This window comes from Neopsephotus bourkii, unplaced genomic scaffold (assembly GCF_033783945.1).
Source record: "Neopsephotus bourkii isolate Nb327-2 ecotype Australia unplaced genomic scaffold, CSIRO-AGI_Nbou_v1 NB_779, whole genome shotgun sequence".
Lineage (NCBI taxonomy): Eukaryota > Metazoa > Chordata > Aves > Psittaciformes > Psittacidae > Neopsephotus > Neopsephotus bourkii.
The window spans coordinates 64,748-136,836 of NW_026901275.1; the positions used below are offsets into that span (position 1 = coordinate 64,748).

General features: G+C 41.3%; 2 protein-coding genes across 2 annotated transcripts; one reads left to right on the plus strand and one right to left on the minus strand.

Annotated features, from left to right (window-relative positions):
* The first annotated feature begins 2,547 nt into the window (after window positions 1-2,547).
* LOC133213109 (tubulin polymerization-promoting protein family member 2-like) lies at window positions 2,548-3,560 on the plus strand. Its single transcript, XM_061355097.1, has 3 exons — window positions 2,548-2,827; window positions 2,987-3,140; window positions 3,298-3,560. The coding sequence occupies exons 1-3, from the start codon at window positions 2,658-2,660 to the stop codon at window positions 3,478-3,480; spliced, it is 507 nt and encodes a 168-aa protein (XP_061211081.1). The 5' UTR covers window positions 2,548-2,657; the 3' UTR covers window positions 3,481-3,560.
* Window positions 3,561-13,370: 9,810 nt separating this feature from the next.
* On the minus strand, window positions 13,371-47,218 carry SYK (spleen associated tyrosine kinase). The gene is made up of 13 exons (XM_061355100.1): window positions 46,775-47,218; window positions 45,174-45,334; window positions 34,851-34,989; window positions 33,369-33,447; window positions 32,350-32,387; window positions 24,903-24,971; window positions 20,203-20,293; window positions 19,347-19,524; window positions 17,813-18,022; window positions 17,182-17,371; window positions 15,703-15,843; window positions 15,344-15,456; window positions 13,371-13,774 (listed from the first exon to the last, which is right to left on the minus strand). Exons 1-13 carry the CDS (start codon window positions 47,186-47,188, stop codon window positions 13,702-13,704), a joined length of 1,896 nt encoding a protein of 631 aa, XP_061211084.1. The 5' UTR covers window positions 47,189-47,218; the 3' UTR covers window positions 13,371-13,701.
* Window positions 47,219-72,089: the final 24,871 nt, after the last annotated feature.

Here is a 72,089-nt window from a genome sequence, read left to right on the forward strand (position 1 = left end):
TCACCTTCTGTCTTATCTAAGATTTTTCAAACTTCCCTAAATGTAATTTTACACTGAGCTCACAAAAGCCTAGCAACAGTTTCAAATACTTAATTTGTTACCTGGGACCAAATTGTGTACTCCCTTGGCCTGACTTTGTCAAAAGCCTTGCAGTTGAAAGCAGAAAAAAAACGGGCATGTAGCCATGAGAGGATTGAAGAGCAGAGACTATAGGCACAGTGATTCAGATTAATCTCTGTATTAACTTCACCGAAGCAATACATTTGGAGCATATTAAAACAGTTTTGCTGTGTGATCTGTCAGTTATGTGTTATCATTTTAGAGAGCGGCTCTTTAAAGCCTTGTCCTCCAGGTTAAATGAATTCAGAGATAGCAAACTGACAAATCGCAGGAGGTGCTTTTCCTTAGAGGTCTCTGTGGGGAGGATTTGCAGCAACATTAGGCCCAATGCCTCTCATTATTTTATGGGGGAGCTGAAAATACAGGGAAAAATACTGTTAATAAGATTTGTGGGTGACAACAGGAACAGAGATCTGCTAGAGAGATACAAATATAGAGAAGGCAGGAAATTTCAGAACAGCCATCTGGCCATCTGCCTTTTTCTTAATAAGTTGTGTTGGCTAATAGGAAACCCTGACCATACTTCTGTGTGTGTGCATGCACTTAGACAAGGATAGAAACAGCATAGTTCTCTTTCTTGTTAAACTTTGGTGACCCCTGGTGAGCTTCTTGCATGCTCACTCGACCTGTAAGGAGCATAGCTGGAGAGAGGGCTTTGCCCTTTGTGTGAGACAGGGGCTGGATGAGACCACCTGTTAGGGCCATCCAGATCCACACATGAATGGCCCTTATTCCCTGGCAGTATCTGCAGTTCTGAAATTAATGAAGAGTTATGGTCAGTCCAACAGGGGCACCAAAGGCCACTCAGAAGTGTAGGAGCAGGGACCCTGCAGAAGCATCTACAGCGTTCTCCTCCTGGGGTGGGTAGAGGATGGCCAAGCTCATTCCACTGCAATGGGCTTGCTGCGACCAACCAACAGCAAGACCAAAAGTGCACGCCTGTACATCTGAAATAAGGCATATTTATACACAGTTCTACATTCCTAAGCACAGCATAAAAAAAATAAATCGATCAATCAATGAATGTACATTAACTTAATCTTACACAGGCCATAAAGATGAAATGACTTTTTTAACAGTGCGCTGTCACAGTGCCTCTAAAAACATGGTACAACTGCCTGGGTGCAAGCTGAGCTTTAGTGGCCATCTGAATGTCCCAGGGCCAGTATCCAGCTACTTTAAGTTTGCTGGCTTATGAGTGGAAGACTGTGTTCCTCAAAGTTTTTCCATGGGTGATGCGTACTGTGTCTCTCCCGCTTCCCACTCCATCCCGCCTTTTGGAGTTATGGATTTCCTGGTGACCCCCAAAGGCATGCAGACACATCCTCTAGCAAGGGCATGAGCATGCTGGAAGCAGATCAAGAAAGGAGAAGCAAGGACAGACTGCATTTAGTGGTTATAGGAATAAACACATGGAGTGCATGTACCAGTATGGATAACATTACAGTGCTTGTGTTAGCTGAAGAGCATGCAGTATTTGTCTTGTCCCATAGTGGGCTGGAGGTCCAGTGACAGCCCTGAGGGGTTTAGACCACCTTGTGTATGGTTTACAGAGGGTGCTGAGATCACAGCAAACCACAGAACGCTGGGTTGAGTGCCCGCTGACCTCTGTAACAGGGGGGAAGATGCCAGGCACCATCACCACCACTACAGTCTCTCAGGTGAGCTGGATTCACACCTCCCAGGGAGGAAGGGAAGGGTCCTGGAGGCTCCCAACAAGGCCACCTGGAGTGCTCCGTGAGCCCCTTTGTGCTCACAGTACAGGGACTCCCTGATACAAGCCTGCCTGATTTTTTACTCTAGAGAGGTGCAAACCCTCAGAAGGTTTATATCAAATGGCAGCTTCCAAATGACACTGAGACCCAGAGCCCGTGGATGAAGCACAGACCTATAGCAGAGGCTAAAGGGTTTGAGGGTGTCTCACAAGCAGCAGGAATCAGCCGCTTGAGCTGTCTTGGACTGATTTACAATTCCAGTGATAGCTCATGTTCTCAGAGATCCCTGATACCTGATTGCAGTGGTCTAAATTGATAAATCGCACAAAATTTACTCGTGTCAGGAGGACAACCTAATTCAGGGAGCAATTCACTGGATAAAGTGTGATGGGGAAGTATGGGGACAACTCCTTGGTCAGCACTTGCACGAAGGTCTGTGAGATTTAGGCACTTATCTGGGGTCTGGAAGAAAAATCTGTTCTCTTCATTATCAAATAGCAGAGAAAACATAAATCAGCTACTGCAACTTGTATTTCAGAAAGGTTCAGAAGATTTGGATGCCTTGTTCTTTCACATTCAGCAGTCATTAATTCACCTTTACTCCTCCTTTGTCTTGCCTTGGGTCCCACCTGTCCCTGTTCAGACATGGAACACCTTTCAGGCATTCCATAACAACACTTGGGAGGTCATCATGGTTAACACCTGCGGATTGTGCCCCTTGCTCTCCTGGAGACAAGGTGGGTGAGACACCAGTGAGTGTCCAGCAGCTGCAGATGGTTCTCTGCTCCCTCCCTTCTAACTTCTTTTCTCCACAGCAGCAAGATGTCAGAGGTAGAAAACACTTTCCGCAAGTTTGCGACATACTGTGACACAGCTGCCAATGGCAACACCATGTCAGGGAAGAACTTCTCCAAGATGTGCAAAGAGTGCGGGGTGATGGATGGGAAAGCCGTGACCAGCGCTGACATTGACATCGTATTCAACAAAGTCAAGCGAGTGTTGCAGGGAGGCACGGTGGGCAGCACAGCCAGGCGGGAGGAGGGAATGGCAGGAGGCAGGCAGGCCCTGGTGTGAGAAGCAGTCTCTGGGCAGCCTCATCCCACTGCCACCCAGTGCAAAGTAATTTTCTTCTTTTACTCTCTTTGCCACAGGGCCAAGGGTGCTCGCACCATCACCTTTGCTGAGTTCCAGCAGGCCATGAAGGAGCCCTGTGTGAAGTACTTCAAGAACAAATCACCAGAGGAAGTGCTGCAGGCTGTGTATAGCCTCATTGAGGGGAAGGAGCCTGGCTACGTGGGCACCATGGTGAATATGAGTTTCATCACCCACTACTCACCTTTAGCTGTCACAGGGGTGTTTGTTCCTGCTGCTGGCACATGAGTTGTCCTCACAAGTAGGGAAGAACTTGTTTGTGACTTGTTTCTTAACACTGGCTGCGTCTTGCTGGCCTCCTTTCTTGGAGAAAGCCACCAAGGTTGGTGGGGTCGAGAGGCTCACGGATACGAGCAAATACACTGGGACCCACAAAGAACGTTTTGATGAGAGTGGCAAAGCAAAGGGTCTTGCTGGTGGTGAGGACCTGACAGACAACAGCTGTTATGCTGGAGCCTACAAGGGAGCTGGAACCTATGACAAGACACACTAGGACTGGAACTACTTAAGAAAATAAGGACTTTCCCTCTATAACATGGGAGAAGAAGCAAATAAATATCTCATACAAGCAGCCTTCTGTGCCTGTGCACCCCAAATCTGGCAGGGTGGGAATGCATGGGGTGAGCACTGGATGAGTACTGGATGATGTAGGTTCCCTGTCTGACCATGCTTTGATCGCTGTGTGGTGGGCTTAAATCCAAGCACAAGCTAGCCTTCTGGAGGAAATTCTATGGACAAGCTAGTCTACTGCCATTGCATTGCTTTGCATTTCCAATCAAGCAAACATTAGGTTAGTCTCTGAGTAGTCATTATTTAACCCTCCCAATATGTGATACCTTTTTCTGTGTTTTTTGGTTTGGGGAGCAGTGTGTGCATGCTGTTGTAGAGCTACACTGGGTCACTTTTGAGTTGACTGTTTCTTGTGGCAGACAGCCTGTCAGTCGTACCTGAGCACATGCTGAAGAGTGCTCTTGCAGGGCATAGAATTCAACATGTACCTTACTGTGGAGAGGGAAGGGGGACCACTGACATCAGTTTCTGTTTCCCTTTTGCCTAGTTTAAATCCTCTCACCTCTTTCTAGCATTTGGCATGGTCACTCATTACTGTTCACCCCACTTACAATGCAGGCAGCTGGGGAAGAGTTTGTGAGCCTGAAGAAAGCAACTGAAAAGCTGTGCTGCAGATGATCAGAAAGCAGAGAAGGACTTTGTGGAGCCTCTGTACTTAGGAGAATGGCTTGCAAGCTCTGCCTTCCCCAACTCCTCTTTCTTTTTGGGGTGGCTGCCTTTGCCACCCAGCCCCATCACTGTGATTGCTTACAAGATCTCTTGTGCTCTAGACCTAGAATCATAGTTGCACTTTCTCTTTCCCCTTGGCCTTTCAGCAGGCTAGTAGGACTAGCATGTCCCCTGTCTCTGCAGCTAGATCTGTTGTGTGTGTGGCCAGTTTTGAGGTGTTCAGTGTGGGCACACATCTAGGACGCACTGCTGAGCAGTGAGGGGCTCCTTGGGTGTGTGGCTGGCTTTCAGTCCACTGGACCTAACTTCAGACTCCTGGATTAGCATAGTGGAGCTTTTAGGGATAACTGAAACAGCACATCTGGGACAGTTTTCCCTGACATTACGAAGAATTTTCTAGCTGTATTATTCCAGTCCTACAAGCCCTCATCATGGGCCGTGATGTTTATTAATGCACAACACTTGCTCAGACCACATTGGTCTTTGCCCCATAGCACTAATGAATGTCCTCCTTCCTCGCCTAACGAACCAGTTAGGTGGATCTAGGAATTAACAAACCCCACTCACTCTTACACTTTCTCTTACATTGTCCTTAAGCAGCAATGACCTTTTAGGCTACTTTATGATCCATTGGGTCCCTAGGGAGCTTGTGTGCAAAGTGGTTTGGTGGTTCTGGGCTATATGGCAGGAAGTTCTGTAGAAAAGGGCACAGGTGCATTGAGCATAACTGGCAGGGTCTTGCTAGCTGGGGGCTGCCGGGGTGACCTGGGAGGAGATCACAGACCACCCTATACTGGCCCACAGCCTGAGCAGGGCTGGAGCAAAGAGTTGCCACCAGTGAGTGCTAGAGCAAAGAAACCCCCTGGCATGGGCAGGCAGACGGGAGACCCTGAAGGAGGTATGACTCTAAAGGGACTGTGGCTGGTAGAGAAGGGCAGAGCAGTGCAGTGAGAAACAATAACTGGAAACAGAAGAGGAACCACAGTGGCTGACCTCAGTCTCCTGTGCTGTCCATAGCCCTGAGGCACTGAGAGGATGAAAGGCGAGGAAGGGGCAGCAGAAGTGTCTGGGAGGAAGCTGATGTACTTCCCCTCAGTGCTTGTTTAATTGCTTGTCTATATTTGTTAATTTCAGGATGGATGATTTAAAGTTTCTATTCGTTGGTAATAAACTATGAAACTCTGACTCAAGACTGCTCTTTTGCTAAAGACAGTAGGAATGGGATACGGTAAAATAGAAGTAAAAGCACTGGAACATATGTAAAATAAAAAAATGGCCCTTATACTTGCTTTTTAATTGTTGGTACGACTCAGATCTTTAAAACATACTCTAAAGATGGCTGCTCTCAGCAGTGCTGTATTGGTACATCATGTTCTGTGCAACAGTTTAAGGAAAGTACCTGTAAATGGAGAGTAACAGAATGGTGCACAAAAAAAGAAAAGCTAATGCAGTCAATAAAATAACGACAGAACATTATCAGATAGCTCTTCTTCTTGTAACATAGCATTCCTTATTTCAATACAGTCAGTAGGTAATTGCAACAAACATGAATACTTTAGAGCTATGACTGCTGTTCCTGAAGCTTTCTCTCATTAGTTCTGAAGTGGATCTACTCATCCTGTTGCTCTCAAGGTGTGCCTGCAAAAACACAGCTGAGAGGTTGCAGGAGTGGATAATGTTGTCCTGGACCTGAATAAAGTTTTTTAACTCTTTCCTATGCTTTGATGGAGGTCATAGGTCACAGCCCCCCTGGTCTTCCAAGATGAAAGGCTGATTGAGTTCTTCCCCACAATATAATACTATGTGAGGAACAATGCTAGTGCATGTTACAGTGTAATAAAAAACATGGGTTTGAGGGTCTCCCAGTATTTTTGATCCACCCCTAACTGCTTATAAATACATGATGTGTAGTTATCAGCAGGGTCCTGCTGACTCTTGGTGGCCAAGCAGAAAGATGTACCAGATTGATGGGCCCAGCAGAGTACTAGTACCAAATAATGTAGTTTTCAAGCAAAAGATACAGGCACCAGCAGTCTCACAGCTGTATCAGTGTTTGGGTTTGGTGTGGCATCCAGTGTCTGACTCCTTCTAGCTGCACTTCAAACACCTTGAGACCTTTTCATATGGGGAAAAGGCAGACAAGGATTGTCTTCAATGACCAAGCAAACCTTGAGTATTTATTTGCTCAGGCTCCAACTTCCTTGTGATTAAATGGCCCAAGCAATTGCCCACATGCAGTTCTGCAGACACACACAGGGATGCGCTGTTGGGCTTTTTTTTTTGTCTGTAATTTCGCAAGAGCATATATGGCTGGCACTGAAAACACTGTGACACTATGTGAGCTTTGGGAACAAACTGAGAGCTTTGTACTTGTGCTTGTGTAGTGTGAGTTCTGGGTTGCATTAACTCGGGTGTAATGTGACACTGGAGGGTGAATATCTGAGGCATGATTCAATCTGTACTTCTTGTGCAGTACTCCAGGACCAGCAAGAATCACTACTTGTCCTTTCTATTCCTTATAAGTAAAAATCACAAAAAGATGAGGAATGCCATGTTCACTCCCTACAGGAGCAACGGAGTGAACGGGTAAAAAGGAAGTCATGGGTGACTGAAGATTTTAAAAATAGTACCTGACTACTCTATGCCCCTGGGGAAGCAGTACCACCAGTGAACAGAGGATTTTAAAATGGCCAAAGACACGATGTATCAATTAGAGTCAACAACACATTTACAAATCAAAAGAATAAAAAATGCAGTTAATGTTCTAGTGCACTGGGAGCATTCAAAAATGTCTGTGTCATTTTATATTTGCTCTATTTAAGAGGCCATATTACCTACAAACCCAGCCATGCTGGGAGAAAACCTTCATTTTAGAGGTGGCTGAACTTTATTGGGCATCGCTTCTCCACACTGTTCCGTGAGCATCAGAGACAGTGTGAGGGCTCTGGGAGAGGGCTGGCTGCTGGTGCTCATCTTGCAATTTAAGCATGTGCCTGCACAGCAGTCAGGAGGAGAAGGCCCTTGCAAGCTGCAAGGAGATAAATGTAGCTGAACACATGTAAGTGGCTCAGTCTGTGGGGTTTACTGGCAACAGTAGGAATCTTGCTGAAATAAAACTACATTCATTATCTAGGTGCTTATACCCAGCTGCTGCTAAATTGTCAGTACTGTAAATGAATAGGGAAGCATTGGCATTTACAGTGTTCTGAAATACAGCAGAAAAAAATACCCCAAGTCCAGTTCACTTTGGCAAACTCAGTGAACTTGTTTTCTTATTTCTCTGGGGTGTCTCCTAATACATTCCTACACTGCACTTTCCCTCCACCCAGCAGCTACATCCTTCAAAGCAGTTTCCTTGCTATCTTCTCTAGAGCACATCTCAAGATCAACCAGCTGTTCTTTGCCAGCTGGTCATTGTGCCACTGTACTGGAGGCACAACATCACACACCAGTCAAATAAAAATCATTTGGTAACACTGGTGAAATCTGCACACAAATTAGAAAAAGATCTGAAGATCCAGCTGTTGTAGCTGTGCAGCAGGGAGCTGCAGCAGTAGGGCAGGGTGTTACTGAACACAGGTAGGAAAGAATATGACAAGAAACTTCACACACGTGTTTGCATGTATGTATATGTAATGCTTTTAAAGCAGTCTTCAGACTGCACAAGAGACAGATACAGAAATCCTCTGCTACCTCTTCTGCTATTCAAGAATGCAGTTGGTCTTGCATGTCAGTCAACTCTTGCTGTTGCTGAAACCAGCATAATTTCACTTTAACAAAGCAGGAAGAAAAAAGAACAGATTATATCAGTGCACCCACTGGCTAGTAGAAATGCAGCAGGACAGACAAGTGAGCATCCTTGTGCTGCAGTGTGGTGTGATGATGGCTCATGGCATTTTCTGTGGTATTGAACCCTTCTTTGCAAAATTGCTTCTTTTTGCTGTTGCTGTTTCAGGTTGTATCTTTAACATGATGGCACAGGGAGCTTACTGACCTGCTGCCACATGAGGTGTTTCAAGGTGGCACTGGGCATCCTCCATAAGCACTTTGATACAGTTAAGCAAGGCCTGGACCTAACAGGCTCTCACCCTGACAGTTTAAAGCATTTGCAGTGGTACACAGATGTAGAGAGCTAATGATCTGTCCACATTTATACTGGACTGGTCAGTCAAGTGCTATTTACATTTGAAGTTACGAATTGTAATGGATGGCAGTGCAAGGCTTTCCTCTGCTGCTCTGGCTAGAGAAATGTGCACATCACTGTCTCAGGGAAGCAGTGGTTATACTTGGTGCAGAGTTAATTATATGTTAAGGAACCCAGTGGGTATTCACCTCAATTAATACATATATGACAGAAAAGAAAAAAATACCCATTTGGAGATTGATGGACAGTGCTAACCTGGCTTCAGTAAGCTTTGTGTAGCTGGAAGACTACATTGCTCTGACTGTTTCATGGGAATCCATGTTGTAATACAAGCCTGAAGGAAGACATGTATGCCATAGGCTTGTCTTTTTTTTTTTCCAGCACTGTTCATCAATCTAGCAGGAGGCAATTTCTCTCCCTACAAATTCTGTCTTTCTGATAGTCACTGCATGCTCACCCTTGTTCCTTCACTCCTTTCCAGCTGCGAACCTTCACAGGTTAACTGAGTGACTAGTAAAGGTGTTTGCACTTGAGCTCCCAGCCACATGTAGTTAGGGCAGAAGGCATTCACAGTGGAGTCTTGCTCATCAGACCTACAAAACACTCCCTGCTACCACCCACCCCATGAGCTGCCCCAGTGGAGAGAGACAGGGTCTAAATGCAGTTGTGCCACTGCGTTGTGTAGCACCATGGTGTGTAGTGCTGGGACACACTGCTGTGTAGTGGTGTTACTGGCTCTTGAAGTGTCTCTTTGCCACTGAGTCTGCGATTGCTTTAAGTCTGGTATCATTTTTCTTCATTGTCAAGAATCAGATGCTGGTTTTTGTCATTTTTTTTTTTCTTTCTTCTTCTTTTGCATGAATTACGGGCTTTCTGTCCTCACTAAACTTAGGGCTGATAATTACAATTACTGGCTTAACGTTTCCCTGCCCTATTCATCCAAGATGTCACCCTTACTCTTATCTATGCATGTGTGGCACATACTCTGGATCTTTTTGCCTCCAATCCCCCACTGCTGGTATCACTTAAAAGATGACGGGACACAACTCCACGATTCTTCATTAATCATCCACAGATAGCCACTCACAATATAAACCACTGAAGATTTTTCCTCCCATGGAACTTAAGCTTCACAGCAAGCAGCAAACAGACAAACAAGTTCCTCTGCCTCACAGGCACAGCAGCAGCAGGGAGGAAGAGGCGGGGAGTGCAGAAATGCTTCGGCAAGTGCAGTGGTCTGACAGCGTGCAAGGATTGCCACCTCCCAGCAGGGCTAGGCCATGCAGCTGCCACAGTGTTGGGGCTGCTCTCAGATGTGCCCTTGTCAGAACTGCAATCCTGACCATGACAGTTTTGTGTGTGAAAATCACGGGTATTTTTTATTGCCTGATTAGAATTCCCTTTATTGTGCAGTGTTTGAAGCAGGTGGAGATTGCACTGTAGTTTTTAACAAGTTTGGGTGGGTGTTCATAGGAAAACGTGCATGACTTTCGATGGTCCGAACGAAGCCCATGATTTTGTGGCTTTCAGCCCTAACCAAAGCTGTAATTACACTGTTTTCCTTCACTGAAAAACCCATTTAACATGTTCTCATCCACTCCTTCTCTGAGTTACTCACACAAGCCTTCCTTCCTCCATGCTGCAGTTTGCTACCCTTTAACCCTATGGTAACAATTACTTTGTGGGGTTACACTGTCAAACGGCATTTCTGATACACGTGAATCTAAAAATGAAGGCAGCTAAATCCAGACAGCCAAAAGACAAATGGTGCAGTCTTGCAAGTGGGAAGGTGGAACACGCCAGATTTGCTATGCAGAAAACCAACTGCAGCAGTAGTGTCAGTCACTAACTGATCCCCCTCAAATGTAAGTACCTGCTCCAGGAGTTGTCTACCTTTCAGACTTGTTTAGATTCACATTCAGTCCCACCCAGCCTTTGCTCTTCTGAGGACTTCAGTTTGCAGGCAAAAGCTAGAAGAAAGATTAAGATGTCTCTATTGGTGTCTTGGACTACCTAGAAATGTTGCCTGCACCTTTGAGGGAGGGTTCATGTGATACAATGTGACTTAAATCATGCACAGCAGATCTTGTTACTCCTGATACCTCTAACCCTCCAGATCCAGCACAGTATGTATGCACAGGATTTCTGCATTATTCCTGACAACTCTAACCCTTCAGATCTAGCATAGCATTGTTGTATTGTAGCAGTATCTTTGAAGGGCTTAGGTGTAGTAACAACATGCGTATTTTGGGGGATTTTCCTGCTAAGTCAAGTCCTGAATAGGTCCAAAAGCTGTGCAGGCTTCAGTGGGCTTATCTGTCATGTCAGGTGCTTTCAGTGTCAACAGGGGAATCCCAGTCTTCCACAACTATCACAGTAATTCAGTAAATACACACACTCAGCAGAGCAATAGCATTTATAGAAAGTACTTAAATATTAAAGGATACTTGTTAAAACAACATGTTTTGAAAACAGAGTCTTTAATTTGTATTTTGAAACCTAATCTATTTATTTCATAATACTTTATGTTCTCATTGTAAACTTTTATTACATAAAGACTGAAGTTAAAAATAATCAAGTAACAACAGAAAGTGACAGTCTCTTGGAAGACGGGAAAAAAATATTCCTCCAAATTTGCTGTACCAGATACCATTTTCTAAGAGAGAGATTATTTCAGGAAAATTGAGTACTGTCACTCATTGGATAGCAGAGATTTGTACAATTTTTTTATAACTAATATCCCCATGAATTTATTAATTGCACAGGTAGAGGTAACAATTTTGCTGCAACAGGATTAAAGCAACAAACCACCTACATATAACTATGGCTAACTTCTACACAAGCTGTTCTTATAGAAAAATGTTTCTTAAAACGAAAAATAGATCATATTCAAAGTAAGTCACATTTGAAACATGGTCTATTGCACTCAGTATCTTCCAGTAGCATGTGGTTTCTGAAGTGTCCTGCATTGGGCACCCAAGATTAAACTACCAAAAATCACCAGGTATTTTTAAAAAATAGACCATAAACTTGCAAAAGTTGCAGTAATTCCTATATTTCTTATAGTCTTTCCTTACTGAATTTATTTCACACCTTCTCATTGTAATTTCCCACACAGTTTCTTTGCTAGAGAAGAACTAATGCATCTCTTAAGAACTCCCTGTTCACACAACAGTTAAACACCTATGTTATAACCAGCCATATGCATATATATAGTTAACTTGAAATCTTATTCTTATATACATTTAAAATCTCCATGTCTAGTCGATGCAATGCATGTAGATTCCTGAGATACATGTGAATACCATTAAAGTAGCTGCTTGTAAGGAACAAGTGATAGAAATTTTGATTATTTATAATACATGAGATTTGACAAAGACAGAATAAGGGTAAAAATGGAATCAGAAGTTCATTACATTATTGTTATTACCACTGCTATACTTGTACATTAATGGAGATGCACGGTGAAGTACAAAAGAGTGATTAGACAAATACCTTTTCCTAAGATGTTCACACGAATTGCTAACAGGACAAATACTGACATTCAGGAGTGGACAAAAGTAAACTTGATGTCCATATTCCTGTTTCAAAAGTATCTGAGCTAGGGGTAAAATTTAGCTTTAGAGAAGATATGGTGTGGTGAATTCTCACGTACGTTTTTGAAGTAAGGTTTTAAAAACATAGAAATGATTGCTGCTCAAAACACAACACAAGGAATTTTGGGATTCTCAAAGAGATATACGGAGAAGGTACCTCTGAAGAAGACTGAAATAGCACAGAGAAAGAAAGGTGCTGCTCTGTCACAGCTGTCTTTTCAGGAACGCAGCGACCGTGTTCATGTTAAAACCCAGAACCATTGTCTTAGGTGCTGACAATTTTTGCTGCAAGATGAGAATAAGCACCTGAGTTCCCAGGTTTCCTGAGGAAAAAATTACTCCCTGAGGGACAGCTGGGCGTCCACATGAGATGAGGAACAAAAGAAGTTGGTCACATTTAAAGGAGAAGATGATGTTAGAAATTCACATGTCCCAATTCCCCTCTGTTTACATTACCATTGGGAAGAATACACGTTGTAGGCTTGGGGCTAAAATCAAACATGTTGTCAGTCAACGCGACTGACACACTTCCACCGTGAATTTAGTTCACAGTGAAAAATGTTTATACTATTCTTCCTTGCGCAGGGTGAAGGCTGGAACCACTCTTTTATGCCTTTGATGGCTAAGAATATTAATGACATGAATCTAAAATCTAATCTGCAATCAAACACATGACAGAGATTTTTTTAGAGAAGAGATTCAGAGCAGCCCTGCGGAGAAGGACTTGGGGGTGCTGGTCGATGAAAAAATGAACATGAGCCAGCTTCAGTGTGCGCTTGCAGCCCAGAAAGCCAACCGTATCCTGGGCTGCATCAAAAGGAGTGTGACCAGCAGGTCGAAGGAGGTGATCCTGCCCCTTTATTCTGCTCTCGTGAGACCTCACTTGGAGTATTGTGTACAGTTCTGGTGTCCTCAACATAAAAAGGACATGGAACTGTTGGAACAAGTCCAGAGGAGGGCCACGAGAATGATCAGGGGACTGAAGCACCTCCCATATGAAGATCGGCTGAGAAAGTTGGGGCTGTTCAGACTGGAGAAGAGAAGGCTGCGTGGAGACCTCACAGCAGCCTTCCAGTATCTGAAGGGGGCCTATAGGGATGCTGGGGATGGACTCTTCATTAGGGACTGTAGTGACAGGACAGGGGGTAATGGGTTAAAACTTAGACAGGGGAAGTTTAGATTGGATATAAGGAGGAAATTCTTTCCTGTGAGGGTGGTGAGGCACTGGAATAGGTTGCCCAGGGAGGTTGTGAATGCTCCATCCCTGGCAGTGTTCAAGGCCAGGTTGGACGAGGCCTTGGGTAATATGGTTTAGAGTGAGGTGTCCCTACCCATGGCAGGGGGGTTGGAACTAGATGATCTTAAGGTCCTTTCCAACCCTAACTATTCTATGATTCTATGACAGGAAGAGGGCTGAAAGACATTAAATAGGTTTTATATGACTGCATAATGTAATGCCGATAAAGCTGTAAATAAGATGAAATGGAATGTAGCAAAAATACATCTTCTCTGATGTCCTTGCTGCTGCTTTGGCACCTCTCCACTTTTAACACTATTTCAGCGCTGGATATTGCGTAGAAGGCACAAAAAGGCAACTCTACAGATACAGGGTTTAGCTCTGAGATTTGCAGGGTGAAAGTGTCAGGACAAAAGTCAAAGTCACTTGGTTTTGTGAACTGAGCTGCTTCTCAGAGGCTGCTGGCTGGAGGCAAGGAAGCTGCTGCTCTTTGTGTTCTTAGTGGGAAATGTCATAATAGTAGTTACGTAATCTCAGTTCAACTGCAACAAATCCTGGTCGGTCATCAACGCTGTGGAAAGATGACAAGTGTCACCGCGCAGGAAGCAGAAAGCTCTGAAAGTGCGTGGCCCTTGTAACACTCGGGCCTTTACCTCAGTGATAGCTCATTTAAAGCTGCTCACTGTATTTGAAGGCTACCAACATGACGCTACAAAATGAATGCCAAATGGCAAATATCACTACAGAGCATCCAGTCAGTGGCTTTAATATCATGCCTGTTACTTAGTGGTCGGTGAAGGTACTGTAAGAAAGAAATGGTAAATCAAGTCCGTTTCATTTTCTACTTAATTTCCTCCAGCAATAATCTACAGAAAAAAATATTTACAGCGCAACAGCTGCCTTATAAGGGGTACTACAGTCATACAGAGTGGCTTACCACCACTGAGAGTAGCCTACACATACACTATATGGCTATACCAACTATATGTACTGTCATTCCTCTGTATCTGCAATTTTTTGTTGATTTGGGAGAACATAATTGAACTGGCAACAAGCCCTTACACTAATACATTACATACTGAAACAGTTACACTGCCTGACTTCAGTTTTCCTTTTTATTTCTTCTTTTTTTCTTTCCAATATTAAAGATATGTGAATACAAATAAAAAAGCAACATGTTTTATGATATGCTTATTAATCGTAACAAAACCCTAAAACTTTCCACTCTAGAACTGTTATGGCATTTTAATCAAACTAAAAGGCAGAAATTATTTTATGGCTCCAGTCTTTCCAGAATACTAGGCATAATAAAACTAACAAAGCATCAAGATACCTAAAAGTGAAGTACCACAGCTCCTTATAAAGAATCCAGAGACCTTTGCTAGGAACATATATTCTCCAGAGGGTGAACTGGGAGAATAAGTGACATTACAGTAAACTTTCTATACTTTATGGAGACCTTCCTACAGATAAAAGTCAACAAAATAGTTTAAAATGAAAAACCTTAAAACATTTTTAGTAGATTTTTGCAATACACTTATTTAAGAACAGATGAGGTAGGCTTTCTTTTCTTCCTCGTCTGTATTTCATAATTCTAACTTCTGAATTGCTATTGATCAGAAAAATGTTTCTGACATACTATGTATGATCTGAAAAGATGTGTCGCCTCTTACTAAAAGGAAGTCAATGTGATCCAATTTTGAATATATTCAGAAATCAGAGAAGAGAAAAATAGGTCAAAACAATTAATTACTGAGGAAAAGAATGAATAATTTGGCAATATGACTTTGAAATTTCAGTAAATTCTTGGAAATTAAAATGAAACAAAAAATATTTGCTTATTTGCAGACTTTATTTTCAAAATACTTGTTTTTTTATGACACCCTGTATTTTGTATATAACTATTACAGCAATATCAGCTGTGCAAAATCAGCTTCTCTTAGTATACTCAGTAACTCAAAACAATTTTCACTTGAAAGTGCAACTGATTCCTTAGTTTGGAGGTTGTTTGCAAGCTACACACCAGCTGAAACAACGTATTTTGAAATACCTTTCTCCATTCCTTCCCTCCATCCTGGCTATTAAGTAAGTAGACTAAAATATACTTCCATTAGAAGAGAGAGCATCACATCATACTCACTTGTATGTCCAACACAATTTCATTAGATCATAGACTTCTGTTGGACAGACTTCTGGACGTTCCATTCGTTCTCCTCTTTCAATCATCTGTGCAACTTCACCACCTTTCATTCCCTGGAATCAGGGTGACCAGAACAGTCATTCAACTTGCAAATGAGTGCAGCACACATGCTAGTATAAAATAATCAGAGGCCTGGAGTTGGTTTTAGGGCTATCCCTTTGCAACTCATTTGTTGCAACAGATGGGGTGCTAAGGCTATCCTTGTCCCGTTATATAAACCTTTTTATGTAGGAGAAGGGATTGGTTCAAATTTGCTTTGCATTTTTAGAGAAAAAAAATTGCCCCGTAGAACTACTCACCTTATATGGTTTTTGCCCGTAAGAGAAAGCTTCCCACATTAAAACCCCAAAGCTCCACACATCACTTTTGCTAGAGAATTTGTAGAAATTCATGCATTCTGGAGCATACCACTTGACTGGCCATTTTCCATGACTTTGTGCCTAAAATACGTCATAAAAGAAAGTGAAAAAAGCAGGCTAGAGACAGTAGAAAGTAGTAAACAAGATCGGAATTCATATGCACACATTTGTACCATAATATTTCTGATACAGTTTGCATTAGAAATAATGGGTAGCAGCTTCTTTAAAATTGTTACAAATTAGCTCCTAAATCTTTTACTTTCAAAATAATGCACCAAAATGAAATCTATGGTAAATCCAGGCTTAGCTACATGACCTGGAGTCACGTTTATAGTGGCATTTAATTTAAAGGTTCTCCTTAAAAGTAAGATTTTTTCATCTAGGGTCTCCACAGAGGGTAGAAGATACACAATCAGCTACACAGAGCGTCATTACTTGAAGCTGATGCCCCATTTCAGAGCAGACTGATCACATTATGGCAGACTTCAGTTTGATTAAATTATGTCATAACACTGTGTTATGATAATGCAAGTGTTAAGCTATCCCAGCACAGAGCTAGATTTAGTGAAAGAAATCCACTGCACTTTGTGGTGTTGTAAAGGGAATGGGCTTTTGATACTGATTCTCAGCCCTCTGACAGGCAGCTCCGGCTAGGCTACTGGCAGTGATTTCAGATGTTACTGCCTTTTCTGGCAGCAGATACTATTCCCACAAGAAGGTCATCAGAAGGGAGTATGTGCCTGCTCCTCCTCTGCAGGGTTTCAGAGTCTAGCTTACTAGTTTTATATAGCTGATGAAAGGGAATGTGCAGAAGGAAGAAATTGAACTACAAGAGCAATATATCAGAAAAAAAGAGATGCAAACATGATCAGAGCCTTTGTCTCCCACAGGTGTTTGCACCTTACCATATGTGTCAGTTATTTAAGACCCTTTAGCTGCACAGAGATCCAATGAAATTAAAACTAAGCTAAACATATTCTGCTTAGAGCAAATGATTATGTACCAGTGATGTTCTTTCAAAAACCTCCGCGAATTCAGTTATTAGTCAATAATACAGTGTGCTAGCTTAACTGTCCTTACACATGGTCAAAATCATGTGCCCAAAAGTTCATATCTGCAAAAAATACATTCTCCCACTTTTATATACGGAGGCACCTCATTTCTACCATAAAATTCAACCTTTTACTGACAAGTTTACTGGAAGTAAATAAAAGAAGTAAGCAAATAAAAGAAGGGACAGGCTTTTTTCTCCATACACATCTCCTAGTGTTGATCACACATTTTGAAATTCAGTGACATGCTGCCAAGCTATAAAATAATGTATGATACATATTATTTCTAATTTTCAACTTTTAAAAACAACTGCAACCTTATTGAGCTATGCTACTATACAGCCTTCATGCGTTGTGCAAACCTTACCTTATAATAATTTTCATCAGCACTAAGAGCTTTAGAAAGCCCAAAATCACTAATTTTGGCATAATGTTGGGTGACTAATAGCACATTCCTTGCAGCCAGATCCCTATGAACAAAGTTACTCTCCTCCAGGTATTTCATTCCCATGGAAACCTGATGTACCAGCTCTGTTATATTCTTGTCCGTGACATGTCTGAAAATCATAATTGAATTTTAAGAGGTCAGGAGTTCATTTTCATGACTTTTCATGGAGTTCAAATATATATCTTTACTATAAACTTCCCCAAATCATATAGGAACCTGATTCACTTATACTTAGATATGCTTTAATTAAAACAGGCAGCAGAAGAATATTCTGATCAAGATGATGTGTGATCCTATCAATAAATCAGGACATGTGAAAATTTTTTTATTTATTTAAAATTCACTGTTTTACCTGAAATATCTGGCAGCTAGAAAACATTTACAAAATAATCATGTGCCAGTAAAGAGTAATTAAGTTATTAATTATTACATTAACAACATGCAAATTTAAAATTGTCCTTAAAGGAAAAACAAATCAAACCAAAAGAAACTGTATTTTTTTTTTTTACCCTTTGGATAAATCCTATGAAATAGAATCAAACTTACATACCTATTTTTTTGCAAAAATTTGTTCAATGGCCCAAGTTCAGCCATTTCCATCACTAACATCCATGCTTCAGCTTCACATATGCCTATCATTCGGACAATATATGGGTTATCCAGTTGCTGCATTACATTTGCTTCTCTCAGTAATTCATCCTTTATGGCTGGATCATTACTCTCATTCTTAAGAATTTTTACAGCCACTGGCTTGGCACCCCTATGAAAAAGAAACCAATTTTGTGATTAGCTGCTGAAAAATCTGTGTGCAAATGCACACAATCTTCATCTGATGCATATGTGCACACTGTACAAACTGTGACAAAAGACAGAATTGACATTCAGAAGGGAAAATAAAACAACTGTAACAGAAATGTCTATCAAAAGGTCAGAAGGCAGCTAAGCAAAAGGAAGAGTTGAAAGAATCTGAGAAATTTATAAATAGTCATAAAAATTTCTTAGCAAGCCTGAAAACAAACATAGTGGACAATATCTTCTTGCTCATTATGGTAAGAATGCCATAAAGCTTTTCTGGCAAGAAAAGCTATAATGGTCTTTCTAAGCACTGAAGTATTTTTGGGGTGAGACTAAAACATGCAGCACTGAAAGGCACCAAGAGTGCACTGAAATCCTGAGAAACTAGACCTATCCCTGCAACCTGCAGCTCATAAATAAAAGCTAAATAAAGAAATGACTGATGAGGTTGACAGAGCTTAAGTGTGAAATAGGATTAGCAAACACACAAGCTGGGACCAGAGCCCTTCAAATCCCCCCAGATGCACTGGAAAAGGAAGAGTCCTTCCTGGCACTGAAAACCTTGGTTAAAGATATGCTTGCAGCTTCAAGTGCTGGAATCGTATACATAATCAGCCCATGCACTTAAACAACATATGGATAACATCTTGCTATGAAAATGCATTAATAGTAACGTGCTCCCAATTTTCCCAGGATAAAAAGGGTCTGTTCCACTGCAAAAACATGCTAAAGAGGGCGTAACATGTTTTGTTTTCCTGAAAATCAACATTCCAGCTTCATTAAATAGGTATTTATCATAATTATTTTAGGTGAAAATCTCTGTGCTACAGGTGAGCTATCCATGTCACTCTACACCATTTCTCAAAGAGCAATTGTGCAGATGGGACACACTGAGTAGCACAACTGCCCATACAAACTAGGGAGGAAGGCAGTAGACTTCCATCCTACTATTCCTAACAGGACAGAAAAATGTCTCAAAGGGCACTTTCTCACTTCACAGACAAAAATAATGGCTGGGAGGTGGCTATGCTGTAGGCAGAAGTGTCTGCAAACAAGTGAGAGGGGGATTTGAATAGACCTCCACAGGTCCCTTCGAACCCTATCAATTCTGATCCTGTGAAAATGAGTGTATGAGTGCATGTACAAAGAGAAACTGGTGAATGCTATTCAAAATTATTCAGGTGCAATCTGTCACCCCAGATGAAATGCACAGATTACTGCTGCTCTGAAAAACAAATGGCTAGAGCTCTTACATATTAGTCTCCATGAAAGCAGAAGAAAACACTTACTTTTTCATCTTATAGAACCCTTTCTTTACAGTACCAAAGTTGCCTGAGCCAAGTTCTCCTTCCTCCAAGGTTAACAATTTCCTGTCAAGAGTGACATTTTTTGGTTTCATTTCATCTGGATCAGCATATGGGCTTTCATAAACCTCAGTATCCATGGGTAAGGCATCTCTCTGATCACCTGCAGGTCAATCAATGAAAAAATCAGACATTATTTAAGACATTTTTGCTGCCACAGCTTTTATATATGCACCCTTTCTATGTTCAGGATCATCAGTGTGTTTGACTTAGGAGGGCATTATGATGAAACCACTGGTTTCTTCACTACAGGCACTTCAGAAAACCCCAAAAGAGAGCAACCTCCACCTGGTGACATGCTCTAACTACTGAGCATTTGCCTAATGTGAAACCAGGAGGTTCCTTAATGGAAGGAGGGTTAAAGGCTGGCCCTTCTCCTTAGTATTTCCTGTTAGTTACCTCAGACAATTCCTCACTCAGAATACTGCTTATATGTAACATATTTTTAGTGCAATCATTAATTACATTTTACAGAAAGTCTGAGCACCAGCTTTGCACTGTGGATGCAACAGGGCACAATTCCTTTTATGAAGTGGAAGATGCAGCTTTTAGAGTTAAAGAAGTAATAATCTTTCACTTCAACATGGAAAAAAGATTTCTGCTAAATTACTTCTGTTACTGATGGTGACACGTGGCAATTTCAGCTTCCAGGCCTGAGCTGTCATAGTGGCTGTACCAACAGACAACATGGTGTGACACAAATGCAAGAAAAATGAAATATGGTTAATGGGAGATCTTTGGCATAATGTAGGAAATTGCATTAATGACATAAATTGCCTACCTTTTTCCACTCCCGTAAGACCTCTTTTCCTTTGCAGTACGTAAGGATTAAAAGGTGCTTCATCAGGTGGGTGGCTAGTAGTTGGCTGAAGCTGTAGCACACCAATAGAGGTTTTATGTTTAGCAATGAATTGGTAAGTTAAAAGCATTCTTTCCCCAAGGATTATGGCACAATGATTGCAACAGCCATACAGGTGAGAATCGGAAAATGAGAACGGGATCCAGTAAAGTTATTTCATTTTGGAGGTTATTGCTTGAGTAAATATGCAGGCCAAATAAAACATACACTGCTAAAGCAGAAAAAGGCTTTGCAAATATTTTAGAGCAATTGATCTGAGAGAATGGGTCATGCACAAATCTTATTCTGCACATATTAAATTTGCATACTTTTTTCAAGTCTAACCTGTAACACAATTAGTCATAGGAATTTCTCTTTAATCTGTCCTTCCTCCCTTGCCAAGTTATCTCTGTCCATACCTAGGGCACAGAGAAATTCCTAGCACAAATTTGAACAGAAAATACTTCCCTGTTTCTCTTGTGGATGCTACAGAGTGACTCCACTTGGATGAATCTGGGGTATAATTATTTCATGGACTATAGACCAGTCAGTCTGCTCTAAGAATGTAGAAACTGACCTAATTCTTACTAGAGCATCCATTTCAAATACAATCTCTATTTCTTTATTCTTCATCAAGGGAACACTATGGAGCACACAAACCATCCCAGCATAAACACAGCATTTTTTCATGCTACTTGGCTGAATGATGAGTCTGGCACTATAAAGTAGATGGAACTTAGTTTTCTCTCTTCTGTGTACGAACTGTCAGGAACAGGGAATTACAGACCTTATTTCTGCAGTTTAGTCCCTTTTTTTCTCAGTGTAAAAATTCTACTCTAGTCATGAGTGACCTCACCCTCCTAAGAGTGTTTTGACACCAGAAATTCAAACATCAACATGAGTTTGCTTGGTTTGAATAGGAAATAAAGCATATTGTACTTGCAAAACACTACTTGAGTATGCAATTCTTCTTTTTAATAACTGAAGCTTTCAGTGGCATAAGGTCCTGCCTGAAACAGTTGTGGTTTCCAAGTAAAGGGAAACAGAGCTTGAGAAATAACCAGGAGTGAATTATTGGGTGCAAGAGAAGTTCTATCACCTGGAAACTGCATTTCATAGGAAAAATGCCTGATATGGATTGTATAGACCTTTTAAATCATAAGGAAGTGTTCTGCCCACTTGTTGGATGAAGCTGAAAAGGTAATACTATATAGATAATGTAGGATTAATAACATAGCTAACCCCAAGTTGGAGGCCAAAATGCAGCAAGATTCTTGCCTAGTGCGGTGAGCATGATCACAGGGATGGTATGAACAATGTTTCTGACTTTCATTGCTCAGTCCTGTGAAACAGTGTTGAAAGGCCATCTGCTGTCAGGGCAAGCCACAAGAGCCCTGAGGTGGTTCTGAGACAGGTGAGAGGGGGATCAAACTGATCTGCACATCTCAAGAACAACAGGGAAATGAATGGTATAAAAGAAGATCTTCAGCTCTAGTTTTGTTTTTCTAGTCTGGTATACTTGGCCAGATCTGCAAATTAAGAATTGTATTTCCAAGACGTGTGCCACTCTATTTCACACACAGGCCATTTACTAAAACCCCAAGCCCCACTAGAATTGGAACTCAATCCTAAACCTCTCAAGTAATAAGCTGGCAGTTTCACTGTGAACACTTAGGACAGTCTTTCTCTACACTGTGTCAGGATGTATAGGAAAATGTTTATGTTCAGTAAAAAAATATTAATCATCTTTTGCAAAGCAAAACCAAATCAGATGGAATTATACATACTGAGACCACAGTGATTTCATATATCCTTTATTGCTTCAGAACACATTAAGAATACTTAGGGTTTTCAACCTTACTGCTAATTACTATGACCCATTCATTATTATTACCGAGATTATAGTTTTGTTTGATAGCTTCCTGGAGGTATTCTTGATTTCTCTGTTGACTGTATTTATACTTTAAAAGGGAGATAATTTGTATTGTATTCCAAAAAGTAATTGGAATCAATTAACTGAATTGATATAAAGCAATATGGACTGACATAAATACCTGTTGCTAGACAGATGCAAGTGCAAAGAAAGCAGGTGAAATTTGCCACATTGCATGGATTTTACGGATGCCTCTGATTAATACTTCTTGGCCAAAGTGTCTGAGAGTAGAGTGGGAAAAAAGGATAAAAATATGACTACCTAAGGAAGGGACTGAGATGCCGAGTCTTTGGCAGTGTCCAGGATACTGGAACGAAAGTTCTGAAATACTTAGGGATGATAGGAGCATGCTTTCAAAGGATGCTTTTGTATATTTTATCCTTAAGATAACCTTTCTGATAGAAATGTAAAGTGTTCAGAAAATGACATCTAAAAGAGCCTGCATTGCTCTAGGCATCCTTTGCGTTTTGAAAGGGTTGACAGCACTACCAATTGTCCTCTGTTCATTGTGGGGAGTACCTCAATTGTGCACCAAAAACTGTGATGGGAATATCTGAACCCAAAATCATCACATGTCCCACAGCACACCCATCTCTAAAAACTCTGAAACCTTTTCTGCAGCCACAGTTAGGTAAAGTCACTCAGTTGTAGGTGTAGGTGGAGCTGTAGCTCCAGGCTCAAGCTCCAAGCTAACCAATGAAGCATGCAGCTCTGTTCTTCTTTTCCATAAACAGTCAAGTGCTGGACGGAGCTTGTGTAGTTATTTTTATATAACAAGGAATACAAATTCATCCCACAGAAGGCTACGGTTTCAGCAGATTTTCCTCAGTTTTAGATGAGTAGAAAGATTGTGTACCATCCTTCTTCATGTAACCCAAGCTTACAAGAAATGAGATACAAGCACTTTGGGAAAGCCCTTTGAAAACAGTAAGCTCAAGATTTCAAACGGCATAGTATGTGACACCCTGTGGTATGGACACTTCTAAACTCTGGGGCAGGCTGTCAGTTTATGCTCTCATACCAGAAAGCTGTTGTGATCCAGTCATCTTTGCACATCAATTTTTGTTTTTTTTTGTTTTGTTTTGTTTTTTTTTTTTTTGCCTTCTTCTAAGGTTTGATTTTCATTGGTTAAACTTCTCGGGTAAGCTAATCTTATTTAGTTAAGCTCATCTAAATTTGCCATTCTTCCCCTTATTAGGGACTAGCTATACTAGTGTGGCACTTTTATAGAAATACAGTGACACCAACAATGAGGAAAGCAGAAGGCAGAGACTTTGCACTGACTCAAAAAGGTATCTTTCTAGCAAAAGGAATACCACTTTCTATGCATTTATAAGGCCTTAACAGAATAACCCTTGAGCAGATTTGACAGAATCTGGTTGATGGAATGGGAACAAGACCCTCCTATGTTTGTTTAAAAATATGAATTAGGCTTTAACTACTCTAAGCCCAATTTTTACAGTAAAGATTATAATTTTATAGTAAAGAACATACTTACAAAGTCAATCAGTATAGCAACCGCAGGCTCTTTTCAGGTTAATAATTCTGATTTGCCAACACACAACTGTAGTCTCTTACTTTGCTAAACCAGCCTGAATAGCAAAACACTGCATGATAAAAAACTTAGCCAAATCCATGAGCGTTTGCTATGAAAACATAAATCACCACTAGGTGGCATAAGGTCATTTACATTGTCAATTTTACATTACAGTAAAACAGCTTAAAAATTTTTGATCTGAGTACTAAAATTATACGCAAATAAACAGTTTGTGGTTTGGATTTTTTTTTTTTTTAAATGTAATTTCCAAGACTATCCCAAGTGTAAATTTTCCATTTTAGTGTCGGAAAGTTTTTACGTAAGAGAAGTAACTGCCTAATTAGCCAGGTCTAAAGTAAACTCTGCATCTTGGGGTTAATGGGTGGTATATGTCTTTATATGCCTGCTCATTTTTGTTAAAGAGCAACTGGTAATAAATAAATAAAAAAAAAAGAAAAGACTCACGGGTGGAACAGGGACACACATGTTATTCTCAGCATGCAAACAAAGCTCATAACTGCATGCTTCACAACTACATCAGTTGCTGGAAAACACAATCTTCTGCAACAGCACTTTCGTTAGTACACAGCTAGGTTCCCCTTGACTCCCTGATATCACCTTTCCCATTTTACTTTGTCTTGTGACATCTTACACTTGTGTAAATGTAATTAGGATGAATGCATAACAAGATTTGTGCACACTGGTTCTGTACAAATATACTTTGTGGTTGTTATTAGCAAGTTATTCCTAAATGTGCTCAGTATCATTATGTAAGCAAGCCAATATTCTGATTAGGAATGATATTTAGGAGTAGAAATATCATTTTGTTCTGCTGCAAGCGACTGGTTTTTTGAAAAGCATTTTATCACATTTTATTTGCAGACATTTTAAGATCATGCTAAAATTCTAGGATGTGAGAAATTACTTTAAAATAGTCCCACAATTTTAAAAACTTTAAAACTATTGCTTTAGTTACAAAATCAAGGCCATACTTATGCAGCTGATTAGGAAAAAAGCAGAAAGTAAAAAAAAATCTCAACAATTTGATTGTTATTAGCCAAGACACACATCTATAATAGCAAGCCAAATGAGGGGAGTAAAAAAAAGAGTGAAATTAGTCAAATATAAGTCCTTTTAACTCATTCAAAAACCTGAGAAGACTATACGAGGCACCTTTTTGCTGCCAGCCTTTGGAAAGGTGTACGATTTGAGTCTTGAGATAATTCCACCTCCTGCCCAACTCTAGAAAGCACAGTATCAAAAGGAACATTAAATACGTCAGGAAAATAACTAAAGGTTTTTTAAAAAGCAGATGTAGTATACAAGAACAAAACACTCCCAACCTTTCATTTGTGTGCCTGCAAGTACACACAGAATGCATCAGACAAATGTAACACAGGAAATACTAGCATGAAATTTTCTTTCAACTACATTACTTTCAAGCCATCTTGAATACATACACATACCTTAACGTGGTTTTTAAATTCGCGCACATTGCCCTTTCCCCAGATCTTTTACACAGTATGTTTCTCCTGCCTGAGTTATTGAACTTCAGCACACATTTAGCAATGTAAATCAGACAGTAACTTTGGTGGCTGCAAGTCTGACTGATTTAATCAAGCAGGATTTGAAGCAAACCTTGGTCTTACAACAATGTGGCTATTGAAGCAAAAAGCACACAAACTGACACTAATTCCAAACAAAAATGAACAGGCTTCAGGTTTTAAATGTGCAGTTACATTCTGTATGAAGACATTTTTTAAAGAAATGCAAATATATCTTACTATTACGCATTTATTTAATTAAATGTGACTAATTAGCATTTCTAGGGTAACAGAGAACCTACCTGCCTAATTAAAACTGTGATGACCAAGCATTTTGGCTGATGCTCAGGTTGAAATAACAGTCTGAGCCACATTTTCAGTTACTTTAAACAACCTTTAAAATGACTTAATGGTTGTATGTTCTGAACTTTCAAAAAACCCAATTTGACATTTTTTTACTTTTTATTTTTCTCAAAAGATAGCTTTTCTAGTGGTTAGGATCAGTATCTTTCTTAATAAAATCACTTCCTTGATGTTGTAAAATTTACTCCAACCACACCAGCAGTTTCTAGTTAAATTAATTGGACAGTCTGTTTTGGATAACATCCAGCAGATCTTTCCTCAGTGGCCATATACTCTCTTAGCTTCCAAGCAACTTCATATTTTGGCATGCTCTCCACTATGTCTTTGGAATCTCACCAGTGTATTTCAGGCATTAAGATATACAAAAATAAAAAATTACTGAAAAATTGGTATAGATAGGAACACCAGCATTGGATTGCTCCTCAGAACAGGCCATTCCCCTCCATTCTTCAGCTATTAATCATGTTCTGTCTCAATTTTGCTCCTTTTTTTTCTAACCACCTTATTCTCACAAGCCATCTTCTTTCCTGTTGCCTGACTCTGCATTATCTCCTGTTGGCTAACATTCTTTGGTGCAGTGGCAAAAACCGGTGAAAGTATTCCAGCTGAGACCTTATGAGTATTGAACAAGATGGAAACTCCTCCTGTTTCCCTTCTGCCAGCATGATGGTTGTTGGTCCTTGTTCCTGTTCTGATTCATTACAGGCATCATCTCCCATGAAAATCTGTTCCTGCTCCCCATCATCCTGTGTTCTACAGCTGGCTATTAAATGTACAACACCTTAAGCTAGTTTCTACTTAACTTGACCTTGTTTTTTTCCGGGAGATTTCTCCAATTCAACACAAATCTTTTGTGTCCCAGTTCAAATACTCATAATCCCAATTCACATTTTTGGCAATTCCTTTTGTAAAATAAAAAGCATGCAGTACTTCAGAAATATCAAAAACTCTAAAAAGTAGTATTAATTTTGATGGTGAATATAGATTGCATATCCCCTATGTAAGACATTGCGATTGCATTTGTTCTTTTCAGGATGCATTTTTTGCAATCTAAATCACTGTATTTTAGCCCCTGTATACAAAAAAGAGCTACACAAATGGTCTTCAGTAAGTTACTGAGGAAGATATTAATGTATGACAACCTGGCAATATTAACTGAAGTCTCTGAGCTCCATAAACAGTAATATTAATTCAGATTTTTTCGCTTTCTGTTTCTGTATTTATACTACAGGAAAGTAATTTAGCAGGCTTGTTTGTGAAAACTAAAGAAAACACAACATCCAAATTTCAGTTTAAAGAATTTTAGAATGTCAAACATATTGTAACTTTAAACACTATTTTAGCAGAATATTTGCAAAATACGCAATTAACACACTCATATCTTTTCCTTCCATCCATCATGATGGCTCCTAAACATAACTACTACTGATCAATCCTGAAATCATTAATGGTTGTACGTAAAATGTGCAAGTGACCAAGCATACTTAAGTCAGCTATTGCTAGAGAAGTTAAAGGGTGGAATTAATCCCATAGAATTACAGAATGGTGTGGGTTGGAAGAGACCTTAGAGATTATCTAGCTCCAGTGCCCGGTCATGGGGAGTTGCAACCAGATCAGGTTCCTCAAAGTCCCATCCAACATGGCCTTGAACAATGCCAGAGATGGGGCAGCCACAACTTCTCTGGGCAACCTGTGCCAGCACCTCACCACCCTCAGAGTGAAGAATTTTTTCTAATGTGTAATCTATATTCCCTCTGTCACCTTAAGGCCATTCCCCCTTGCCCTATCACATTTTAACATGTCCTTGTTAAAAGTCCCTCTCCAGATTTCTTGTAGGACCCCTTAAGGTATTGGAAGGCTGCTATAAGGTCTCCCCAGAGCCTTCTCTTCTCCAGTCTGAACAAGCCCAACTCTCTCTGACTTTCTTCATGGGAGAGATGCTCCAGCCCTCAGACCATTTTCATGGCCCTCCTCTGGACTTACTCAAGCAGGTCCACATCCCTTTTGTGCTATTGCCCCAGAATTGGATGGAGGGTCCCATGAGAGCAGAGAGAGGTAGAATCACCCTCCTTGACCTGCTGGCCAACCATATCCTTTGATACAGCCCTGGACACAGTTGGCTTTCTGGGCTGCAAGCGCACCCTGCTGGGCCATGTGGAGGTTTTTTGGTCAACCAAGACCACAAAGTCCTCCTCAGGGCTGCTCTCAACCCCTTCTCCACCCAGCCTGTAGTTGTGCTTGGGATTGCCCCAGTCCAGTTGCAGGAGCTTGCACTTGGCCTTATTGGACTTCCTGAGGTTGGCACTGGCAAGCTCCCTCTGGATGGCATCCTTTCCCTCCAGTGTGTCAACTGCACCACACAGCTTGGTGTCATTGGCAAACTTGCTGAGGGTACACTCAGTCCCACTGTCCATGTAGCTGACAAAGATGCTGAACATCCTTGGTCCCACTACTGACCCCTGAGGAACACCACTTGTCACTGGTCTCCTCTTGGACATTGAGCTGTTGACTGCAACTCACTGGGTGAGGCCATCTCTCTCTATCTCTCTTCAAATTCCTCAAAAGCAAGCCTTTGTCATTTCATGAATGACTGGCTCTTGATTTAAGTTCATTAATGTTAGCCAAGATTAATCACATCCTGTTAGCATGACCAACGTTTCCACCTTGTTCGCACAGAGGCAAAAGGATGCTGGGGCAAGAATTAGCAGGGCTCATTTGGAGAGCTTTAAACTAGATTCGAAGGGGGATGGGGTTGTAGCTGGGCTTGCCTCAGTGGGACAGCGCTCCAGAATTGATGAAGACTGGGAGGCCTCCTGTAATCCTAGGGTGAAATCGGTGTGCTCAGCTCGCTCCCTGAAATGTCTGTACACCAATGCGCGCAGCATGGGAAATAAGCAGGAGGAGCTAGAAACCTGTGTTAAGTCAGGAGATTATGACCTGGTGGCAATTACAGAGACGTGGTGGGACAGCTCACATGACTGGAATATAGTCATGGAGGGCTATGTTCTTTTCAGGAAAGACAGGCCAGCCAGGCGGGGTGGTGGGGTTGCTCTTTATGTGCGAGAGCAGCTACAATGCGTTGAGTTCTGTCCAGGGACAGATGATGAGCGAGTCGAGAGTCTGTGGGTGAGAATTAAGGGGCAGGCTGGCAGGGGCGATACTGTTGTGGGGGTCTGTTACAGGCCACCGGATCAGGGTGAGGAAGTTGACGAGGCCTTCTACAGGCAGCTGAGAGCGGCCTCACAGTCACAGGCCGTGGTCGTCGTGGGGGATTTTAACTTCCCTGATGTTTGCTGGAAGGACTACTCGGCAACCCAGCCGCAGTCCAGGAGGTTCCTCCAGTGTATAGATGATAACTTCCTCATGCAAATGGTGGATGAGGCAACCAGGAGAGGTGCGCTGCTGGATCTCATCCTCACTAACAAGGAGGGTCTGGTTGAAGGAGTGAAGGTTGAGGGCTGCCTTGGTTGCAGTGACCACGAGATGGTACAATTCAGGATCTTGTGTGGTAGGGTCAGTAGAATAGCAAGTAGAATCGCAACCCTGGACTTTAGCAGGGCAAACTTTGGCCTCTTCAAGCGATTGCTAGGGGAAATCCCATGGGCTAGGCTGCTTGAAGGTAAAAGGGCCCAAGATAGTTGGTTGATGTTCAAGGACTGCTTTTTCCGAGCTCAAGATCAGAGCATCCCGACACGTAGGAAGTCAAGGAAGAGGGTCAGGAGACCTGCGTGGCTAAATAGGGAATTGCTGGGTATGCTGAAGTGGAAGAGGAGAGTTTACAGGTCATGGAAGGAAGGGCTGGCCACTTGGGAAGAATATAAGGCTGCTGCTAGAGGATGTAGGAAAGCTGCTAGGATGGCTAAGGCCTCCTTGGAATTAAAGCTGGCGAGAGGGGTCAAGGACAGCAGAAAGAGCTTTTTCAAATACATGGCAGATAAAACTAACACCAGAGGCAATGTAGGCCCACTGATGAACGGGACGGGTGCCCTGGTGACAGAAGATACAGAGATGGCAGAGTTACTGAATGCCTTCTTTGTCTCTGTCTACTCTGCCGGAGGCAGTCCTGAAGAGCCCTGTACCGCTGAGACCTCAGATGAAGATAGGTCAACGGAGCGGTCTGCCTTAGTCGATGAGGAATGGGTTAAAGACCAGTTGAGCAATCTGGACATCCATAAATCCATGGGTCCAGATGGGATGCACCCGCAGGTGCTGAGGGAACTGGCTGAGGTCATTGCTAGACCACTCTCCATCATCTTTACCAAGTCTTGGGAAATGGGAGAGGTGCCTGAGGACTGGAGGAAAGCAAATGTCACTCCTGTCTTCAAAAAGGGCAAGAAGGAGGACCCGGGTAACTATAGACCGGTCAGCCTCACCTCCATTCCTGGGAAAGTGATGGAACACCTTATCCTTGGTGCCATCTTAAGGCATATCAAGGATAAGAGGGTTATGAGGGGCAGTCAACATGGCTTCACCAAGGGGAAGTCATGCTTGACCAATCTCATAGCCTTTTATGAGGAAACAACACGGTGGATGGATGATGGCAGAGCGGTGGATGTGGTCTACCTTGACTTCAGCAAAGCGTTTGACACGGTCTCCCACAGCATCCTTGTGGCTAAATTGAGGAAGTGTGGTCTGGATGATCGGTAGTGAGGTGGACTGTGAACTGGCTGAAGGAGAGAAGCCAGAGAGTTGTAGTCTATGGGGCGGAGTCTAGTTGGAGGCCTGTATCTAGTGGAGTGCCTCAAGGGTCAGTACTGGGACCAGTATTATTTAATATATTCATCAATGATTTAGATGAGGGAATTGAGTGTACTGTCAGCAAGTTTGCTGATGACACTAAGCTGGGAGGGGTGGCCGACACGCCAGAAGGCTGTGCTGCCATCCAGAGGGACCTGGACAGGCTGGAGAGCTGGGCGGGGAATAACTTGATGAAATATAACAAGGGAAAGTGTAGAGTCCTGCATCTGGGCAGAAACATCCCCAGGTTCCAGTATAGATTGGGGAACGACCTGTTAGAGAGCAGTGTAGGGGAGAGGGACCTGGGGGTCCTGGTGGACGACAGGGTGACCATGAGCCGACACTGTGCCCTTGTGGCCAAGAAGGCCAGTGGCATCCTGGGGTGTATTAGAAGGGGGGTGGTTAGTAGGTCGAGAGAGGTCCTCCTTCCCCTCTACTCAGCCCTGGTGAGACCGCATCTGGAATATTGTGTCTAGTTCTGGGCCCCTCAGTTTAAGAAGGACAGGGACCTGCTGGAGAGAGTCCAGCACAGGGCAACTAAGATGATTAAGGGAGTGGAGCATCTCCCTTCTGAGGAAAGACTGAGGGAGCTGGGTCTCTATAGTTTGGAGAAGAGGAGACTGAGGGGTGACCTTATTAGTGTATATAAATATATAAAGGGAGAGTGTCACGAGGATGGAGCCAGGCTCTTCTCAGTGGCAAACAATGATAGGACAAGGGGCAATGGGTACAAACTGGAACACAAGAGGTTCCACTTAAACTTGAGAAGAAACTTCTTCTCAGTGAGGGTGACGGAACACTGGAACAGGCTGCCCAGGGAGGTTGTGGAGTCTCCTTCTCTGGAGACATTCAAAACCCGCCTGGACACGTTCCTGTGTAACCTTATCTAGGTGTTCCTGCTCCGGCAGGGGGATTGGACTAGATGATCTTTTGAGGTCCCTTCCAATCTCTAACATACTGTGATAGTGTGATACCTGTAAAGCTTCATCAACAATTGGGGTGGTATTACTGCAATGCACTGGCAAGAAGAGGTTGGTTCATTTACTTCTGTTGCACAGTCCTAAATATCAATCAACTGTCAGATACATGGGGGGGTTTGTTACTACTTCTTTGAAAAGTTAAATACCTATAGTAAGACTTCGGTTTCGTAATTTTGGCAATTTTTGGTTACATAATTTCCAATGATTTAACGGGGCACTTGATTTTCAGAAGGCTGTGGTAGGAGAATGGTTGTTCATAGACCCACAGGTACTGAAGTAAATGTAATTGCTTATTTAAACAAAAATATTTTTTCTATAATGTGGGACTGCACTGAGATAATGACTTAGAAGATTAGGCTCTCCAGGGCGCAGTGACACAACTAAATTAAACTCCCTATTTCAGACGAGATCAGCTACAGCTGAATAAGATGGTGTTATGTGTTACACCTCAGGTAGCTTCTCCAATCAATGGACCCTAAGAACTTAGGCAATTATAATCACAGATTGGCTTGCTCACTCTTCATGGATTTGATGAAAGAACTTCCCCCAGTTTCACTACGCAAAGAATTAAACCCTCCTGCAAAGTCTACTGTTAGGTGCACACACCTAATCTAAAAACAAACTGAACCTCAATTTCTGCTTCAGCCAGTAGATTCTCAAAATGGACAAGGCAGTATCTCTCATCCTAATGTTAATACAGTCACTACAGAATGTTATGATCAATGAGGCATTCTGCATATGATAGTGATTTTTGCATACATTATATGTAAAAAAGAAGTTCACAAAATTAAATGACGAACAGCTCATGCAAAACACTGATGAAAGCAATAACCATGCTAGAATATATTAAGCCTCTTCTTTTCAACCTACTACTTATATACCTATAAAAACAAATTCACTGATGCAATAATATACAAGCATTAGGCTTCTTAGAGCAGTATGTGAATGTAAGTCTTCTCAAATGAATGCTGCTGCTGTATCACCACCTACTCTTACCTTAGAAGGGGGTCCAGGAAAAGGAAAACCAACATTATCTGTAAAATAATGACATGTGGAAGGATGCTGAGCAAGGTGAGAAATGTACTATAAGAACATAAACTTTTACACAGGGAACCAACTTTCTATTTTTTAAATTGCATTACAATCCATTTTCTTCTTACCAACCCACTTTCCTTTTGTCTCCAGTGTGCAGCAGACTCTGGTACTTGCTGCCACAGAGACAAAAGTATGGGTAGTGCCTAAAGTGATTTGATGGAGCAGAATAAGTATGGGCATATCCTCTCACCATGGCACTGGTATCCAGCTTGAATGACAGAAGGCCTTAGAGAAAGAACACCACTTCTGGAATAGCACAAGTTAGGCAATGATTGAGCAGAATCATGTTTTTTTTCCCTGTCAGTCAGGGCAAGAGGAAGGACAAGGTCTCATCAGTATTTAATACAACATTAAAGAAGAAACAGGACAAAGAATATACTGGACCTCAGGGCACACCCTTCACACCACCATCCCTTCCCCTTCTCCCAGGTTATCAAAGAATGCCTCTCTGACCCACATTTTCAACATGAGGTGCAGCCAATCCCTTGTTCTGCCCTGTTTTCTCCAACATTGGGTGCAACTGCACCCAACTTGAATGCCTATAGCACTGCTGCTGATATGCTGGCCTCGGGCTGGAACAAAGGCAGTTGAAGGAGTGCTAGGATGACCACCTTGTTAGTGTGTGGGGGCCAAGTAACACACACTGCCACTTCCAGCAGCAAAGCACATTCTCGATCTGATGTCAGTTTAGAGCCAGCCATAACTGGACTTGGGAGCCTCCCTTAATCTCCAGGATCTGCCTCTATTCTGCATGGTCTGACACAACTATTTGGAAAGTTGGAAATTTATATATGTTTTTTAATCCAAATTTAATCTACCTTAATCTGTACCCACCTACATGGCAAGTGGAAAAAAGGCACATATCTTTATCATCATCACCATGGCTACTTATACATATTAAAATAATAGGAATAACTCACCATTTTCTGAGCCAAGTGGACAGGGAATGGTAAGAACCCTTAATAATCCATCTGGTTTGTATGAATAATGCTCAACTAACTACCAGAATGAGAGGAAAAAAAAAGAGAGAAGAGAAAAAGATACAAAAAGGTAAAGATGATATAATTAGTTGTCTCTTTAAAATTGTGTACATATGTACGATTGGTACATACTACAGCAAGTGAACAGGGCATACAGCAGATCTTTACTGCACATGTTCTCACTTCATCTTAACTTCTCTTTAGTAGGGATTTGTTTCTGATGTAACCTTATGGATGAGTCTGGAACCTGATCCAGGAATTTGTAAGACACAGGATTCCACATCCAGTTCTGATACCTTTGTAACTCTGAGCAAATCACTTCTTTTTATAACTCAGTTCCACCCTCTTTTTTTTTTTTTTTTTTTTTATTCCCCAAAATGGGTATAACTACAGTGCAGGAATTGTCCTCATAAGCAATGCTTTCTTTGGCCCTCAAAGTCACAGTGGGATGTAAGCAATTAATAAATGTATAGCACCAACAGTTGTAGCCATTTTTGTTCCTGTGTTGTCCTCACCATGCCATTTTATGATTAGTATTTTGGCTTTGGTACACTTGGGTATAAAGGAGGGGATCTGTGAGTGAAAAAGTTGCAGACATACTTGAAAAACTTGTAAGACAGCACAGCTGCTTTTAAATTTCCAGTGACTCCAGGAAAATAATATGTAGGACTTTTAAAAGAAAGGCTAAGAATGAATATATACAAGTAAAGACTCATATTTTAGATTTGTGGCTCACTTTACTTGTTTTAATAGAATTTTCAGCAAAGAGGACGTAAGAGATTTCTGCAGGGATTTAAATTTGCTTAGCATTTTCAATTTACACAGTTATTTCTCCAATACTCACTCTATTATCATTTATGGCACAGTCAACTATGAATTCCTTAATTGCTTAATATTTACGAGGGTTCAGACATATGTTGGTGGTAACCTTCAGCAAACTATGCTTTTTCAGCCTTTCAGGTAGAATATTAGAAAGCTAAAGAATGCAGTATGTGTACAGCATCCTAAACCATTTCCTTTGTGCTTCCTAGAATTCTGTTTCTTGCTGTTATAAGCTCATTAGCAAAAGACTACACCTAGCATAGCTATTATTGAATATGGTCACTTGCAAATGCAAATGGTCCTCCACTCTATAGAATATTCAGCCTGAATAATAATTGCAGCCATTTTGAACTGGTCCAAGCTGCAATATCACATGTGAAAAAGATCAAACTCTCAACACTTATATAGCTTTATATACTAACATATGTTTTCTTCCTGGGTAGAAACCACATAAAGCTTGAGACATATGAAAAATAACCTGCCAAATGATGCTGCTGTTTAGATGAAGACTGTTGTCACACAGAGTAGTAAAACAAGCTGCCTTACTCAGTTATACAGAAATATGACGACAGATATCCAAGTGATTCAGATTTAACAGACCTGCCAGAGGGTGTCAAATCTTTTCCCATCCGGTATGGAGAGCTTCCCTGTCTTATCTCTGTCAATACGGTAATGCAGTACTTTTCCATCATTCAGCAGACACAGGGCATAGGAACCATTGCTGTCCCTTTCTCGGATACTGCAGAAATAAGAGAGATTCTGACGGTTATTTTTAAAATCACCATTTCATTTAAGCTTTTGAACTAAAAACCAAATAAAATCAGCACTGCAACTTTTAAAGAATTTTGTTAAGCTTTTCATTAATATTTTAGTGGCATTTGTTTTAAGACATAATTCCCTAATTTTTACTTTTTATTTTTTCTCACACAAAAGGCAAGAGATGACAACAAATTCAGGATGTGGAGCTCTTTGCTAGGCAGCTACAAAACATTGTGCAGTGCACAAAGCACTCTCTATGCAAGAAAGCATTTGAAGGCTTGTGCACTGCAGGCCTGCAAAGCCCATGGAAATCTGAGACCAGGATTCAGCATATGCAAACAGCTACACCAGTGCTCTCTGAAGTTGACCTAGAATTAAAAACAATAGATTAGTGCCTTCGCTAAAGCAAGATTTCTCTCTTGTATCTCTTATTTTGAAATAAAGAGATGACAGTAAGGGCAGAAGATAAAATACTAAAAAAAACATAACATGAAATAACAAATAAAGGGAAAATCTTTGTGCACTGAAGCATCTTGTTTGACTGGGAATGGAAAGAAAAGCATACATTTCTCTGATCATAAATTCTTAAAATTTTGGTAAAAACATTAGTGCTTTGTTGCAGGTTTCACATGAAATTCACATGAAATTTCACATGGTGTTGGAGTATGTATCTGGTTTAAACTTCAGCAGTGAGAAATCAAAAAATGTAAAGACATTGTCTAGAATTCCTAGGTAGGCAGGATGACCTTCGTACAGGAGATCTGCAAGTAATATTTGAGATGCCTCTAAAGAGCGGCAGAGCTGTTTTATGTGTAATAAAGGCTAGCTCACGCTGGGACCAGTGTCTTCTGGTGCCTGTTCCCAGAGTAGATAGGAGTTTTCTACTAGTTCCATCTTAGTTGGCATAGCACTTCTGAGTTTAGAAAGTAGGCTTTTTCTTTTAGTTTAAGTTGCCTATGTTCACTTGCTGCTGTCAGTGAAACAGAAATAGAGCTAGCTTAAAATTTCCTGGAATAATGGGCTTGTCTTACAAAAAAACCTGATTCAGCAACACTGAAACATTACTTGTTCCATTGTGCTTAGAAATCTGCTCATTCTCCCCTGAATTTTTAAAAAGTCCTGAAAACAAATATAGCAGGATATGCTCAGTAAGGCGTTGTGAAACTTTTCTGTTACCAGCACTAGTACTTGCTATCATATCTCGGAAGACTGCAGAGGCAGTAAATTCTGCTCCTCAGCAGACCCACTCAAGGCTGAACTAAAGGTGTTTTGTCTGAACTACTCATGCAACTTTTTTTTCCAAGCAGTAATTCTTGTTGCATAAGATGTGAACAGGACAGTGGATTAAAAAAAAAAAAAAAAAAAAGAAACAAGGTCAGTTTTATTTCTGAAACCAAAGTAACTTGCCTAGTATCTCTAAAGCAACTTGAAACACCACAATCTGTTTTTTCATGATATTCAGATATTTTCTCAGAGTGCTGATTTCCTGTGCTGACTGACCAGTGGTGAGCAACAGGTTCTGCTAAAATGAAGAATGGCTTTTACTTTGTCTTTCTCTCACTTTCTTTTAGCAAATAAGGCTAAAAAATGTTTTCAGAATATAGGACATTGTTCCTGTAACACAAATGAACAGCATTTCATTGCACTCAGATTTCTGTTCAGAATAGGTAAGATTATAAAACTGCAATGGATTGTTTCCTAGTAAAAAATGTCCTTTGTGTTTCTCATGAGGAAATGGTGGCTTCAATGCAATTAGCTCTACTGAAACCAATTCTCATTTGCAAGAGTTTTTACTATTCCAAGTGGCATTGTAAACATTTCTTGAAACCACAGGCACCAACGGGAGAAGAGAGTCCTGATTTCTAGGGACCATGGCATAGATCCAAACAGTCCTATCCGTATTCAGTGCACAATTTAGGAAGAGTTCAGCTTTATGAGAGCATTTCTGAGTAATCCCTTCCCCTACTATAACAGTTACATTAACTCTGAAGACATCTGCAGTTCACAGTCACAGCAACTTCTGTCAGACACCTCTACCACAGCATGCACAAAAAATCTCCATTCTAACACTTATGACTGACCAGTTCCCAGACAGAGCCTCATTTTCTTGGGGTTATAGCCCAGGTGTTTTTCAAACTGTAGCCAGTCAGCTCCAGGACAAACTGGATCCCTACAGAACACAACAACAGGAGGTACTACTATCTTCCAGCACAGGTCTGAAGAGCAGAAGTATCAAGAGCATTGAAGCAACAACCAAATAAGGGCCTAAGTCTCAGTTTTGGCAACGAGATCCCTTACTGGTCCAAAAAAGTGCTCTCACAGAACACAGCATCATAGATTAAACCAAAAACTTTTACTACCTTTGGTGACAAGTATAGTCAGTCACAGGCCATGATTTGCAATTTCATTTTGGTTATGAACTGTGATAATGGCTGTCTAGGTTAGACTAAGCCTCCAGAACTTCATTTGGGTACACAGTACCCAATACCTTACAGTACTGATACTGTGAAAAATGGTACCCCCAAAATGGTACCAAATAAAAGGCTGCTCAAACTGAAAGGTTATAAAATGAAACCTCTTAAAACTGAAATCAAGGTTTTCACATCTTCTTGAGGATGCTGCCTGTATTACTAAGGGCCATCACGTTAGATTTGGTGTCTTGCTTCATATATGGAATTCTGCTATGAAACCAAAAAAACCTGAAATTCCAAATGCACTATCTGCCTCAATGTGCTTGGAAATTACACACAGTAGTGAAACAACAACAAAAAAAAATCTTCATTTTAAAAAGCTATATATAAAAAAAAATACAAAAAAAGTATTTGAGCAAGGAAGGAAGCCACTAGTGAAATATCACCTGGTCCCCAATTTCATGGCAATTGCAGTGAAATACAATCTACAGAATTAGAATATACAGATAAGAAACACCTGTAAATAAACAATCTTTTCCTTTCATACACTGAGATTAATCAGAAACAGTGATTAATTTGTTTCTAAACAAATTAATCAGAAACCACTGATAATGAGCAATGTCACTGAAAGCAAATTTGAATACATAGATACATGATAGAAGCACCAAGGTATCCACATTTTCTATGACATATATTTTAAAAGAGAAATTTTAGAAAGATCTGAGAAACTCAAATTGTTATGCAATGCAATGTAAAAAAGGTTTATTTATTGATTTAAATTTTCATTCAATCTACCTTTGAGTATTTTTTATGTTTCTGTGAATGTAATCAAAATAGCAACCAGTAAGTATTTGATGCATCGTTACAAAGTGTGTAAATAGCTATCTGTTTTCTCATTTCGGAGAATCTCTATTTTTGCTTGGAGGCAAAAAGAACGAATGTCTGATTTTTTTCTGCTTCTAAGTGAAAAGCCAAACGATCCCTTTTTGCTAAAGGAAAAAAAATCCCTGAGGGTAAAAACAAAATAAACTATTTACATAGTTATTACAATATGCCTCATTGACTGTAGGAAAGAAGTCACAGCATTCTACAGTGGAGAATAATGAAGGAAATAAACTAGTAAAATGCTTGCTTTAGGAATAGTGTGAAATATTATCACTCCTGAATCCAAGGGTGTGTTAAAAGTTTGTTCTCAGCCTTGCTTTGCCCTCTCAGTTATAACAGCTTCCTTGATGCCAGAGATACCAACATTCCCCACTGCTGATCAAACTCCAGCCATTCCCTGCTTGTCCGCCTGTATGAATATCTCTCTCTCGTAACATTATTAACAATATGGCTAGTCATTATCACTTCAAATATGACTGCACATATTCCAAGTTGGAGTGCAATAAGGAATGAAATTGGTGCTACCTGTAAAAGGATAATACAAAGGAAAAAAATATTGAGTGCAGTCTTCATCTACATTTTTGTTTTCTTCGGGTTATAATTTTTCTGTTTAGTAAGACATTGAAAGCTGTTTTAGAAATGTCAGCATACTACAGAATTTAGGAGCTAGCTCAGGCACACACTACTGCTGTCTACAGTAGAACCTAAAACTTCAGTTCGTGGTCACGCTAGTAAGCTGCACAGTGAAGAAACACCTTTGCGAGAACAATTGCATCACTGCAGTCTATTTTGCTGGCATTGCCAGCAATGCTGGCATTACCCTGCCAGCAAAATACACTATGCTCCACTAAAATTTGCTCCTTAACAAGTAGCTCTGCTGTATAACTGCACCTGCAACATGGGATCTTCCTGATGCAGCTACCTCAGTCAGAGATTGTGTCTTTTTTCGCACCCCCAACCCACTCTGCTGCTGAAGCAGACAGTGTACAGATAGCCTTCAGAAGCCACAGCCCTGCTGTAATGGTCTGCAAGTGGCGCCTAATTGTGCACTTCACTGAAGATCAGCAAATTTCTCTCAAAAAGAGCTGTGGGCATCATCCAGGCTGCTGGGGAGGGGAACCTCCAGAAGCATGGCTCATTGTCTGTTTTTTTTCATGTATCTTGGACAATTTTTTAGGTCATCTAAGCCTAGCAAGTGCTTGGTACTTCGAAGAGGAACTTCATCATTAACATCTCTGAATTAGCTCATGTCTAATAGGACTGTTTCCTCTTTGTCTAACAATGTCCAATTCCATCTATGGATGCAAACAATACTGATAGATTTATTTAAAGAATACTTTACAACATCAGATTAAACACCTAGCTCAGAATGCACTTCAGCAGTGGTAAACCCCTAGTGGAAGACAGTAAGATTAATGTACACATAGGCTGCTACATGTATCAAAACCACAGATTTTTGGTCAGACAAAAGACAAGAAGACTTACGGAAAACTGCACTTCAGAACTTTTTATTTCTAAATTGTTTTACTAGTGTTAACTATTGTGACAAATAAGGGACAGTTTAGACTCTTGATGTCATGAGATGCCATGATGAGTCATCAGCTTGGATAAGTCGCTGTGTTAGATTCACTATGCTATTCATATTCAGGAAGCTTTTAAATTCTTTCCATATTTATGGTATTTAAACACCACCCCCCCACCCCACTCCCCCCTAGATTTGATAATCTTGTGCTGCAGAGCAGCACTTAAGAAATCTGGGTGATGGATGTGTTCTCACAGAGACTGCTGTACTGGATTTTGTTTCAAGGTGGATATGTCAGATTGTTAGATTTTTAGTGTACTGAAGTTTTACAGACCCTTGTGAAAGACTATACAGAAATATTCTAGCCTTTTAAAATGTATTATTTTAATAAACAAGATTATCATTTGTCAAATACCAGCACCTGTTTATGTTGAATAGCCTTATAGTACATCTCATTGAAAACCTACCTTCTTCTTATTTTCCCAGGCTCCAAGTCATAGAATCACAGAATCATAGAATAGTTAGGGTTGGAAAAGACCTTAAGATCATCGAGTTCCAACCCCCCTGCCATGGGCAGGCACACCTCACACTAAACCATATCACCTAAGGCCTCGTCCAACCTGGCCTTGAACACTGCCAGGGATGAAGCACTCACAATCTCCCTGGACAACCTATCCCAGTGCCTCACCACCCTCACAGGAAAGAATTTCCTCCTTATATCCAATCTAAACTTCCCCTGTTTAAGTTTTAACCCATTACCCCTTGTCCTACCACTACAGTCCCTAATGAAGAGTCCATCCCCAGCATCCCTATATGCCCCCTTCAGATACTGGTAGGCTGCTATGAGGTCTCCACGCAGCCTTCTCTTCTCCAGGCTGAACAGCCCCAACTTTCTCAGCCGATCTTCATATGGGAGGTGCTCCAGTCCCCTGATCATTCTCGTGGCCCTCCTCTGGACTTGTTCCAACAAATCCATCTCCTTTTTATGTTGAGGACACCAGAACTGTACACAATACTCCAAGTGAGGTCTCACGAGAGCAGAATAAAGGGGCAGGATCACCTCCTTCGACCTGCTGGTCACGCTCCTTTTGATGCTGCCCAGGATACGCTTGGCTTTCTGGGCTGCAAGCGCACACTGCTGGCTCATGTTCATTTTCTTCTCGACCAGCACCCCCAAGTCCTTCTCCGCAGGGCTGCTCTGAATCTCTTCTCTGCCCAGCCTGTAGCTGTGCCTGCGATTGCTCCTACCCAGGTGTAGGACCTTGCACTTGGCATGGTTAAACTTCATGAGGTTGGCATCAGGGATAGGCTGGAGTGTATGGAACTCTGTCTGGGAACAGGTGAGCAGATAACAGAGAGCTTGTGGGTCAGGGTTAAAGGGAAAACAGCGATGGGAGACATTACTGTGGGGGTATGTTATAGACCACCTGATCAAGAGGAATCTGTGGATGAAGCACTCTATAGGCAGATAGGAAAAGCCTCACGCTCACAGGCCCTCGTTCTCATGGGTGACTTCAACCACCCTGACATCTGTTGGAATGACGGTACGGCCCGGCACAAGCAATCCAGGAGGTTCCTCGATTGTGTGGAAGACAACTTCCTTCTGCAAGTAATAGAGGAACTGACAAGGAGAGGTGCCATGCTTGACCTTGTGCTCACCAACAGGGAAGGGCTCGTTGGAAATGTGGCACTGCAGGGCAGCCTTGGATGCAGTGACCACGAGATGGTTGAATTTGAGATCCTTAGGACAGTGAGAAGAGCGTGCAGCAAGCTCACTGCCCTAGACTTCAAAAGAGCAGACTTCAGCCTCTTCAGGAACCTGCTTAGTAAGGTTCCATGGGATATAGCCCTAGAGGGCAGGGGGGCTCAAGACTCTTGGTTGGTCTTCAAGGATCACCTGCTACAAGCTCAGGAGTGTTGCATCCCAACTAGAAGGAAGTGCAGCAGGAGGGCCAGGAGACCTCCTTGGATGGATAAGGAGCTGCTGAGGAAAATTCAAATGAAAAAAAGAGTCTTATAGAAAGTGGAAGCAAGGACAGGCGGCCTGGGAAGAGTACAGGGTTATTGTCTGGGAAGCTAGAGACCAGGTTAGGAAAGCTAAGGCCCAGTTAGAATTAAACTTGGCTAGGGATATTAAGGACAACAGGAAGGGATTCTATAGGTACACTGCAAATAACAAACAGACTAGGGAGAACGTAGGCCCCCTCAGGAAGCTCTTGGGTGAACTAGCTACACAGGATTTGGAGAAGGCTGAGGTTCTGAATGACTTCTTTGCCTCGGTCTTCACTGGCAAAGGCTCTGACCGCACCACCCAAGTCTTGGAAGGTAGACGCAGGGACTGTGAGAATGAAGACCTTGGGCCCACTGTAGGAGAGGAATAGGTTTGAGACCATCTTAAAAATCTGAACATACACAAGTCCATGGGTCCTGGTGAAATCCATCCACGGATCCTGAGGAGCTGGCGAATGAAGTTGCTAAGCCGCTGGCCATCATATTTGAAAAATCATGACAGTCAGGTGAAGTTCCCGACGACTGGAAAAAGGGAAATATAACCCCCATTTTCAAGAAGGGGAAAATGGATGACCCGGGGAATTACAGATCAGTCAGTCTCACCTCTGTGCCTGGCAAAATCTTAGAGCAGATTCTCCTGGAAGGCATGCTAAGTCACATGAAAAACAACAAGGTGCTTGGTGACAGCCAGCATGGCTTCACTAAGGGGAAATCCTGCCTGATCAATTTGTTGGCCTTCTATGATGGGGCTACAGAACTGATGGACAGCGGTAGAGCAGTTGATGTCATCTACCTGGATTTGTGTAAAGCGTTCGACACTGTCCCACACGACATCCTTGTCTCTAAATTGGAGAGACATCAATTTGATGAATGGACCACTCGGTGGATAAAGAACTGGCTGGATGGCCGCACACAAAGAGTTGTGGTCAATGGCTCAATGTCCGGCTGGAGACCAGTAACGAGTGGTGTCCCTCGGGGATCGGTGTTGGGACCGGTCTTGTTCAACATCTTTGTTGGTGACATGGACAGTGGGATTGAGTGCGCCCTCACCAAGTTTGCCGATGACACCAAGCTGTGTGGTTCGGTTGATACGCTGGAGGGAAGGAATGGCATCCAGAGGGACCTTGACACGCTTGCAAGCTGGGCTGATACCAACCTCATGAAGTTTAACCATGCCAAGTACAAGGTCCTACACCTGGGTCAGGGCAATCCCAGGCACAGCTACAGGCTGCTGATCAGATCACTGATTAAATATCACTGATTCAGTAAGGTGTTAATTCAGAAAGTAATTTTTTTAAATAGAAAAAATGAAGCCATTAAAGAAAGGGTTGCTGCTTTGTTTCACATCACCTAGTCCAGTGTCTAAAATGTAGAAAAAGATACTACGAAAATCACTGGGCAATGAAAAGGAGTGATTGTATGGTAATGCTGCGCTTGTATTCTGTGACAGTTGACTATATTCATAAAACCAATGAAACCTCTGTGCTACAGGAGGAAGAACTCAGAAAAGATTAATCTGTGATAAGGGGTATCTTTGTATCCACCAAATTTTGTAACAAAATTTCTCACAAATTTATAATAATTTTTTTGTTACAAATGGCAACAAAAGCAACTGGTAAATGACCACCTGGATGATACAATTACGGCAAATCAGTAAAGTGAAAGAATGGGTACTGTAGAAGCATACCCATCCTGCACTCACTCTTGGGGTTTTACTTTGGACTAGCTTTAAAAAGGTCAAAGATATTCAAGTGCTAAAGAAGACCACGTAAGTGGGTGAAGAAATTTCTCTCAGGAATTGCACAGCTCTAAGTGATCCTTCCCTCGCCATGACCCTTAAGCTTCATTTTCTATCATTATGTAAATACTTCCGTTGGGGGACAGAGGGGAAAAAAAAATGCTCAGTGAAAACACTTTTTCAAATGAGGGTTTTCCAAAGAAAATCTTTTTTTGCCAGAAGATTTTGACTGGCTGTAATCGTCATGAGGTGATGGCTGTTAGGCACTACCCTAAATGACACATTTGCACTCAGAAAACGAAACATTACGAGGTCGAGTAAATGCAGATGGAAAATGGCATTACCAAGGTAAAAGCAATTCCGTTTGTCACCTAAGTACAAAACCAAGCACCACTACTGTCTCTGGGAAACTGACAGTTACAGATCCCAACAGGCGGTTTGTATTTTTACCACTTTGGTGAGTCAGTGTACGGGGTGCAAGTGGCCAGACTGTGGCAGCCATGCTATAGGGCCTCTCTGATGAGGCCAGGGGCTGCCCTGGTTCCAGCTCGCCCCAATGGACGCCTGCGCAGGGCATCACCAAGACCCTCAGCCATGTATATGGTGTCTCTGCCTCTGTGAAAACATCATTAAGGACAGATGTACACTTGGTGGGTGGTGGTAGAGAGAAAAATCTAAACACAAACCAGAAGCAGCAGCACAAACACCAATAGCAGAGAAGGAGTCAGGAAGAGATGCTCCAGGCACCAGAGCAGAGTCTCCTGCAGCTTGCAGGAGGGGCACGGTGAAGCAGGTGTCCACACCATAGCCCTCCAGGCAGGTGGATGTTTCCTGAAGGGTATTTCCTGTGGACAGCCCATGTTGCAGCAGCATTTGGATGAAGGAGCAGCAGAGAGATACTGCTACAGGCTTACTGCAGCCTACACCCTGCACCCATCCTCCCCTGTGCTGCTTGGGAAAAGGATTCAGGTGTGAAGAGTGAAGCTGAGCCTGTGAGAACTGGGGTGTCGGTGTGTGAGGGGAAGGTGTTTTATTTATGTTTTTGCCTTTGTTTCTTACTGTCCAGCTCAATTTTAACTGATAACAGAACAACTGTATTTCCCCAAAAGGAATCTTGTTTTGCCTACAAGAGTTAGTGGTATATGATCTCCTTGTCTCCATTTTGACCCATGATGCTTTTCCATTCTGTTTTCTCCCATGTTCTGTTGAGGAGAGGGAGTGTGACAGTATCTTGGTGGGTCAAGGTTAGCCTACCACAGTCATTTAGTACTGTTTACCAGTTATAAAACAAAGTTCAATGGATTTTTCTTGCTACTTAGTTTCTCTGATGTTCCCTTTAGAATTAAAACTAGTATTTGATCAAAAACCAATGATCCATGCTTTTGCTACAGTTTCCCACCTTTAGCTAAGTGGAAACCTAATCTTGGATGCACTTGCTCAATACAGGGATGATTATGTCATGTATATCATGCTGGACTGGGCTCTTTCACTGTGAATAAGACTTTCCACCTTTTAGGGCATACTCTCATTTGATTCACTCAAGGGTTCTGTGTAGTAACAGTGGTGGTACACAAAAATACCAGAAAAAAAGCACTCACAGAAATTTTCCGTTGTTCCTTGGCCCAGTGAGGATACGGTGTTCTGACTCTTCCCGCGAGATCCTCCCATGGAACCATGGCATCTTCTCATGGGCTGTAGTGGCAATCAACTTCTCCAGCTGAGGCTTTTGACTAATGATAGCTTGTTCAAGAGCATGCCCCTAGAGAGCGGTAAAAACACAGTCAAACTGTCTTCTGCAGTAAAAACATGACAGGTAGACTCCCAGTAAAGGACTGCTTTTGGAACATCTATGATCTGCACATATATAAAGATCTGGTTGCTATGAAAATATTAAACCAGAAACTAATGTATAGTAATCTAAACATCACAGAGCTTGAATTCTTCCTTTACCTCTGATGAATAGAAAGAAAAGTAAGTACCAAATTAATCTTTTAATATATCAGTATATAGCTGAAAATTACACCGTACTTTTACGTTAATGAGACATAGCTAACTATATGTACTCTCAATATCCGGTGACAGCTTACTGAAATAAACTGAACATGCTTTCAACTACTGAGGTGTGTTTATGTCGAGGACATCAGTACAAATTCCCTAAAAGCAGGCAGGACAGTCTCAAGTTTAGAGTGAACTATGTTAATATTTTGGTATAACCTGTATACCTATAAACCGATCTACAACCTGCCAGTTCTAAATTTGGCCCAGAATTTGAGGGCAAAACCCCCTAGTTTCATCAGTTTTTAGCTTGAGTTCATCAGCTTCCTTCTAGATTGGGCTCAGACTCATCAGAAAGAACTGTAAGCCTCAACGCTTGTAGTAAGTTTCAGGTTTTTCCAGTTTGTGCATTGCTTGGTATGCTTTACAGAACAGAACACACAAGGTTACTTGCTAGTAACACAAGAGATGAAAAACCTAGTGTAACTCCACTAGTTTGTAATGGTAATTAATGGCATCTCAAGGTGAAATAAAATTCCCACTGCAGTCTCCTACACTAGTGTTTCCATGTTAGGACTGGCTTCTTCACAGTCATTCTAAGGAAAAAATCCAACCTGTCTTCCTCAGCATGGAACATTCCTGCTTAACACAGGCAGTACCAAAGATGTATAAGCACTGTTCTGCAGTTAAGAAATCAAGTTTTGTTTTGGACAAATTCAAATAAGCAGGAGGCCAGCTAAGAGGGGAAGATGCAAAACAAGTCACCATGTCACCATGTCTGCCTGCACATCAATGAACAAAAAATTCAGAACCAAAAGCAATAAACAAACCATTTCTATATCTTGTTCATTACATCTATTTTGGTGCATGTGGAAATCTGATGACACAGATTAGTGCTAAATAGATAGGTGGTAAATAAGGCTATACCAGCCAAAGACATCATAAAGCTCCTAAGTTTTGTAAAATTTAAGGAAAACTATTATGGCCAACTTACTGCATGCACTGGGAAAAAAAACCCCAAAACAAAACCACATCACTGCTCAAAACTCAACAGCTATGGTTCCACTGTGAAAAAATGCCACAGTATGCAACAGGATATAGCTGGAAACAAAAAACGCAACAGTAACAGCTGGAAACAAACACTGCAATCTCTTTTTTCTCTTAACTCAAAGACCACTGTATGTCAAAATCATCCTGGATTTACCTGCAAATTCCAAGTTTGTTTGACGTACTCCCTGATGAGGTTCTCTTTTAAATCTTCAAAGGGTCCTGTTTTGGGTTCAACTCCTGGTGGTCGGTTGAAAGGTTTTCTCAATAGACAGATAAGGCCATCTGCTGCTTCTGAGTGATAGTTAATGAGTTCAGCAGGACTGGCATGCGATTTGCCTCCTGCAATTGCGTATGAGCCACTCAGCTCCCTCTCAATGGTATAATGATGAACCTTCCTTCCATGGGCCAAGGATAAGGCAAAGCCACCCAGGTAATTCCGGCTTTGGCGGAGCAAGTATAGTCCATCACTCACTCCTCCTTGCATCAGATACTCTTCTGCTTCTTCACGCGTAATATTGCCAAAGAAGTATGGCAAATGGTTAGCAGGGTTCACTGTGCTGGAAGCCATGTTTTTTTCTTTTCCAAGAAGCGAAAGTATTCTATAGCTGAAAAACAGAGGGAGACGTGAGATAAGAGAATAAACCAGGAACATGGCAATTCATATGTGGTATGTCAGAAGCACATTTTTTAAAAGATTTTTGGTTTTAGCTTAGAAGTGCTCTTCTTAAATAGCAATTGAAGTTTTTCCTTGTTATATAGTAATAGAAAAGTTTCCTATAACTGCAGAAGTTACCTTTGACTTTTTGCCTCTTTTATTCTTTGCCTAGCCATACAGAGGTCCTGACATTTTCACTTTCCTGAACACCTTCATCTATCTTTGGTCCCGGCCTTGAGGTGTTTCCTAATACAAGGAAATAACTAGGTAAGACAGATTCAGTGAGAAGTTTTTCTTTCTGGTTTTGTGCCATTCTTATATTGCTTATGAGCAGCTTATGCCAGTACGTGGGCTGAGTATGGACAAAAGTTTTATATTAAAATAGTTAACATTCTTTTCCACAGAGATTTACCAATAATAATAATGAAAAATTATAGTGTCTTGTGAGCAGTTTTCATTTCAAACACCTTACATAATAGGAAGGCAGACTACCAATAAAAACACAGGAGACAATCAAGTTCACAATCTCTGAAGAATAATAATGAATATAGCATAAACATCTTCAATTCTTTTACTCTTAAACAATAAAAACCATGTTTTTATATGTAGATCATATACACACACAGTGCAACACTATTATAGTTTAATATATATTTCTTAAAATTATGCACAAGGACTCTACAGAACTCTAGCTACAGGAGTAGTGTTCTTGTGTCCTGTCTTCCGTGAGTTATCCCAGTCTCTAACTACACTGTCAAGAGAGAAATTTATTTTCTTTAAGCCTTACTGGTGGTTTGCACTGCCTGGACAGCTAAGCATTGTGCTGGAATTACTTTTTTCTCTTTCAAGTTACTAAAGAGAAAACATTAGAATACAAAAGTTGAATTTGGTTAATTCTCATTTTAGTGACTTTTAAATGACTAATGGATACTGGGAAGAATACCCCAGCAATAGTATTTGCAAGCTTATCTTTAGGTCAGATGAAGTGGTCCACAACTGCAATTACTTAGGCAAATTCACTGGTTGAGTTATTGTTTCTTGGAAAAGTATGAGTTTTCCTTACACTTTCTCATACACTTTCTCTTCCAAATGGTTCCTCAGTCCAATCACTGTTTGTCCTGGGTTCGGCTGTTATTTTTCTCTTTGTAATGCAGTGTAATCTAATAGTTCTTCTTCCTAGTAGCTGGTGCAGTGCTGTGTTTTGGTTTTAGCCTGAGAACAAAGCTGATAACACACCGATGTTTTAGTTGTTGCTAAGTAATGCTTACCCTGATGGAGGACTTTTAAGTATCCAATGCTCTGCCAGTGAGGAGGGGCACAAGAAGCTGTGAGGAAGCAGGCACAGGACACCTGACCCAAACTAGCCAAAGGGGTGCTCTATACCACAGCACGTCATGCCCAGTATATAAACTGGGGGGAGTCATCCGGAAGGCCAACATCACTTCTCGGTTCAAGCTGGTATCGGTTGGCAGATGGTGAGCAATTGTACTGTGGATCTCTTGTTTTTATTGTTGCTTTTTTTTCCTTTTTAGTTTTATATTCTCTCCCCTTGTTATTTCCCCTATCGTTACTATTGTTAGTAGTAGTAGTTTTGTATTATACTTGGTATTTTGGACTGTTCTTATCTCAACCCATGGGGTTTACATTCTTGTGATTCTGCTCTCCATCCCGCCCGGAGGTGGGGGGGAGGGAAAGAAGGGGTGAGTGAATGCCTGCACGGTTCTGAGTTACCGTCTGGGATTAAGAAACAACACTGTTTAATCAGGGCTGGCCACAGATTGTTACATCTACAGTTTATGTAGCCTAAGAAGGAAGGAACTCCATTTAGGGACAGTTCAACACCTTCCTTCAGTCTAGAAAGAGAACAAAAATCCTCCTATAGTTGTTTTTGCATCTGTAAAATTACTTAATCTGAAGAGTTATATTCATATAAAAAATGTGTGAAGTGCTTATATTTGTATATTTGTCTGTGTTAAATTAAACTTTTCCTTAGGAAGTATCAATTTTATTAACAAAATTTTTATTTTCCTTGTCTTTTAAGTTCAATTGTGACAAGTTGATATTGAAATGCTCTTATACAAAATAAGTGACAGCCTCTCTTATCTGTAGTGTATTATGGAGACTTTAGACTAACTAGGCAACAATACATGAAGGAATAAACCCTGTTGTTTGTGTTTACAAGATCACTGCACACCTTGTATTTTTTTTCCCAGTGGGTATATACTAAGAAAAACATTTATATACTGAATATGAAACCTCTGAACATTAACTGACAAAATACTGTTGTCTGTGTTTTATTTAGGTTACTGCAGCTCTCTTTTCCCACCTTGCATTAACCTTGGATAGAAGCAGACGAAAAGGATCAGAAGGTCAGTTCCTGTTTCTATTGCTGTGCAGGATATAACAGTAAAAACAATGTGCCCTTCACAGTTGAACTAAAGGTAAAATTTTAGGGAAGCCATCCAGCAGTCTGTGGAATCAGCATTAAAAAAATCAGGATGTTTGTTAACAGGGCTAATAGACCTCTCTACTTGCAGCTGGCCAAAGCCTTTAAATGAGTTACATGAGCACATGTGGGGAGGACTTTATGGAAGACCTTGTAAGAAGGGAAAGTCCATAATGCAAAGCTGCAACTAAGGAACAGATGTTTTAACACAGGGCCTTCTGCCACATGGTGCTTTGGACTGGCAGCTCTGCGGCAGGCACAGATGTGGTGTTTGCAAGGTTTGGACTGTTAAGCGAGGCCTTGGTGCTGGTGTTGTGCTTGAAGAGTTGCTCTTTGCAGCTCTCAGGGCTCAGCTCCAGAGCTATTGAAGGACTTTCCCTGGCCCTGCCAGATTCAGGCAGCCAGAATACCCCAAAGCTGAGCTTGCAGCAGCAGGGGTGAGCTGCGCAGGGACACCTCACCCTGGGAAGGTGGGAGGGTTTCCTTCTTGAAGGACCTGGGCATTTCTTCCCTCCTTCCCAGCCCAGCCAATGACTGTGGCCTCTCTTCTCTTCCTAGCAGAAGACCTGCTGCTGCAGCACCAGAGACGGGGAGCAGTTCAACATCACCAGCTCCCTCCAACCCACTGCAGCCTGTGAAGAGCATGGCTATGGCACTCGAGGACCGCTGTCCCATCTGCCTGGGCAGCTGGGAAGACATAAGCTATGTGATGCTATGCCTCCACCGGTTTTGTTACCAGTGCATCCTGCGGTGGGCTGAGACCAAGCCTGAGTGCCCCCTCTGCAAGGGGAGGATCCAGTCCATCTTGCACACAGTGGAGGCAGACGATGACTACAGGGAGCATGTCATCACATCACCTCTGACACCATCAGTCATCATTCGCCAGGCGGAAATGCCCAGACACCCAGCCTCCCATGACTTCCGTCACCCTGGAGCATCCCATCCACGGATTGCAGAAGGGGTGCCCAGGGATCCTGTGGGCCACCTCCAGCCTGAGGAATGGGTAAACCTTTTTCAGGACCACCCGACCCTCCTTGAGACCGTCCTCTCCTGGGCTGAACATAGGCTGCAGCAGATCTTTCGAAACCGGTGGCTGGAGGCAGCCATAGTGGAGAACACCATCATGGTCCTCCTGACCAACTACGGCATGAATGAAGAGCTGTTGGTCCAGATTCTTGGGGTCTACCTCCACACACGCACAGTGACATTCGTGCAGCAGCTTATCCATGTTGCTGTGCAGTGGTGCGGCAGGGAGGCCCGCCATCTGCTAGGCCCGCAGGAAGGTCTCCTGGCCCTGGCCCAGGGGCCTCCAGCAGCCCAGGAAGGTCCATCAGGGACGAGCTTCCCAGCCACCCCTCTGCTCCCAGTCCCATCACTACTGCAGCAAGAAGAGCCTCAGCACCAACCACAGGAGGCTGTGCCTGGGCCCTCTGCCAGCCGGGGCAGGGAGCGCTCCACTGGGAGGAAACGGCAATCCCTGAGGAGGAGGGGCAGCAACCCTGAGGCCTCTGCAACCACCAAGAGGCCACCACCACGTCTGTGAGCAAAGTAGGGTTCCTTGGAGGGCAGCCGAACCAGGGCTGGGCCACCAGCTGGGGTACGTGCCAGCCCTCAAGGGCTCCCTATACTCATGCCAAAAATTGTAGTAGACTACAGTACGTGTCCAAAAAAGCTCAGTACCGTCGCAGTGAACAAAATTCAAACAGAACTTGCCATAGCACTCTATCTGTGGAAATTTATTTTCAGAGAAGTATTTCATGGAAGTTTCTTTTCTCCATGCCTTTAGTTTCGGACTTACAGAAATGTTAGGACCTTCATGTCTCTAACGGATAAAGAGCTCTGCAATGAAATTTAAAGATAATATAGTAAAAGTGGAGTGGGGTGGGAGGGGAAATTTGCATTCCCTGTCTACAAAAGTTTCTGATGTACTTGCTACTGAAGTTAAAATCCACTTTGACTTTGATGTGTTTCAGATCAGGCTACTCCTCAGCATATTGCTTAGTCTCAGTATTTACTATATACTCTTCAGGTTGAGCTGCACAGACACAAGTTCTCTTTGCTGGTGTTTTTTTATAATCAGCAATGCCAAGTTCTTCCAGTGCTGACAATTCGGCACGTTTATGAGTATTAATATAAATGCTGAGAAAAACCCTCATACCTGTTCATCAAGAAGTCACAGAATACACACAAGCCAGAAATTATATGTATGCACAGCAACAGGGCCAACAGCCTCTGAGTAAAATTTCTGTAATCTTTCCAGATGCTCCAAACCACTATTCAAAGGGGGAGCATGTATAGGCATATCAAGTTTAACTGAATGATCATATCAGATACAGAAAACAGAGAAGATGATACACTCACTGGATGCTAAGGGCATCATAAAGACTTCTTATAATTCTGAGATTAAGACTGTGGGCAATAATTCACTTTTGGCACAACAGACCCCTCTATATGGAGACTGAAGTTTTCCTGATAATGCTTTGACCAACACATTAAAAGAAAGAGCAGCAAAAGGGGCTGTTCATGTGCACGACTGGTTTCTTTGACTCTGCTTATCATACCTACAAACTGCCCTTCTAAAAGATAAAGCCAAACAAATGTACAGACACTCCAGCTCTTAGAAGCCTATCAACATGTTCTATGTGTCTATCAGCTGGGACAAAATGTGAGAGGAAGAATAACACTTTGTACGTCTAGTCATGATGCCTATGCCCTACATTAGTTATTCATGTCTCATTGTAATTAAAACAGTGTAAATGCTATCTCCTGACTCCTTCCACTTAGCTTTTTTAGAAATTTATCTAATGGACCCAAGAGGACACAAACACTTAGGCATGTAGAGGATGGACAAATGTCCTACTGTCTTAAAAATAACCAGTAAAAGGATTTTATGACGGTCCTGAGAGACAGGGTTCACTACAGAAGTGCTCCATTTCACCAGCAGTTACTTAAGACTCCCTATTTCGAAGGAGTATCTGAGCTTAAGATGGATGTTCTCTTTGGTTGGATTTCCTTGCCTTCCTTTGGTGGGTTTAATATCCCTCTAGGATCAATAATAGTGCAGAAGAAAGTATGTTTGATTCACACTTTTCTCCTCCTGCAAATTCCTCCAGGGGACAAATAATTCTGAGCTTGCCAAGTCAGCACAGTTACAAATGTGAGGCTGTAAAATGGAGATTAAGTACCCAAAGGGCTGAATGTAAGGTTTTTACCCGTGAGAAAGCTGAAGGAAGTGCAGCTGGTTACCTGAGAGATGCACTTAAGCTTAACAGTAAAAGAGGGTCTAAAGTGCAACTCTCCCCATAGACATTACATTTGACTTTTAAGGAAACTACAAATACAAGCAAATATAATGGGTTACCCTACATGAAAGAAAAAAAAAAATGCATTTGCATATTTCCTATGCAAATACATAGGAAAATTAGGTACACAGTTTTCCTCATGAGTGTTGCAGAGAGTGGGGACTCCAGACATAACACAAGGGTTTTGTATCTCACACATTTCCTGCATGCAGGGAAGTGGAACATTCTTGTACAACAGAGCAGCAAAACTCAAGAGAACTCACCTGGAAAGCATTAGAAACAATCTGTGTTGACCCTACTGCTACCCTTAGCCTGCTTCTCTTTCATTTCTTACATTTATACAAGGATAAGAGTAGAATAATTGCTTTATTGAATGGTTTGCATAGCAGTGCGCATAGTGATACTGAGGTACTAATCTCCACTGTAACATTAAAGATTATAAATTGCACTATGAAAGCTCTTTATTTGAACAGTTATTTTTTCCCCTTTCCTTGGTTTTCAAAGTAGTATTCTATAAGCAATATATGAAAGTATAGAAGAGCAAATATCTTTTGCATGCAAAAGACAAAACAAAGGCTCACTGGAGAGTGCAGAATGCTGAAAATACACTGACTGAAACAATCTGATCTAGCATAAGGTGAAAATTTTTCTTTTCCCTAAAATTTGTGTTTAATTAGGATTCTTGGAATCAAGATGTCTGCCTTTGTGAACAGCACTATAATTTTTCATTTTAAGAGTCTTTTTGACATTTCTATCTAAAAGGCGAAAGTAAGCATGCAAAGAATTAGAAATATATATTTGATGGTGAGTTCAAATAGTATATTAAATATTTAGGTACTTTCAGGGTTTAGTATAATCTTAATTGTATACTCCGAACTGATGTCAACCTCATGAAGTTTAACCATGCCAAGTACAAGGTCCTACACCTGGGTCAGAGCAATCCCAGACACAGCTACAGGCTGGGCAGAGAAGAGATTCAGATCAGCCCTGTGGAGAAGGACTTGGGGGAGTTGGTCTATGAGAAAATGAACATGAGCCAGCAGTGTGCGCTTGCAGCCTAGAAAGCCAACTGTATCCTGGGCTGCATCAAAAGCAGTGTGACCAGCAGGTCAAAGGAGGTGATCCTGCTGCTTTACTCTGCTCTCATGAGACCTCACTTGGAGCATTGTGTGCAGTTCTGGTGTCCTCAACATAAAAGGGAGATGGATTTGTTGGAACAAGTCCAGAGGAGGGCCAAGAGAATGATCAGGGGACTGGAGCACTTCCCATATGAAGACAGGCTGAGAAAGTTGGGGCTGTTCAGCCTGGAGAAGAGAAGGCTGCGTGGAGACCTCATAGCAGCCTTCCAGTATCTGAAGGGGGCCTACAAGGATGCTGGGGATGGACTCTTCATTAGGGACTGTAGAGATAGGACAGGGGGTAATGGGTTAAAACTTAAACAGGGGAAGTTTAGATTGGATATAAGGAGGAAATTCTTTCCTGTTAGGGTGGAGAGGCACTGGAATAGGTTGCCCAGGGAGGTTGTGAATGCTCCATCCCTGGCAGTGCTCAAGGGCAGGTTGTACGAGGCCTTAGGTGATATGGTTTAGTGTGAGGTGTTCCTGCCCACGGCAGAGGGGTTGGGAGACTTGATGATCTTAAGGTCCCTTCCAACCCTAACTATTCTATGATTCTCTGATTCTATGATTCTATGAAGGTATTATAAAACTATCGTTATTGCCTCACATTTAAAGGTGATAGTTACATTTTTTTAGTACTTAACAAATAAAATGGATTTAAATAATTGTTGTATTCTCATTTCTTCACCTTTAAAACCACCTTCCAGTCTGTCTAGGGAGCTGAATGGTGGTCTTAATTTGATTCATCAGATTACCTTTAAATGTCTTCTTTACCTTCCTGCATAAATATGAAGACTTAATTTCTATCCAGACCTTAGGAGAAGAATTTTTAAGAGGAAATTATTCAACAAAAAAGGAAGAACATAGTAAATGTTTAAAAGTAAGTCATTAGGAAAGGAAATGAAGCAGAATATCATTTTCTCAAGTCGTCTGAACAAACTACAGTTTGATCTGGACATAAGGTGAACTTTTTGACCTATCAAAAAAAGATCTGAAATCTTACTTAATTCAACTGGTAACACTAATGATTTTTACAACTTTTGTAGACAGTGACATCTCCAAACAATGTCCCATTTATCATCTGAAAGAGATGTCCATATTACTGTCTCAAAAATAAAAGCAATGTACATGAGATCACCAACAGGTTTCTTCCAATATGGTGTTCTTCCTCAGGAAGTGCCTTGGCTGTGTACCAATGTCTAAGGCAGTATGTTTCAGCCTCCACCTACTGCATCTCTAAAGACCTTACAGTCCACAGCAACCTGTTCACCACTCATGCTTGTGTCTCTTTCATCATGTGTTTTCTCCTGCTCTATGAGAAGTTTTTATCATGCAGTCAAATTACCATCTCTTATCTCTAGATCCTTTTACTGACCATTGAAGCATTATGCTGTACTGCTTGTTTTCCCTGCACTTCAGACTTTAAAATGTGTCTTCTCTAATTTCCAAAGGCTTTCCTGTTGTTCTACACACACTCCTGGGCAATGAGGATAGATACGCAAAGCATATCTGTTAGTTTTAAAGCAATTTTCACTCTTCAGTATTTTCTTAGCATTAGCTTTTCCTTAGCACTTTTATCAGACATAGGTGCCAAGTTCCATATTTTACTTCATTAGCAGTTCAGTTTCAGAAGCATTTTCTTTCTTTCAGACATTTCTGATTTCTTGCAATGATTTTGGGATAACTACAGTGCTCCTCCTAAGGCTTTTAAACACTGAGATATATATTTTAAGAGAAGAGCAGCTTAGTTAAAGTCAGTGTGGGAACAAATGGGGTGTGTGGTAGCTTTGAGCCCAGAAGAGTTTTCTGCTGAGGAGTTTGCAGTCTGAGTTGAATAATGCCATTAGTGACCTGCAGGATTGTCCAACCTATGACAGGTTTTGTGTGTTCTCATGATTCTGAAAATTAGGGGCCTTGCTAGCACCTTCCTGATCTTAAGAGAAAACAACATTTCCCCTTGTTCATGGAATGACAGTATCACAGAACAGTTAGAGTGGGAAAGGACTTTAAGATCACCAAGTCCCAACCCCCTGCCACAGGCAGGGACACCACACTGTAAGCCACGTCACCCAAGACTCCATCCAACCTGGCCCTGAACACTGCCAGGAATGAAGCATTTACCACTTCTTTGGTCAACCTGCTCCAGGGCCTCACCACCCTCACAGTAAAGAACTCCTTGCTTATATCTAAAAGAAACTTCCCCTGTTTAAGTTTGAACCCACTACCCTTTGTCTTATCACTACAATCCCTGATGAAGAGTCCCTCTCCAGCACCCCTGTAGGCCCCCTTCAGATACAGTGGAAGGCTGCTATGAGGTCTCCGTGCAGCCTTCTTTTCTCCAGACTTAACAGCCCCAACTTTCTCAACCTAGCTTCATACGGTTGGCTTTCTGGGCTGCGAGCATACACTGAAGCTGGCTCATGTTAAGTTTCTCATCGACCAATACCCCTAAACCCTTCTCCGCAGGGCTGCTCTGAATCTCTTCTCTGCCCAAGCTGTAGCTGTGCCTGGGATTGCCCAGACCAAGGTACAGGACCTTGCACCTGGCATGGTTGAACTTCATAAGGTTGTCATTGGCCACCTCTCAAGCGTGTCAAGGTCCCTCTGGATGGCATTCCTTCCCTCCAGCGTTATCAACTGAACCACACAGCTTGGTGTCATCGGCAAACTTGCTGAGTGCGTGCTCAATCCCACTATCCATGCTGCTCTCAAAGATGTTGAACAAGATCAGTCCCAACACTGATCCCTGAAGGACACCACTCATTACCGATCTCCAGCTGGACATTTGAGCCATTGACCACAACTCTTTGCATGAGGCCATCTAGCCAATTCTTTTTCCATCGAGTGATCCATCCATCAAATTGATGTCTCTCCAATTCAGAGACAAGGATGTCATGCGGGACAGTGCCAAACACTTTGCACAAGTCCAGTTAGAGGGTGTTAACTGCTTTATCCCATCCATCAGTTCTGCAGCCCCATCATAGAAGGCCACCGAATTGGTCAGACATGTAAATCCTCAGCATATTGGCCTTAATAGAACAAGAAACTGCCAAACATGTGGTGTTGGTGCTTCATCTACCAAAACACCATATATCTGCCCTCTTGTGTTAAAGAGTTATTCATGCAAAGAACTGAAACAAAAATTCAAACACCTAAAATCATTAGTATAAAAAAAAAAGATATTTAATAAATATTTTTCTTTGGACTTACTTTCCTGAATCATTTTTGTCTATATTGAAGACAGTTAAACAGATGTTTTATCTTCACTGAAACATGACAGAAATGTCTTTGTTTATTCTAAATTGCATCTGACATTCTGATATCATCAGACTACTTCAGGCACTCCAGCTATTGAACTATTTCCTGAGGAAATACTATTTAAATTGGCAACACTATTACTGCCCTTATTATAAGGCAAACAAATGCTCAGAAAAAGCACCACAGTGTTCATGTTATTCAGAAGTTTACTGTGTAGGCTTCTGTAGTGAGGTCATGGGGGGGCACTGATCACTAAAAACATTCTTCTCTGATGCTATAAATCTATTGTCTCTTTCCCACAACACCTTCATTTTGGGACTTTCCTGTCTTTGTTAACCTTTTGACATTTTATAGTTCTCCTCTAAAAAGGTTTTTCTGCTTTGATCTTTTAAAAGATTCAGAATGCTGCTGGGAAAAAAATAAAGTAGACAGGCATTTATGGATTAGAATTATTCTTTCTCTGGCAATAGAAATCCCATGGTTTTCAGATATACTTAAGAAAAACAGGAGGAAAAAAAAAGTTTGGTGCTTAAGAAAAAAAACAAAACAACTCACCAACACAAAAATATCAACACTTCCTTTCACACTTTCATACCCTTGCCATGCTTTACTAGTTATTCCCTTGCCTCCTCTTCCAGGGAAATCTTACACTGTCACAAATGTAACCATTGCCTCAGGCTAAAGATGTCTCTTGTCAAAACAAGTATTTTTGTCTTAAAACAGATGGCATCTTTTGTATTGAAGCCTGCTCCCTTTTGGGCAAAGTATTTCACTGTGATCAGTACCCACTAAACACCATACAGAAAATGGAACCCTTGTGAATGATCTAACACCTAAAGGAAAGCATTCGAAATACTCCAGGCAGACCCTTCTCTAATCTCCTATTTTCCTGCTCTGACAAGGTGTGAACAAACTTCTCTGGGCACAGACAGACCTTCACAAACTTCAGCTGTGTGCTCTGCAGTGTAAATGGAAGTGTACAGGGACAACTGTTTCTTCCCAGTGCTGACAGAAAAAAAGCTTGGGTTGGGGTGCAGTTACAAAAGTCTTTCTCAGGGAGCTCCAAACTGCCTCTGAATCCTTCAGGAACTGAAGTGTCTTTCCAGAAATATATTAAAAAGTAAAACTGCTCTTTGTACCACAGAGGCTGACACAGACTGACTGGCCTCATCGTGAGTTAAGAGTGGCAAAATAAAGGAGGTTCCTCTTTTAGACATAGGTCATCTGTCATCTGAAACAGTCTGCAGTATCCTGCTCTATATAAGGTACAGCAATTATTGCAGGAACAAAAATAACTGCCTTTTCATACTTCTAGAATAGTCAAGTTTCTACAAAACTGATCAAGACTTCTCAGTGCCACTTTCAAGAGTCTATGAAAATTGTGGCATGTTACCTTATTCTTTGAAAAGCTCCTGGTAGGAGAATATAGCAAGGTAGTGCCCAGGCACTAACTGACAATGGCTCATCTCTTGCTGGCAATTACACCCACAGAAGTCTGGAAGAAAGGATAAGTATTTTTATGTTAATTTTTTGAAAGGAAGATGGGCTATGAGCTCACTCAGCCACACTCCCAACATTAAACATCTGTTTCTTAACATCTTTGTAACGTGGGTTTCTTTTTTTTTTTGTAATTAGGAGCCAGATCAAAGGAAGACTTCTCTCCAAGTATAGCATCCTCCAGCAGTGGAGCCAGCTCCTCCTGACCAGCTTTTGTGAGGACGTGTACATCAGAAAGGCAAAACTGCATAGCAAAAAAGCCCCTCATACCAATTAGTGTGTCAATGAACCCACACTCCAGAAAAGACTAGGTCTGCGTCCTTTCCTCATACAGCCCTATACGATCAGACCAAACAGTACAGCTAAAGCTCACTTCTCATTGCTACAAAGAATGGATCAGGCTCTTAGTAGGCAGGAATACCTTTTTAGGCAGCAAACAACCTCTTGGATTAACTGTAACCTCACTTCTCACATAAAACATGAGAATGTTCCAGAAATGCTGTAGAGAGAGAAGCAGGAGCCTTCTTCTCCTGTACCACAGAGGAAGCCTATCTCCAACACCTGGAACACTCTTGACAAGACTGGTTTATCACTCTGGGCAAAGAGAGGATGCACCTGGCCTCAGTGTGTTATGGGCCACCAGGCAGTATTTCCCTAGCTCTTGCATGACAAACTGCCAGGCTGGAAAAACAAATAGTTCATTTTCAACCCTCTTTTCTCATGTTGTGCCATCCTCTATGCAACATCAATGGTTATATTGCTAAATGGTCCACAGGTAATTGTTGCTACAGAGTTGCTACACCAGGATACCAAAAAACTGCCTCCATTTTACAGAACTTGTTCCTCAGGAGTCAGAGGCAATTGGATTTCACACTAGCAACAACACTCCCTCAACACACCACTGCTTCCATGCGAAAAAAGTTCTGCATCCTCTGCAGAAAGGGATTGAGTTCACTCTCCCCTTACAGAACTTTTCCCCTGAACTTCTGTATGTAGGACACCTGCGGACCAGATGTTGCTACATCCACTGGATGAAGATTGTCACACAGCTGTTGAGCTCACCTGAAGCAGCATGAGATTCCTTACTGACTGCACAGGATAACTGAGAACAGAATAGTTACTCAAAGCCTTTCTCAATGCATTCTTAATTCTGGAGTGTCCTGCTGTGTGCATGACCGGAACTGTTGAGAGCAGCGCTCTTCCTCTTGATACTCACTATAAATAAGTCGTCATTCTCAGAAACTTACAAGATGGAGTTGTGAAAAAGACAGCTAATTCCATTATCCTATTTATAAAAATAATCCTTACTTAAATATACTGCTTGTTTTACCAACTTTTGAGCAAAATACTGCAGATTTTATACGTATTTTTTGAAATGCAGCACTGAAATCTAACACATTATGTCAAAGATGACTGTGTTAATGCTGCTTCCTTTACTTAGATTCCCCATATTTCAGGTATTGTAGATTTTTCACTGTATCAAATTCTTAAGTTTGTTTTTTGTGGGTTTTTTTCTTCGTTTGGATTGATATTTTTTTTGTCTGCTTGTTTGTTTTTTTTCTGTAAAGTGAACTTGTTTTCTTGATTCAAGTTATAAAAGTTATAAAATTTGCTAAGCTTCCCAGAGTGGGAACTCATCCATTAAAAACTGCCTAGCACACTTACTACCTTCCTTTTCTATGTTCTCTCTAAACAAAGTGACAAAAAGGATTTTTCAGTTTAAGTTTTTCTGTAACGTATTTTAAAAGAGGGTGGTTTTGGGGGGGAAAGATGTCTTTGTAGCAGGTTTCAAATACCAGGCTTTGAATCTAGATTAAAAAACAAACTTTATACTCAAGACTACAAAACCCAAAACTAGTATGTAAAAAATATTAAGACATTGTTTTAAACTGAGCTCAATCCCTTTGAAATTTGTAGACCCAATTTTGAGATCAGCACTAAAATTTTTAAAAGCAGAACTACATGTTTTGTCATTTTAGCTTTACTAGCCCACAGATGTTCCCAGTCACACTGGCTTTAGCTAAGAGACAGTACACTGACTTCCACATGTTCTAGAGGCAGTTGCCTCAAAAGTTTTACAATTTTTGTTTGTTTGTTTTTTTTCCTTTCCTTTTCTCACTTACTTCATTATTTCATTGAAACAGTGGGAAACACTAAGAGAAAGACTATCCAAGACAACAGGGGTAGGCTGTGGCTGATGTACCTTATGCTGACCACTGGTCCTTTTATTCATTTTACTGAATCTGTTTCTTAAGATAAGGATTCTTAAGTCTTAAAAACCATTTAAAAGCTCTACCTTTTTTTTTATTTTATGATCTTAAAATACTTGGTCAACTGTATGCTGTTTCCTTAGTACATATTCTACTCTAACACTTCCTGTCTCTGTTTTCTCTAGTTACCTCCAACTACAAATGTTATTCCTGTCAATTCAACTCCATCCCCACCCTAGGAGTTGCCTCACGAATTTGCATGGCTGGATTTACATACCACAGCGCCATAAGTCCTACTTTTACAAAAGCTTTTAGCACCTCACATTTTACCTCTACTTAGTTTCAGTGCTGAAAAATTCCTTGTGTTGCCTCCTTTCGTTTTGAAGGGACAGAAGCTGTTGGATATGTCATTGGACAAATTGCCCAACAACTAGGCAACATCAACTACATAACCTTGCTGCTGAAACCTTAAATTAATGGATGAAAATGCAAATACTACACAACAACTCTGTGATCACATTATTTTTATTGATAATTGTGTTGGCCTATCCTCTACTGCATACAAGAATAGGTAATAATCTTGTAAAGCCCAGGGCTTCTGCTTCTCACAGGAGTGATCAAAGGGCTTACATTAAACTGAAAAAATTAATAATGTTTCTCGGTGCAAGAATTAGGAATGTTTATCTGTAAAAATTTTTTTATCAATGCCAGCTGAGACATGAACCATCATCTCCTCCCCAAGATTTTCTTCTTTTATCAAATGAAAGCAAACCCAGTGTTATATTGGATTACAGAACTGTCCACCTGTAATAAAATGCTATTTTTTTCCTAAATTAGAAATTAAGAATCTCATTCTGCAAATCCTTACAGGGTGAAAAGCCTTCATTCTTATGACTGAGCCTTACTACTCGTGCTCACAAACACCTGTAAAATGCGTTCCGTTTCTTAACAGGCACCCTGAACAATACAGGCACTCTTGCCCCAGTGGATTAACTCACTCAGGTATGCACCTACTTTAAGTGAAAAAGAAGTAATTTTAAAGAGCTCACTGGCACAGTCTTTCTGCAACTCACATGGAAAGGTAAGTGTTGTATTCCTTGTAGTTATGATAAGAAAACAGACAAGTTCCCTTTTTCAGCTGCATTATTCTGGAACTAAATGCATGCAACCAAAAGCAGATTCTGGCACAGCCTGTCACTGTGTACACAACAGATCTCAAGGCACTCATCCAAAAGTCTATAAAGCTGGAAGAAGGATAACACTACCTAGTATCTTCAGCAGATCCAGATGCAAATAGAGTTTCTAACAGTCATGTAAGACTCACTGCTTTCTGCTAAATACTGCATATTGGAAAAGCATTAGGAAGGAAAAAAGTGTGATTTGCAAAAACTAATTATGACTGTGAGACCATGACCTCTGAATGCAAGATGTATTTCAGAAGTGACTTCTCCCACTTCCAGTGCCTCTGGCATAACAGATACAAAAGAAAAGATGGGAGACTAAGGAAATGCCCCTACTTTTTTTTTTTTTTTTAATCAGTATCTTCAAAAGTGCTTAAATCCAGCTTTTTACAATTTCACCTTCAATCTTCAAAACTATTAGTTTGTGCTGACTGTGATAACAAAGTGCTTCTAAATATAAATTTCAGGTTTTCTCTTCCTGTGACTTCAGATGAAATTCTGCTCTTGTATCAGAATTACAACACTGCAAATGGGAGAAAGGCACACTTCTCCTTCGCTCTGCCAAACTGCTAATATTTTCTAACACATGCAAAACCAGAACACTTCAACTGTATTTCTCTTGGGATTTTGCAGTCATTCATTTTAACGTTTCAGCCATTTTTGAGCATTCTGATTCCCAACCCCTTATTTCAAATTATTTTGTCTTCATCAGACTACAATCTTTCTCCCCTCACAGGATAACTGTCAGAATATAAAGAACATTCAAACTTCCTTATTTTCTGTTTATCGCTCAATGCTCAACAGAGGGATGAAGAAAAAAAAAGTCACAGTTCCTCTAAATGGCCTTGTCCTACAACATGCTGTGCAGTGCTACAGTTCATGGTCTCAATGCCTGTGAAAACACACAGCTTTGCACGCTTATCCTAGCTCTGTACCATTAGGCTGGATTAGGCTGCAGATTCACCCCAACGGCTGCTCAGCAGATCTAAGCTTCTGTGGATGGAAAGCGCATGACACAGGCCTAACAGAAAATAACTTTTTTTTTTTTTTTTTTAGGCAGTTAACTCCTTTAGAAGGAAAAATTTTGTTTTAAAATGGAAATACTTTACAATATATCCTGTAATTTTGCCAGACTGGGACTACACTTGCCACTCTCCTACTGGAGTCAGCGTCACCTAGCAGAAGTATCGCTTATCTTTGCCGAAATAAACATCATTTCAAACTGATACAGCCAACTACAACACAAACTTTATGCAGCACGGAAGAAAACTGACTAATGCTGGCAAAGCACAAAATGAGAGCAATGGCTCTGGCATCGGGCTTGAAATATACAGCTACTTAAATCATGTCTAGGAACACACTACAGTTTTCTTGGAAACAAAATAGGGAAGTTTGATAAGAAAGCGACATATTTTTAAACCCATTTTGCCAGGCATCAAACCTTTGACATGTTCATAGAGAAGCCCTGCGCTTGTGTACACTTGCTTTGTTGAAAACCTACCACAATAGCGTACCGAGACATAATGAAATCTACTTTTTTGTACTCAAGTTGTAGATTCGCGCTCCTCAAGCGCCAGGCTTTTTCACAAACGCTGCAACAAGAAGCTTTCCCGCTAGCTTCCCGCCTGGCGCAGTTCCAGCCGTCCCCTCACGCACACCTCCCTTGAGGTGACTGCCTCTGCTCCGCCGCCGCTCTTACTCTGCTAGCGCCCCGTGCCCCTCCGCTCGCTGGTGAGCGCGCCCGCCCGCCTCTCGTTTCTGCGGGACCCCCAGCACTCTTGGACCCACCGGCCGTGGCGAGCGGCCCCGCTCGCCGTGTCCATGCCCAGGGCCGCTACTCACCGCTCCTCTCGGGTCTCTCCGCACCGCGCCGCCGCTCGCGCCCGGGGCCTGCTGCCACTGCTTCTGCCGCTGGGAGAGAGCCGGCAGGGAGGCAGCCCTCGGGCGGGCAGCTTCGCCGGGCCGGGCCGGGCCGGGTCAGGGTACAGCTGCGAGCAGGGCTGGACCCGCGCTTAGCGCCGCGGCTGCCGTCGCTTCCTCAATTTCTGTCGCTGCCGCGGCCACTTCCTTAACGGGGTGTCGGCGCGCTCTCCCTCCTCAGCGGGCGCAACTGGCTTGCCCCCGACCCCCTCTTTCGAGCGGCAGCCACGGCGGGAGGGCGCCGACCCCGGCGGCACGGCACGGCACGGCACGGACCGCTGCAGCCTCCATGCCCCTCCAGCGTTGCTTTTCCCGGGGGCGAGGAATCGCCAGCTACCTCCGGACCCCGCGGCATGGGGCGGGGGTAGGGGGAATTGGGGGAGGTAGGGGCCCTGCGGTGCGTGTCCCCTCCTGTGCCGCCTACGGTGGTTGTCGCTGGGACCCCATAATGTGGGTCTCCGTGGCCATCGGCTGGCTCTGTAAGATGGGCACAATATATTGCTCAGCAGCACGCGTGGGACGAAGGGTCAAAGTGTATCAGGTGTGGGCTTCTCCCTACAGGAGAAAGGAGTATGTACCCTTTTGGTGAATATTTTTAAGTTCTGTCTTTTGGTGTACTTTGGTAAGAAAATAACTCTTGGAGGTTTTCCTTTTGGAGCAACACAAGAGGCCTACCGTCGCACAGTATCTCCCTTCCTGTTATATTTCATTCTGCCACGCTCCATATTTTAATCAAAAATACTGCTTGTAGCAGCTCCATATGTGATGGAGACTCCAGTGTGCCCAGACACTGAACGGAAGGAAAGTCCCTCTTCAAGGCGTCCTCAGCACTCTGTGTGACAGGGAATCAATTCCCGTTGCAGGCAACCCCTCAGACCCAAAAGGTGGCAGCTGCTGTTTTCCTGGGACTGTCCAGGGATGACATGCCCTGGCTGTGGTCATACAAGGCTGATGAGTGGCATGCAGCCTCAGCACTCATGTCTCCTTTAGCTGTGACTGTGCTGCATGACACTGTGTGGTCCTGTGATGAGTGTGGTTACCTCCTAGTGGGAAGTAAAGAAAGCTTCCTTCTTCCCAGTAATAAATCAGTGCTAGCAGTGATGTGGAACACTGGCCTTATTTTAGAGCAGTGGAACACTTGGCGCTCCTTCCACATTGCAAAATGACCCATACATCCATTACAGTTAACAGAGTTGCCAAAGTACAAAACTCTCATATTTCATACCAGTTAAAAAAGTGTCTGGTTCTGCTTCATTTCAATGAGATTTTTGGTAATTGCTGTAGTGGTGATGTGTTTCTTACTGGCACTGCCTACATATTAGAAGAAAGAGAAGGACTTAAAAAAACTTAATTCTTTGACATGTTTTGATGGCACAGTATCAACATCCAAGTGTGAACAGAGCATATCTGTAGGAAGCAGCTTTTAGAAAATCATTATTGAACTATGAACTGGTTTTTAAGGAGAAGTCTCATCTTAAATAGGTGAAAAAATCATCAGTACTGCATGGGCTTTAAATTATGTATGAGCAGTTGTACTGGACCTGGCTCAGATGAAACTTAACTTTCTTCATAGCAGCCAGTATAGTGCCTTTTCTTTGATTTTGACTTAAACAGTATTGGTAGCACACTAATATGCTGTCTTATTCCAGCACGCTGCTTGCAAAATGTTCAGGCTTTCTCTGTTTCACATTCTGACCTGGTCCCCAGTGTGTAAGCTAGCAGTGGAGAAGAATTTGGGACGGGACACACCCAAAACAGCTGCACTCAACTGACCAAAGGGATGTCCTATACCATATACTCAGCAATTAAAACTGGGGGTAGATGAAGAAAGGTGGAGGGTGAGGGATGTCTTCCAAGGTGGCCACTGCTTGGAGACTTACTGGGCAACCCTGTGTTTGCAGGAGGTGGTGAGTGACCACCTAGGTATCATTTAGTTTGGGTTTTCTTTTTACTTTTTCCTTTGCCTATTAAACTGTCTTTATCTTAATACATTGCTTTGTGGTCAAATGCATTGATTTTGATTTTCCTATTCTGCCCTCAATCCTGCTGGGCAGGGGCAATTGAGCGATTTGCTGTGTGGGTGCTTGGCTGCTGGCCTGGGTCAGCCCATATCAGAGAAGAGGGGAAATCCAGCAAGAGAAGTAAATATTTTTTGGTGCTATCCATGGTTCACTTTTTCTTTCATTTCACAGGATATTTAATACAATGATAAAATGCAATTTTATACATTATCGTATATTTATATATATGTTATTCTGAAGCTTTTCTGGTCCTATGTGGCTGACTCTATAGGAGGCCAGTAATTGGCAAGATAAAATAATTCCTCTTTTTGTCTGGCAAAATTTCATCAGAGTATATCTGGGGCTTTTGTAAAGATTCAGTAACTTTGTGGAATCTCCCACCCAACATGAATATATACAGTAGAAACCAATAGTTTGTTCATAGCCTCTCACTAATGCTGTCTAATGACCAGAGCAATTAACTTTGTAATCCTCCGTGGTTTTGGCAGAGACCTGAGGGAGCTTCAACGCTTTTGTTATTGCAATACAATTTGAAAGGCCTCTGCTTTCAGGAGGCATGACAGTTTGCCTAATGTGCTGGGAGACTTTACAACTACATGTCTACATGCCATGTCATTCGGTGCTTTCTGGCAAAATTTTAACCCTGAGGTTGGACTTAACTTTTACTGCAGATGAAGTCCAGATTTTGTTTCTGATGCAACAGACATGAATAATTTTGCATATACCATGGCACTGTTGCAGTCATCAGCTGCTCTGGTGGCTCCGCACATGAGCTACTATTTTTTTCTGCATAGTGAAAGCAATTGGGATGACCACTTGAACTCACAGGACTTACCAGGTGGCAACAGACCAGTACTGCTGTTGGTGATGATGGAAGTTACACTACTGGTTTGTTTCAAATCTGTTTTTTATCATATCATCAGTCATGATAAAGATGATTAACCGATTTAAAAGAATATTCCCAAATATAATTTCTTTACTATATTGACTCTAGGATCAATATAATTTAGGAAAAGTAATTATGTAGCCAAGCCTTTCCAAACTTTGGAGATTTGGAGTTATGTAGTGTTTATTCTGTTGTCTTGCCATTTGGTTAACAGATAATACAAGCAGGTATGTTGAAATAGAACTTTTTTAAGCTAAGCTACCATGCTGAAGCATTATTATTTATTTCATTCTCCAGAGAGAATTCTTAGGTTGGTTTCTGGCTTACAGGGATAGTGAAATTTGGAGATGTACTTTTGCAGAAGTAGTTGGCACTGGTGGAAGTCTGCTCTGGAGCAAAGGGTACTACTGAAGCTTACTCTCAAGATAATTACAGACTGGAGCTAAGCCTTTTTTTTTTTTTAAAATGCAATCTCTCTATTGTAGGAAATGCTGTAAGCTAAGATGATTCTTTGTTGTCTGATTGAATGTTAAATGTGACTGTCTCATTTGAGGTTCAAATTCTTGATACTTGGCCATACTTACAGCTAAAGGTCAAGGGTCTCTATGAGAGAAGCAATTAATGTCAGCAAGATGGGACTCTACATCTGTGCAAAGAGAAGAATGCTGAAGTGACTCATTTTGCCTAAGGAATATAAAATCTTCATACAGTTCACTGAGTTCAGTCATGGCATCAACAAAAATACATGCCATTTGGGAGTCATTTATTGTCTACTTCATTTTAATTTTGGTGGAAGCAGTGATTCAGTGTTGGCACAATAGCAGTAAACAACATTTAGAGAAAATTAAAACCCAATACCCCGAAAGCAGTGTTGTGGCACAAAAGCAAATTACAGTCAGAAAGAACTGAGCTGGATCAGAAGTTAAAAAAGGTAAAAACAATAATTTCATATCCTTTGGCCTATTTCTGTTTACCAAGGAGCAGCAAAGATCCCTAAGTAGCAGAGATCCCATGCCTGAAGGGATTCCATATATTGTAAATACCAGCCATTTGTGTTTTCACAAAGGTTTTGCTTACTTGTAGCTGAATATAACTAGAAAACAGTAGCAACAAAGTCTAGGCAAATTACACAGAAATAAACTGGGGGAGATGTGCTGCAAATTAATTGACCTGCCTGCCTATTATAAGAATCTAGAAATTCTTACTATTTCCATTATATACTAATTTACTGCTTTGACTAGAAATGTTAGTAGCAATATCATTTGCTAGATGAAGTTAAGAGTAATAATTCAGGGGCTTTGAGGTATTTTCTGTATCAACTCACAGTAAATGTAATGATATCTGCATTATGTCTGTATAACTGTAACAATTTAAATACCACATTTTTGCATGCAACAGTCACGTTTCTGATGTTTCCCCTCTATTTTTACCTTAAAACAAAAAAATGGATCACAGTCATTATGTATGTCTGTTGTAAAACTTGATAGTTTTGCTTGCTGGTGATTAAGAGTTGTCTCAGGATGAATTCACTACATGTGGAAGATCATGAAGTGAGAAGTTATATCTACGTTTTTATGTGGGACTTTGCAGGTTAAGATTGTGGATTAGCTGAGAAAATATGTTTTCTGAATCTACATGACTTTACAAAATACAGTTATGTTAAAGTGGAGATGTAGGCTTGGGCTGAGCCAGTCCAGTCCTTAAGACTCCATGTACCACATGCTCATGGCTAGTTAGCAGTTCTAGCTTTTGTTTTTATAGCAAAGATGTGTCTGTTTAAACCAGTATTAAAGAATAGTTTGAGAAGAATGGCTAAAAGAAGCAAAAGCATATACAACAGCAAGTTATGATGGGGCAAAAAGCAAGTCTTTTTTAAAAGCACATTGTTCACAGTGTTGCCTAATCATAGTGCAGCAAATAACTAAGGCAGTGGGTAACAAGGAGCTGATAATCAGATTTTTAAGAAGTCTTGAGCAAAACACTTAAGAAAAAGGTATTATGGAGAGAATGGGCAAGCTCTGCTGTGGAGAAGAACCAGCATAAAGTTTTTTTTTAAGATAAAATAAAATACATAATCATCTTCTAAGTCTCAAGTAACTGTGGGGAAAGATTCTGTTTCAGCACCATTTCCAGAAGCATTTAAGTCTGTACAGTGCTGGATCTATAGCCCTCTGAGAGCCACCTGGGACTGCCTCATTCACCAAACAAGAATAGCATTGGAAGCCAGTGTGTCAGAGCTGAGGATTGTATTGGTTTAAAGTCGTATCCTCTATGGAAGCCTTTTTTTATCACTGGTTGCATACTGACATACTAGAGCATAGAGAGCACATTTTCCTGGTCCTGTTCCTTTTGGAATTCCCCCTGGCTGGGGCATCAGTTAATGGATCGGTATTTAAGCATCTAAAATTTTATTCTAAGACTGTTATATGTTCATGTGGATAATAAAAGCAGCCACACTTATGCTAAACCTGGGACATTGGTGAATAGAGACAATTGTACAAAAACTATAGATCTTTAAGTGTATGTAGAAATTGAAATAGATTAAAATGTTCCCAGTGTAAACCTACTAGTGGCACAGAAAACTCCTAGTTTTTTATTTTCAACTGAAACATGGTTGGACTTAGTACAACCTGTAAATAGTCAAAGTACTTAAATAGTATTATTTTTGTATTTATATGCATACTTTGAAACAGTGTGAAGCTAATTCAGTATAGGCCAAGCTTTTCGGACTTTTCAGCAGTATTTCTCCCGAATTTGATGTTCCAGAAAGACTGTGATTATTTGGTTATCTTATGTAATTTCTTTATTATGGAGCCCTTCTCTAATCACAAGGACTGGGGGACAGAAAAGAGAGAGATATTCTGAAAAAGTCAGTTTGAATTTAGCTGTAGTTTTGTTTTGTTCTGTTTGTAACACGTGCCAGCTTTTTCCTACAGAGCTAGTCACTATCTTTGCACTGCAGTCTAGGAGCTTCTGTTTGCTAAGATGTAGTTCTGTTGCAGTCTGCATCTGTGCATTTATGCTTAATCTATGAAACCCTTCTAGAAAAAGAATTAGCTGTTATCAGCAGTGCTCAGAGCTAATGATCTAAGCTGGACCCACATTGCTTCCTGAGGAAACAGTGCTCCCAATAGCAGGAAGTGCTCCTCTTTGAGAACAGGTTATGGAGACACCCAGTAGGTCTCTTTATGAAACCAGTTTATAATTGTCACAGATTCTGACTGATATACAAAAAGCAGATGTACTCTTTCTCGGTTAGTGCTAGCCCTGGAAAAGGTGTGATGCATTTACACATCACTGCACCTGAATTAACGAGTCTCCTGTCAGATCTGAACTGACCTTGTACCCCAGTTATAAATATTCTTCCAACCAAACAGCCAGGGGCACCTCTAACTCAGGTTTCACTGTATATGAACCAGGCTATAAAATACTATACAATACTTTTTATAATGCAAAGTATTAATTATCTGTTCTCGTAACCTGCTTTCCAGTAAGTTATGAGAACAGTCTTTACAGTCAAACACTTCTGTAATATCAGAGTCCTCATGTATAATTCAATTTTAGTTTATTTGCTGCTACAAGGTAGCTGGGGCATTCACACTGAAGCAACATACCTGAGAAGTTGTAACCCAATGGATATCTTAAAGTCGCACAAGTAGTATTTTTCAGTTTTCCATCATATTTTGTTTTCAGAGGCTTGATTTAGCACTAATTTAATTTTCTACAGACTGCCTCTGAATGAAAACTACATTGGAGTTAAAAAAAACCCCAAACTCAAAAAACCCCACAAAACCTGAACTGTTCTGAATGCTTTAAACACCACTGCCTTTTCTATGGTAGAATTGATTTAGGAATCCCTCCTTCACTGGATTGCAAGAATGTTAACATGTCTTCCAGTCCATAGAAAGAGCACAGTATGGCTGCTTAAATAAATATGCCATTTATGATGGCACTCAGTTCCTAATTTTGCACAGACAATAGGATTTTACTAGAAAGAAATTGTCTTTCTTACAGTTGTAAAATAACATGTCCTCAAGAAGACAGATTTGCTGCCAAAAACCAGAAGGATTTAACAATCAGGGGTTGCTAACTCAAAAATTTTAGGTTGGTTTTCTTTTTTTTCGTTAATCCATACTGTAAAAAAGATACAAAATAAATACAAAATTTGGTAGGGCCTAATAACATGCTTTTCTTTGTATGTGTACATTTATGTACACGTGCATATTTTAAACTTCAAACCAATCTTTAATGGTCTATCTTTAACTAAATCAGTTTGAAAAAACCATGAATTTAGACATACATTTGCCTTTAGAATTATGCAAGAGAGAGAAAGAAGTTATGAGAAAGAATTAAATCAGCCGTGTCAATTAAAAAATGTTTAGAATGAATCATGAATATGGGACAGCTGAAAGATCTCAGTTTCTAAATGTGTGATGCAGCAGGCATAGAAAATGAAAATAAAAAAAGTTTGAAATTTGGAGTTGTTTAAAAAGACCAGGTTTCTTTATCCTCTCGTGTGTGTCAAGATAGGGTTTTTATGATGGGGTATTGAGCGAACCCCACTTTTCTGTGTTTAGTGTTTTTCAAGCACAAAGCTTGGAAGGACTGTACCTGAATGCTGTACTTAGTATCTTCCTATTATAAAGGAGAAAAACTATCTCTTCCCCTCAGAATGTGAACATGGGAAAGACTGTCTCAATCAGGGTTCTGTCAAAGGTGAGCACAAGTGCATGTAAAAAATAATTTCTAACTTCTTGAGAACTGAAACTGGTGGGGATCTCATAGTTTTAAAACAGAAAGCAGAAGTTAACTTGATTTTAATCTTATTTACATTGATTTCATACTACAGTGACCTTTCTGTGTCTAGTAGACATAATTTTTTGATTATGTCTACTAGACAGACATTTTGATTAAAGCTTTCAAGTTTATCCTTTAAGCCTGTATTATATATTGTTTCCACCCATGTTCATAGTGA

Bases quoted from the DNA above. Each gene is read 5' to 3' on its own strand.
- LOC133213109 (XM_061355097.1), top strand. From the start codon at position 2,658: ATGTCAGAGGTAGAAAACACTTTCCGCAAGTTTGCGACATACTGTGAC. The intron at 2,828-2,986 runs GCGAGTGTTGCA...TCTTTGCCACAG, and splicing joins ATCGTATTCAACAAAGTCAA to GGCCAAGGGTGCTCGCACCA. The intron at 3,141-3,297 runs GTGAATATGAGT...CCTTTCTTGGAG, and splicing joins CTGGCTACGTGGGCACCATG to AAAGCCACCAAGGTTGGTGG.
- SYK (XM_061355100.1), bottom strand. From the start codon at position 47,188: ATGGCTTCCAGCACAGTGAACCCTGCTAACCATTTGCCATACTTCTTT. The intron at 32,388-33,368 runs GTGAGTTATTCC...ATTATTTTACAG, and splicing joins TCCACTTGGCTCAGAAAATG to ATAATGTTGGTTTTCCTTTT. The intron at 15,844-17,181 runs GTAAGGTTTGCA...GACGTATTTTAG, and splicing joins CTGATGAAAATTATTATAAG to GCACAAAGTCATGGAAAATG.